The sequence below is a fragment of the Oncorhynchus masou genome, unplaced genomic scaffold (genome assembly GCF_036934945.1).
Source record: "Oncorhynchus masou masou isolate Uvic2021 unplaced genomic scaffold, UVic_Omas_1.1 unplaced_scaffold_539, whole genome shotgun sequence".
Lineage (NCBI taxonomy): Eukaryota > Metazoa > Chordata > Actinopteri > Salmoniformes > Salmonidae > Oncorhynchus > Oncorhynchus masou.
In genome coordinates this window covers 327,400-399,488 of record NW_027011801.1, presented here as the reverse complement: position 1 = coordinate 399,488, position 72,089 = coordinate 327,400, and the positions used below count along the sequence as shown (strand labels likewise).

Here is a 72,089-nt window from a genome sequence, read left to right as displayed (position 1 = left end):
AAGAGAGTAGGTGGTTGTGGTGTAAGGGAGCTGAGGACAGAGTCATGATAAATTGTGGGCGATGTGGGAGATTGGCCCCTGGAGAATTGGAGCAGGAAGACATGCATGGGGTAGTCCTATCTGGAACCACTTAGTCCTATCTGGAACCACTTAGTCCTATCTGGAACCACTTAGTCCTATCTGGAACCACTTAGTCCTATCTGGAACCACTTAGTCCTATCTGGAACCACTTAGTCCTATCTGGAACCACTTAGTCCTATCTGGAACCACTTAGTCCTATCTGGAACCACTTAGTCCTATCTGGAACCACTTAGTCCTATCTGGAACCACTTAGTCCTATCTGGAACCACTTAGTCCTATCTGGAACCACTTAGTCCTATCTGGAACCACATGGCAATGCGAGGATTGTTATGAACCTCAGGAGGCGTGTCTGATAGAGAGAATAGGTGAGGAGGAGTATTTTGGCACAGTTACATCCTGGGGATTCAGGGTTAACATGAAAGCCACAGCAGGAAGGCGTGTCTAATAGAGAGAATAGGTGAGGAGGAGTACTTTGGCACAGTTACATCCTGGGGATTCAGGGTTAACATGAAAGCCACAGCAGGAAGGCGTGTCTAATAGAGAGAATAGGTGAGGAGGAGTACTTTGGCACAGTTACATCTTGGGGATTCAGGGTTAACATGAAAGCCACAGCAGGAAGGCGTGTCTAATAGAGAGAATAGGTGAGGAGGAGTACTTTGGCACAGTTATATCCTGGGGATTCAGGGTTAACATGAAAGCCACAGCAGGAAGGCGTGTCTGATAGAGAGAATAGGTGAGGAGGAGTACTTTGGCACAGTTACATCCTGGGGATTCAGGGTTAACATGAAAGCCACAGCAGGAAGGCGTGTCTGATAGAGAGAATAGGTGAGGAGGAGTACTTTGGCACAGTTACATCCTGGGGATTCAGGGTTAACATGAAAGCCACAGCAGGAAGGCGTGTCTGATAGAGAGAATAGGTGAGGAGGAGTACTTTGGCACAGTTACATCCTGGGGATTCAGGGTTAACATGAAAGCCACAGCAGGAAGGCGTGTCTGATAGAGAGAATAGGTGAGGAGGAGTACTTTGGCACAGTTACATCCTGGGGATTCAGGGTTAACATGAAAGCCACAGCAGGAAGGCGTGTCTAATAGAGAGAATAGGTGAGGAGGAGTACTTTGGCACAGTTACATCCTGGGGATTCAGGGTTAACATGAAAGCCACAGCAGGAAGGCGTGTCTAATAGAGAGAATAGGTGAGGAGGAGTACTTTGGCACAGTTACATCCTGGGGATTCAGGGTTAACATGAAAGCCACAGCAGGAAGGCGTGTCTGATAGAGAGAATAGGTGAGGAGGAGTACTTTGGCACAGTTACATCCTGGGGATTCAGGGTTAACATGAAAGCCATAGCAGGAAGGCGTGTCTGATAGAGAGAATAGGTGAGGAGGAGTACTTTGGCACAGTTACATCCTGGGGATTCAGGGTTAACATGAAAGCCACAGCAGGAAGGCGTGTCTGATAGAGAGAATAGGTGAGGACGAGTACTTTGGCACAGTTACATCCTGGGGATTCAGGGTTAACATGAAAGCCACAGCAGGAAGGCATAGAGAGGCGATAGGAAGGAAAGAAAATACAATAGTAGACTTCAAAGATAGTTGCAAATGACCATGTCGGCCAGCAAATTGGAAATATGGATCACCACCTCTGGTGATGAAAAATGTAAGGACAACAATGGAAAGAGACACAAGGAGAGAGCCCCAAGTTAAATTTTGGACCAAAGAGGACTTAGAAGTCCTGGAGAAACATCAGTGCTACATGAGGCGAGATAAGGACGGGGCGGAGTGGCACGAGAGCACCGTCAGGAGGTTGGGCCTTAAGTGGAAGATGTTGGATTGCAACATAGGGGCTTGCATGACGGACAACAGATGGGTAGAAATGATGTTAGGAGATATCTATAGGCCAAGAGCTAGTAAACATGGAGTGAGGAGGAGATTAACTGAGGAAGAGGTACGGGCCCAGAAAAAGGTAGAGGGGCAAGGAAAAGAACCGGGTTTCCTTATAGAGGAAAGTAAGGAAGAACATGGAGAGGGACCAGGTTTGAAGATAAGGAGACTAAGAAGGTATACCCCAAGGCACAGACAGGATAATCAGAGATTGAGGAAAGAAAAGGAGGAAAGACAGAAAGAGAGAGGTAGGCAGTTAGTGAAAGGATGGTTTGGGCGTGGCTCAAAAGACAATGGCCCTAGTGGGCTGCTAGACGCAGGAGTTAGGAGGCAGACGGCACAGGGGCCAGCCTGGAGACCTATCTGGGCACTAAAGGCATCAGAAGAAAGACAATGGCCCTAGTGGGCTCCTAGACACAGGAGTTAGGAGGCAGACAGCACAGGGGCCAGCCTGGAGACCTATCTGGGCGTTAAAGGCATCAGAGGAAAGACAATGGCCCTAGTGGGCTGCTAGACGCAGGAGTTAGGAGGCAGATGGCACAGGGGCCAGCCTGGAGACCTATCTGGGCGTTAAAGGCATCAGAGGAAAGACAATGGCCCTAGTGGGCTGCTAGACGCAGGAGTTAGGAGGCAGACGGCACAGGGGCCAGCCTGGGGACCTATCTGGGCGCCAAAGGCAACAGAAGAAAGACAAGGTAAAACCATACAAGGAGACGGATCAGAGCATAAGGGCGAGGGACCTAAGTGGTCCAAAATTGCAGATCTTACTAGTTCAGTAGTAAGGTGTGAGGCAGCAGCAGGAGATCTGAGAAGGGAGCTGAAATACATTGGGGATGAACTTATAGGTATGGTAAACCCCAGAAGTAGGAAGGGCAAGAAGAAGGCCAAGAAAGGCAGGCGACAATAACAGAATGGTCTCACCAAATCTTCTCTGAATTATAGGAATCAGAAGCTTCAGAGGAAGAACAGATGTATGAGGAAGCAAAGATCCTAGGAGGTGTCTGGCTCGGATGGAGACATTCATTCAACTCCTGCGTCTAGCAGCCCACTAGGGCCATTGTCTTTCCTCTGATGCCTTTAACGCCCAGATAGGTCTCCAGGCTGGCCCCTGTGCCGTCTGCCTCCTAACTCCTGCGTCTAGCAGCCCACTAGGGCCATTGTCTTTCCTCTGATGCCTTTAACGCCCAGATAGGTCTCCAGGCTGGCCCCTGTGCCGTCTGCCTCCTAACTCCTGCGTCTAGCAGCCCACTAGGGCCATTGTCTTTCCTCTGATGCCTTTAACGCCCAGATAGGTCTCCAGGCTGGCCCCTGTGCCGTCTGCCTCCTAACTCCTGCGTCTAGCAGCCCACTAGGGCCATTGTCTTTCTTCTGATGCCTTTAACGCCCAGATAGGTCTCCAGGCTGGCCCCTGTGCCGTCTGCCTCCTAACTCCTGCGTCTAGCAGCCCACTAGGGCCATTGTCTTTCCTCTGATGCCTTTAACGCCCAGATAGGTCTCCAGGCTGGCCCCTGTGCCGTCTGCCTCCTAACTCCTGCGTCTAGCAGCCCACTAGGGCCATTGTCTTTCCTCTGATGCCTTTAACGCCCAGATAGGTCTCCAGGCTGGCCCCTGTGCCGTCTGCCTCCTAACTCCTGCGTCTAGCAGCCCACTAGGGCCATTGTCTTTCCTCGGATGATAGGCCTGACCTGAATGACTGCTCTGAGGGACATATGTTGTGTTGGGAAAATACCAGGGAACGTATGTGGAGGGTTGTGCATTTAGTGTAAAGGGGACTCTACATGGAAGACTAAATTGGCGAGGGAATGATTTGGAGAGTGTGTGTTTTAGGTTGCTTAGAGGAAGCCAGAGATTGGCCAAAAATGAGGGTAATGGTAAAAAAGAGGGATGAGAAATGACCCAAGACAGAGAAGAGGCAAAGTTGAGGGTTGTGTATAATGGTAAAGAAATAGAATGGGGCAGGCAAACGGGGAAGATAGAGTTATTAGGGCTAAACAATGAAATATATTACACAGGATGGAGCCAGGACCAGGGGAGGATGGAACCATCGGTGCGAGGGTTGTTCTAGCATGACCAAAGGGAAAATAATTAGAGATACCAGACGTGGGTATAGGTCTTTTACATACGCTAGAAAGGCTTTTGTGGTGCAACAAGTAATAAGTATTAGTACATATGCAGAAGATGAAACAGAAGACTGGCTCAAAGATGGGTCATATGTTAACCTTCTATTGTACGGCAGAATAACTGCTAGATCCGTAACGGAGGACAGTCAGTACCTCAAGAGTAGGTATTGGTTGAAGATGGAAGACGGGCAGGAGGTTAGCTATGGCATGGTACAGAGAATAGATGGGCTAATGTTAGGGGTAAGCTATGGTGGGGGAATAATCAGGAGAGGAACTAAGAGAAAGGAGTGTTCAGATGCTGGAGAGGGTGTGACAAGAGATGAAAAGAATCTGCCCACTCCACCAAGCAATGGGGACAGCAACACAGGGCATTCACGGGACCTCATGGAACCACGGACCAGTGTTCTATAGTAGACAGTGTTCTATAGTAGACAGTGTTCTATAGTAGACAGTGTTCTATAGTAGACAGTGTTCTATAGTAGACAGTGTTCTATAGTAGACAGTGTTCTATAGTAGACAGTGTTCTATAGTAGAAAGTGTTCTATAGTAGGACAACAACACAGGGCATTCACGGGATCTCATGGAATCACGGACCGCACCTGCAGAAACTGGACAACGGGGGGAAGCAGAGGAGATACCTATCATAGACTTCTCCCAGCTGACGCTTGACACGCCCCCTACGCCGCCTCCAGTGGGAGAAACAACCAGCTGGTATGATTGAGTAGAATCAGCCAACAGTAACACGGAAGCAGCAATGTGAGAGTCAGTAGTGCATGACCTTAAAGGGTAATAACAGGAAGCTTCTGTTTAACACACAGGCCTCAGGTTACGTAGGTCTACAGCCCCAGTGGGAACTTCCCCTGTAAAAAGGTATATGAAGAGAACAGAGATCATAAGACAGTGTGATCCTCACTAACATATGAGACAGACTTCATGTGGAGGATCATCACAGGTAAATTTCAGCTCCTTCCTGTTTACCCGCTGACCCTCAACATAGGAGTCACACAGGGGTGCGTGCTCAGCTCCTTCCTGTACTTCCTGTTTACCCGCTGACCCTCAACATACAGTGCCTTGCGAAAGTATTCGGCCCCCTTGAACTTTGCGACCTTTTGCCACATTTCAGGCTTCAAACATAAAGATATAAAACTGTCTTTTTTTTGTGAAGAATCAACAACAAGTGGGACACAATCATGAAGTGGAACGACATTTATTGGATATTTCAAACTTTTTTAACAAATCAAAAACTGAAAAATTGGGCGTGCAAAATTATTCAGCCCCCATACGTTAATACTGTGTAGTGCCACCTTTTGCTGCGATTACAGCTGTAAGTCGCTTGGGGTATGTCTCTATCAGTTTTGCACATCGAGAGACTGAAATTTTTTCCCATTCCTCCTTGCAAAACAGCTCGAGCTCAGTGAGGTTGGATGTGATGGTGGCCTGATCACCGACGACGAGGAGGTCAGAGACCTGGATCTGGCAGTGTGATGCCAGGACAACAACCTCTCAGGACAAAGGAGCTGTTCGTGGACTACAGGAGAAAGAGGGCCCCCCATTCACATCGACAGGGCTGTAGATGAGAAGGTCAAGAGCTTCAAGTTCCGTTGTCCACGTCAAATCAAATCAAATCCAATTTTCTTTCTCACATACACATGGTTAGCAGATGTTAATGCGAGTATAGTGAAATGCTTGTGCTTCTAGTTCCGACAATGCAGTAATAATCAACAAGTAATCTAACTAACAATTCCTAAACTACTGTCTTATACACAGTGTAAGGGGATAAAGAATATGTACATAAGGATATATGAATGAGTGATGGTACAGAGCAGCATAGGCAAGATACATTAGATGGTATCGAGTACAGTATATACATATGAGATGAGTATGTAAACAAAGTGGCATAGTTAAAGTGGCTAGTGATACATGTATTACATAAAGATGCAGTAGATGATATAGAGTACAGTATATACATATACATATGAGATGAGTAATGTAGGGTAAGTAAACATTATATTAAGTTGCATTGTTTAAAGTGGCTTTAAAAAACATACAATTTTTACATCAATTTCCATCAAATTCCATTATTAAAGTGGCTGGAGTTGAGTCAGTATGTTGGCAGCAGCCACTCAGTGTTAGTGGTGGCTGTTTAACAGTCTGATGGCCTTGAGATAGAAGCTGTTTTTCAGTCTCTAGGTCCCTGCTTTGATGCACCTGTACTGACCTCGCCTTCTGGATGATAGCGGGGTGAACAGGCAGTGGCTCGGGTGGTTGTTGTCCTTGATGATCTTTATGGCCTTCCTGTAACATCGGGTGGTGTAGGTGTCCTGGAGGGCAGGTAGTTTGCCCCCGGTGATGCGTTGTGCAGACCTCACTACCCTCTGGAGAGCCTTACGGTTGTGGGCGGAGCAGTTGCCGTACCAGGCGGTGATACAGCCCGCCAGGATGCTCTTGACTGTGCATCTGTAGAAGTTTGTGAGTGCTTTTGGTGACAAGCCGAATTTCTTCAGCCTCCTGAGGTTGAAGAGGCGCCCGCTGCGCCTCCTTCACAACGCCGTCTGTGTGAGTGGACCAATTCAGTTTGTCCGTGATGTGTTCGCCGAGGAACTTGGCATAATGACTATTTACTCAGACAATATTGTAGGCCTTATCAATTATGTATTGTGGCTCTTCTAACAGTAATATCCCTTACACACCTGAACAGGTGATCCAGGGTTGTGATTACCTCGTGTTTCAGAATAGAGGACATTCACCTGACAAAGCTCTGCCTTTGTTTCACCTGACAGAGAGGCCTTTGTTTGTCCTGACAGAGCTCTGCCTTTGTTTGTCCTGACAGAGCTCTGCCTTTGTTTGTCCTGACAGAGCTCTGCCTTTGTTTGTCCTGACAGAGCTCTGCCTTTGTGTCACCTGACAGAGCTCTGCCTTTGTTTGTCCTGACAGAGTTCTGCCTTTGTTTGTCCTGACAGAGCTCTGCCTTTGTTTGTCCTGACAGAGCTCTGCCTTTGTTTGTCCTGACAGAGCTCTGCCTTTGTTTGTCCTGACAGAGCTCTGCCTTTGTTTGTCCTGACAGACACATTCCTGCTTCTTAACTCTGGAAACTTGTATTTCTACATACGTTGTAAAGGTTTTGACCACCCAACAATGGCCACAGAGGTGTGTGTGTGTGTGTGTGTGTGTGTGTGTGTGTGTGTGTGTGTGTGTGTGTGTGTGTGTGTGTGTGTGTGTGTGTGTGTGTGTGTGTGTGTGTGTGTGTGTGTGTGTGTGTGTGTGTGTGTGTGTGTGTGTGTGTGTGTGTGTGTGTGTGTGTGTGTCTGTGTGTGTGTGTGTGTGTGTGTGTGTGTGTGTGTGTGTGTGTGTGTGTGTGTGTGTGTGTGCGTGCGTGCGTGCGTGCGTGCGTGTGTGTGTCTGTGGCAGTTTAAGCAGAGACTCCTGTCCATTCTGCTGCTCAGGACTCCTGTCCCTCGTGCGTCTCACCGCTAAGACACTCTGGGGATTAAATCCACCTGGTAGATAGATTTGACTGTCAACTTTAAAGGGTCGATCTGAAGTTCAAACAACAAGAGAGACAGATAGCAGCTGTCAACTATAACACGAGGATAGCTCTAGTAGTCTATAAGCCTATGTAGACCTACGTAGACATGTAGACCTACAGAAATACTACGTCCCGGGAATGAAGGAGTTCCTGCTTTAGACCAGGGCATTCCCTTTACAGTGCACTGCTTTAGACCAGGGCATTCCCTTTACAGTGCACTGCTTTAGACCAGGGCATTCCCTTTACAGTGCACTGCTTTAGACCAGGGCATTCCCTTTATAGTACACTGCTTTAGACCAGGGCATTCCCTTTACAGTGCACTGCTTTAGACCAGGGCATTCCCTTTATAGTGCACTGCTTTAGACCAGGGCATTCCCTTTACAGTGCACTGCTTTAGACCAGGGCATTCCCTTTATAGTACACTGCTTTAGACCAGGGCATTCCCTTTACAGTGTACTGCTTTAGACCAGGGCATTCTCTTTACAGTGCACTGCTTTAGACCAGGGCATTCTCTTTACAGTGCACTGCTTTAGACCAGGGCATTCTCTTTATAGTGCACTGCTTTAGACCAGGGCATTCCCTTTATAGTCCACTGCTTTAGACCAGGGCATTCCCTTTATAGTGCTCTGCTTTAGACCAGGGTATTCCCTTTACAGTGCACTGCTTTAGACCAGGGCATTCCCTTTACAGTGCACTGCTTTAGACCAGGGCATTCCCTTTACAGTGCACTGCTTTAGACCAGGGTATTCCCTTTATAGTGCACTGCTTTAGACCATGGTATTCCCTTTACAGTGTACTGCTTTAGATCAGGGCATTCCCTTTACAGTGCACTGCTTTAGACCAGGGCATTCCCTTTACAGTGTACTGCTTTAGACCAGGGCATTCCCTTTACAGTGCACTGCTTTAGACCAGGGCATTCCCTTTACAGTGCACTGCTTTAGACCAGGGTATTCCCTTTACAGTGCACTGCTTTAGACCATGGTATTCCCTTTACAGTGTACTGCTTTAGACCAGGGCATTCCCTTTACAGTGCACTGCTTTAGACCAGGGTATTCCCTTTACAGTGCACTGCTTTAGACCATGGTATTCCCTTTACAGTGTACTGCTTTAGACCAGGGCATTCCCTTTACAGTGCACTGCTTTAGACCAGGGCATTCCCTTTACAGTGCACTGCTTTAGACCATGGTATTCCCTTTACAGTGTACTGCTTTAGACCAGGGCATTCCCTTTACAGTGCACTGCTTTAGACCAGGGCATTCCCTTTACAGTGCACTGCTTTAGACCAGGGTATTCCCTTTATAGTGCACTGCTTTAGACCATGGTATTCCCTTTACAGTGTACTGCTTTAGACCAGGGCATTCCCTTTACAGTGCACTGCTTTAGACCAGGGCATTCCCTTTACAGTGCACTGCTTTAGACCAGGGCATTCCCTTTACAGTGCACTGCTTTAGACCAGGGCATTCCTTTTACAGTGCACTGCTTTAGACCAGGGCATTCCCTTTACAGTGCACTGCTTTAGACCATGGTATTCCCTTTACAGTGTACTGCTTTAGACCAGGGCATTCCCTTTACAGTGCACTGCTTTAGACCAGGGCATTCCCTTTACAGTGCACTGCTTTAGACCAGGGTATTCCCTTTATAGTGCACTGCTTTAGACCATGGTATTCCCTTTACAGTGTACTGCTTTAGACCAGGGCATTCCCTTTACAGTGCACTGCTTTAGACCAGGGCATTCCCTTTACAGTGCACTGCTTTAGACCAGGGCATTCCCTTTACAGTGCACTGCTTTAGACCAGGGCATTCCTTTTACAGTGCACTGCTTTAGACCAGGGCATTCCCTTTACAGTGCACTGCTGGTCCAGATCAGGCACGCATGGCAGGGACGCTGGTCTACTTTGAGCTTCATAAATCTCTGTGAGAGAGGTCAGCCTAAGGAGCCAGAGACGGAGCCTTATAAGGTTTAATGTATTTGGAAAACATGGGTTAGGGCCTAAATAACTGCTCCCAACTAGTTTGCTGTCGTTGTCAAGCCCAAACTAGAACAAGGATTTGACATGGTAGCAACAACCAGACTGGCACTCAGGCTCCCTTTCACTGAATTGACATTAGAGGTTGACCGATTATGATTTGTCAACGCCGATACCGATTATTGGAGGACCAAAAACGCCGATACCGATTAATCGGCCGTTTTTTAAAATGTATTTGTAGTAATGACAGTTACAACAATACTGAATTAACACTTATTTGAACTTAACATAATACATCAATAAAATCAATTTAGCCTCAAATAAATAATGAAACATGTTCAATTTGGTTAAAGTAATGCAAAAACAAAGTGTTGGAGAAGCACGTAAAAGTGCCATGTAAGAAAGCTAACATTTCAGTTCCTTGCTCAGAACATGAGAACATATGAAAGCTGGAGGTTCCTTTTAACATGAGTCTTCAATATTCCCAGTTAAGAGGTTTTAGGTTGTAGTTATTATAGTATTTATAGGACTATTTCTCTCTATACCATTTGTATTTCATATACCTTTGACTATTGAATGTTCTTATAGGCACTTTAGTATTGCCAGTGTAACAGTATAGCTTCCGTCCCTCACCTTGCTCCTCCCTGGGCTCGAACCAGGAACACAACGACAATTAGGGCGCGCTAACTAGCGAGCCATTTCACTTCGGTTACACCAGCCTCATCTCAGGAGTTGATAGGCTTTAAGTCATAAACAGCGCAATGCTTGACGCACAACGAAGAGCTGCTGGCAAAACGCACGAAAGTGCTGTTTGAATGAATGTTTACATGCCTGCTTCTGCCTACCACCACTCAGTCAGATACTTAGATACTTGTATGCTTGTATGCTCAGTCAGATTATATGCAACACAGGACACGCTAGATAATATCTAGTAATATCATCAACCATGTGTAGTTAACTAGTGATTATGATTGATTGTTTTTTATAAGATAAGTTTAATACGAGCTAGCAACTTACCTTGTCTTACTGCGTTCGCGTAACAGGCAGTCTCCTTGTGGAGTGCAACGAGAGAGTGGCAGGTCGTTATTAAGTTGGACTTGTTAACTGTAAGGTTGCAAGATTGGATCCCCGAGCTGACAAGGTGAAAATCTGTCGTTCTGCTCCTGAACAAGGCAATTAACCCACCGTTCCTAGGCCGTCATTTAAAATAAGAATGTGTTCTTAACTGACTTGCCTAGTTAAATAAAGGTTAAATAAAGGTTAAATAAAGGTGTAAAAATATTAAAAGATCGGCGCCCAAAAATACTGATTTCCGATTGTAATGAAAACTTGAAATCGGCCCTAATTAATCGGCCATTCCGATTTAATCGGTCGACCTCTAGTTGACATGATATGTGTAACTCTGTGTTGTTGTTTTTGTCACACTGCTATGCTTTATCTTGGCCAGGTCGCAGTTGTAATTGAGAACTTGTTCTCAAATTGCCTACCTGGTTAAATAAAGGTGAAATAAAAAATCTATAAAAAAATTGCTATAAAAATAAAAAATACTGTATAATATTGTATAATACTATATAATTCTCAATAATACTGTATAATACTGTATAATACTGTATAATACTGTATAATACTCTATAATATTGTATAATACTCTATAATATTGCATAATACTCTATAATATTGCATAATACTGTATAATACTGTATAATAATCTATAATATTGTATAATACTGTATAATAATCTATAATATTGTATAATACTCTATAATAATGTATAATACTCTAATACTGTATAATAATCTATAATATTGTATAATACTCTATAATACTCTATAATGTTGCATAATAATCTATAATATTGTATAATACTCTATAATAATGTATAATACTCTATAATGCTGTATAATAATCTATAATATTGTATAATACTCTATAATACTGTATAATACTCTATAATACTCTAATATTGTATAATACTCTAATATTGTATAATACTCTATAATACTCTAATATTGTATAATACTCTATAATATTGTACACTATTGTATAATACTCTATAATATTGTATAATATTGTATAATACGCTATAATATTGTATAATACTGTATACTATTGTATAATATTGTATAATACTCTATAATACTGTATAATACTCTATAATACTCTAATATTGTATAATACTCTAATATTGTATAATACTCTATAATACTCTAATATTGTATAATACTCTATAATATTGTATAATATTGTATAATACGCTATAATATTGTATAATACTGTATTGTATAATACTGTATACTATTGTATAATATTGTATAATACTGTATACTATTGTATAATACTTTATAATAATCTATAATATTGTATAATACTGTATAGTACTGTATAATACACTATAATATTGTAGAATACTGTGTAATAATCTATAATATTGTATAATACTCTATAATATTGTATAATACTGTGTAATAATCTATAATATTGTATAATACTCTATAATATTGTATAATACTGTGTAATAATCTATAATATTGTATAATAATCTATAATATTGTATAATACTCTATAATATTGTATAATACTCTATAATTTTGTATAATACTGTATAATACTCTATAATATTGCCCTGTTCAAAAAGCAGGAAATCCTCTTAAACTCTCAGACATTGAAAGCTAATTTGGGCCATTGCATCATTATTCACTAATCTTTTACTTTCTCTTTCATTTTCCTGAACAATAGAAGTGGGAGATTCTCAGAGAGCGCAGCAGTGATTATCCTGGATTCTGTTTCCGCTTTCAGCAGTTCTTTTGATAATGAAATTTGACCTTACAGTGAAATGCTGAATACAACAGGTGTAGTAGACCTCACAGTGAAATGCTGAATACAACAGGTGTAGTAGACCTCACAGTGAAATGCTGAATACAACAGGTGTAGTAGACCTCACAGTGAAATGCTGAATACAACAGGTGTAGTAGACCTAATGAATATGATGTCAGATCAGTTGGCGTCTGAGACATGATTACTGATGACAGGACGACATAAACTGTATCTTGGAAAGTCTACACATTCTAGTTATCAGATTCACATGGAATTGTTGTGCAATATGAAACTATTTGTGAGAAGATTAAATGTAATTTTTAGCTTCTTAATGAGAGAACGGTTTGTCAGAAGAACACCACTCTGCTCATTCAGAGGCCCCGCCCATGTTAACAGAACTGGGTTGTAAAACTATGAAACACGGCCCTCTCTCCCAATCCTATATAAACCCCTTGACGAAAATGTAACTTTCTATTCCGAGGACGTTCGGGCGACGGTCCTATGTTAAAAGGGCTCAGATAACAGCCTGTTCCAAGGACGTGAGGACTTACCATCCCCACGCTGAAAGGGCTCAGATAACAGCCAGTTCCGAGGACGTGAGGACTTACCATCCCCACACTGAAAGGGCTCAGATAACAGCCTGTTCCGAGGACGTGAGGACTTACTGTCCCCACGCTGAAAGGACTCAGATAACAGCCTGTTCCGAGGACGTGAGGACTTACCATCCCCACGCTGAAAGGACTCAGACCACCTACAGGACTAAACCAGAATGCATTCATGACTTATTCCACATTCTGTTGTGTGACAGAGAATGAGCTGTTTCTGTATTAAATTTAAGACATTTGCTGAAATGTCTAAAAATATGTTTTCTCTTTGTCATGATGGGGTTTTGTGTGTTGTTGTGGAATAAATACTTTCTGAAGGCCCTGTATATTGTCTTGTAATTACACTTATATTGTTATGCAGAGACAATGTAAATGTTGGGCTCTCTCTCATTATGGGGTACGTACCAGTTGGATAGGTACTTTTTTTTTAATTTTACTTAACTAGGCAAGTCAGTTAAGAACAGATTCTTATATATCAATGACAGCCTAGGAACAGTGGGTTGTTCAGGGGCAGAATGACAGATTTGTATCTTGTCAGCTCAGGGATATGAACTTGCAACCATTTTGGTTACTAGTCCAACGCTCTAACCACTAGGCTACCCTGCCACCCCAGGCTTTAGTGAATCTTCTAGATGGACTGTCTGTCAGCCTTCTAGATGGACTGATTGTCAGCCTTCTAGATGGACTGACTGTCAGCCTTCTAGATGGACTGACTGTCAGCCTTCTAGATGGACTGTCTGTCAGCCTTCTAGATGGACTGACTGTCAGCCTTCTAGATGGACTGTCTGTCAGCCTTCTCGATGGACTGACTGTCAGCCTGACTGTCAGCCTTCCAGATGGACTGTCTGTCAGCCTTCTAGAGGGACTGTCTGTCAGCCTTCTAGATGGACTGACTGTCAGCCTTCTAGATGGACTGACTGTCAGCCTTCTAGAGGGACTGACTGTCAGCCTTCTAGATGGACTGTCTGTCAGCCTTCTCGATGGACTGTCTGTCAGCCTTCTAGATGGACTGTCTGTCAGCCTTCTCGATGGACTGACCGTCAGCCTTCTAGATGGACTGTCTGTCAGCCTTCTAGATGGACTGACTGTTAGCCTTCTAGATGGACTGACTGTCAGCCTTCTAGATGGACTGACTGTCAGCCTTCTAGATGGACTGACTGTCAGCCTTCTAGATGGACTGTCTGTCAGCCTTCTAGATGGACTGACTGTCAGCCTTCTAGATGGACTGTCTGCCAGCCTGACTGTCAGCCTTCTAGATGGACTGACTGTCAGCCTTCTAGATGGACTGTCTGCCAGCCTGACTGTCAGCCTTCTAGATGGACTGACTGTTAGCCTTCTAGAGGGACTGTCTGTCAGCCTTCTAGATGGACTGTCTGCCAGCCTTCTAGAGGGACTGACTGTCAGCCTGATAATGTAAACCTCATCTATAGGAACTTTTCTCCCGAGGTGTTTTAACATTCTGTAGGCTATACATGTTCCCTGTGTACACCTGTAATGGACAATCAATTCAATTCTGCTGCTCACTCATGATTAATTCAATTCAAAGATTTTTATTGTGGGGTGGCAGGTAGCCTAGTGGTTAGAGCATTGGGCCAGTAACCAACAGGTTTCAAGATCGAATCCCTGAGCTGACAAGGTAAAACATCTCTTACTGTGCCCCTGAACAAGGCAGTTAACCCACTGTTCCTAGGCTATCATTGTAAATAAGAATTTGTTCTTGACTGACTTGCCTAGTTAAATAAAAGAAGTGTCAAAACAGATGGTAACATTGCCAGAATAAGTGAAATGAACAGTAAACATTACACTCACAATAGTTCCAAAGGAATAGAGACATTTCAAATGTCATATACAGTGTTGTAACGATGTGCTAATAGTTAAACTGCAAAAGGGAAAATAAATAAATGTGCATTGTATTTACAATGGTGTTTGTTCTTCACTGGTTGCCCTTTTCTTGTGGCAACAGGTCTGAAATCTTGCTGCTGTGATGTCACACTGTGTAATTTCACCCAATAGATATGGGAGTTTCATTATCTATTCTATAAATTATGTCTAAACAGTGAGCAATTCACCAATTTCCTCTCAAGAGGTTGTGACATTTTAAATATATCTTTACGGGGGTTGCAGGTAACCTTGTGGTTGGGCCAATAACTGAAAGGTTGCTGGTTTGAATCCCCGAGCTGACGAGGTGTAACATTTCTCTGTGCCCTTGAGCAAGGTACTTAACCCTAATTGCTCCTGTAAGTTGCTCTGCATAAGAGTGTCTGCTAAATCAGTGGTTCGTAGGACTCCTGGGGGTACTTGGCCTATCTATAGGGGGTACTTGATGAGACCATAGCCCTTTGGTAAAATGCACATGAGGGGAAAGCAAAATTCAGTTTGGTGGTACATTAACTGAAAACGGTTGGGAGACCACTGTGCTAAATGACCTAAATGTAAACTCTTGGTGCTGTATTCCCCACCTTCTATTGAACGCGGAACCAATATTGTCCAATGACATGACTAGAATGGCCATGGCTAGAAGGGATCCAGCTTTTGTAAAAACAAAAAATAAAATGTCAGATTTTAACTTTCCGAATTATCGTAACAGGATAATTAGGTTAATGTTATGAAAATGGTTTAGAGTTAGATTAAATGCAACAACAACCCCCAAAAAATATTATACTTTTTGACGTTAATTTGATCAAAAACTAGATCCCTTTGACCGACTGGAACATGTTGTTGAAGGGACGTTTAGGTTCGAAGGAATTGGCTCAGAGCTCCTGTCACTCTTCAGCATCATCTTGTTGTGAAAACGAAATGACAAAACTAACTAAAGTATAGCTAAAACAGATCCATTTTCATTTCGCTATTTTATCAGCTTGAGATATTATATCAGTCGGAACGCAGAATTTAATACTAAGTGTATATCAATACGTCATTCTTCAGTTGTATTCAATGGAAAAACGGAATGGCCACCACGGCGAGAATGAACCGGAGACCGGGGAAAACGAAGAAACGGCGCCTGCTCCACCGAAACAGTCGTGTTCAAGGAGTGACGAGTCGAATATTTTTATATTAGACGGTAACAACACGGAGACGACCACGACCGGGGGTTGTGCTACTACCGACGAACGACGCACATCCACATCCAACTATTCGTCGAGGCAAAAGATTGACTCCCTGGGAAAAATCAGGCCACGTATGTCGAACCAGTAAATTATACTTAATTTTTTAACCTATTTTGTTAATGTTAGTCTAACGGCAGCATAATAGATGCGACCCTGTCATTTCCAGTTCTACAATGTGACTGTATGTTTCTCCAGCAGACAGACAAGATGGCGTCTCAGTGCACACTGCCTTGGAGGAGCACCGTGTTTACACAGCGGTCTACTGTTATTCTCATATTTATTAGCGTTGTATTTGAAGAAAATCGTTCAATAAGCTTTTGTGTCACGATTGCCCGACATTTTTTAAGAAACAGTTGACACATTTTTAATACATATATTGTAGTATTATTTGATGCCAAACTTTACAGATGAGTTGGGATTGCGCAGTAACCCCAGTGCTGTCAATGATAACTCATTGTGTACTGTGGAGTGTGTTGTTGACATTTTGATTTGCTGTTCACCCTCCCTCCTAATCACTTCCAGACCTGTCTCTATGCGGCAGCTCTATTTGTATGTACTGTTGCTGACATTTTGATGAACAAAGATGTGTTTCCTCATCCTCTTTCTGTTTGGTCTCTGTGCCTGTACAGCCTTCCCTTGGTTTGGGATGGACATCGGTGGCACCCTGGTGAAGCTGGTCTACTTTGAGCCCAAAGATATCACAGCCGAGGAGGAGCAGGAGGAGGTAGAGAACCTAAAGAGCATCCGGCGCTACCTGACCTCCAACATAGCCTACGGTAAGAATCAAATCACATTTTTATTAGTCACATATACACATGGTTAGTAGATGTTAATGTGAGTGTAGCATAATGCTTGTGCTTCTAGTTCCGACCGTGCAGTAATATCTAACAAGTAATCTAACAATTCCCCCAACAACGACCTAATACACACAAATCTAAAGGGGTGAATGAGAAGATGTACATATGAGTATATGGATGAGCGATGTCCGAGCAGCATAGGCAAGGTGTAATAGATGGTATAAAATACAGTGTGTATATGTATATATATGTATATATGTGATATGATTAATGTAAGATATGTAAACATTACTTAAAGTGGCATTGTTTAAAGTGACTAGTGATCCATTTGTTAAAGTGTCCAGTGATTGGGTCTCAATGTAGGCAGCAGCCTCTCTGCTAGTGACGGCTGTTTAGCAGTCTGATGGCCTTGAGATAGAAGCTGTTTTTCAGTCTCTCGACTTGTGCTTCTAGTTCCGACAGTGCAGCAATATCTAACAATTCCACAACAACTACTTAATACACACAAATCTAAGTAAAGGGATGGAATAAGAATATGTGTATATATATGGGTGACTGACATAAGCAAGATGCAATATATGGTATACGAGTATACAGTATATCCATATTGGATGGGTAATGCAAGATATATAAACATTATTAAAGTGACTAGTGATCCATTTATTAGTGGCCAATGATTTCAAGTCAGTATGTTGGCAGTAGCCTCTCTGTGCTAGTGGTGGCTGTTTTAACAGTCTGAAAAATAGCTTCTATCTCAAGGCCATCAGTCTCCTGGTCCCAGCTTACCTATGGTAAGACCTCACCTGGCCAGACTATAGACCTAACACAGCCTACGGTAAGACCTCACCTGGCCCAGACTATAGGCCTAACACAGCCTACGGTAAGACCTCACCTGGCCCAGACTATAGACCTAACACAGCCTATGGTAAACTCACCTGGCCCAGACTATAGACCTAACACAGCCTATGGTAAACTCACCTGGCCCAGACTATAGACATAACACAGCCTATGGTAAGACCTCACATGCCATGTCATTTTCAATTGTATTGATTGTCCATTACAGGTGTTCACAGGGAACAGGTATAGCCTACAGAATGTTAAAACACCTCTGAGGTTTAGATGAGGTTTACATTATCAGGCTGACAGTCAGTCCATCGAGAAGGGCTGACAGTCAGTCCATCGAGGAGGGCTGACAGACAGTCCATCGAGGAGGGCTGACAGACAGTCCATCGAGGAGGGCTGACAGACAGTCCATCGAGGAGGGCTGACAGTCAGTCCATCGAGGAGGGCTGACAGTCAGTCCATCGAGGAGGGCTGACAGTCAGTCCATCGAGGAGGGCTGACAGTCAGTCCATCGAAGAGGGCTGACAGTCAGTCCATCGAGGAGGGCTGACAGTCAGTCCATCGAGGAGGGCTGACAGTCAGTCCATCGAGGAGGGCTGACAGTCAGTCCATCGAGGAGGGCTGACAGTCAGTCCATCGAGAAGGGCTGACAGTCAGTCCATCGAGAAGATTCACTAAATCCAGTAGCAAAGCATATGTATCTATCCAACTGGTACGTACCCCATAATGAGAGAGAGCCCAACATTTACATTGTCTCTGCATAACAATATAAGTGTAATTACAAGACTATATACAGGGCCTTCAGAAAGTATTGATACCCCTTGATTTATTCCACATCAACAAACAAAACCCCATCATGACAAAGAGAAAACATGTTTTTAGACATTTTAGCAAATGTCTTAAATTAAATACAGAAATAGCTAATTTACTAAATAGCAAATTTACTGATCAAATAATTGAGTTCATGGTGCTGTTACTAAAGTCAGACAGCTGACGCCACAACATCAGACGAGCTAACGCTACAACATCAGACGAGCTAACGTTACAACATCAGACGAGCTAACGTTACAACATCAGACGAGCTAACGTTACAACATCAGACGAGCTAACGTTACAACATCAGACGAGCTAACGTTACAACATCAGACGAGCTAACGCTACAACATCAGACGAGCTAACGCTACAACATCAGACGAGCTAACGCTACAACATCAGACGAGCTAACGCTACAACATCAGACGAGCTAACGCTACAACATCAGACGAGCTAACGCTACAACATCAGACGAGCTAACGCTACAACATCAGACGAGCTAACGCTACAACATCAGACGAGCTAACGTTCGTAACCTAACCAATTCGCTGTAGTGTTAACTGGTATACAACTCCTTGCCGTTCCTGACGTTATAACGCGTTAGCTACTTACTGGACCCTGGTAATCTGTGTGAAACTAGTTAACTAGCCAACGAACTATCTGTTAACTTGTGTTTTCCCTCTACAGTATGTGGTTCATTTTCAGAATGAGGGAATTAGGTGAAAATGAGTTGTTGCTTGTTAAACAAGTGGATTCAGGGTTAAAGTGTAGCTGGAGCTGGGCCCGGCTTTAGATGGATGCCACTATAGAGGTGAAAGAAACACCACACTCTTTCCCTCTTTCAATACAGTGGATAAGAAGGGGTGTGTGCCAGGTGTTCCCTCTGTCTGAAAGAGATCGATTATGCCAACAAAGGGTCTCATGCTCTGCTGGCACATTGAAGAACAGATGTCCCCAGGCAGGAAGTGTACAATGTAATAATGTGCAGTGTAGCCCAAAGATTTTGTTTTTGTTGCGTTGAACTTGACACTAGCGCGTGTGTGTGTGTGTCTGAGAGTGGGGGGGTTATACTTTCTGTTGCTCATTGAATGTTATTTTCACATGTAGCCTTGTGCACTTGATCGATGTCTATCGTGGCCACTATAATAGAGCAAATATAGAAAGCCTGTTTGTTTCATTATATTTCTACTTTAAAGATGTTCTTTCCCCCAAGTGAAATATTTAGATGTGTGTGTGTGTGTGGTCACAAGCCTTCTATTATAAAGGTTGTCTTGGAATCAGGATCTGGGGGGGTCCCGGGTGGAGAGTATAAGAGGACAGGGCCAGTTAAGGCCAGATCGTTCTTCAAGATGTTCAAATGTTTATAGATGACCAGCAGGGTCAAAAATAATAATCACAAAATGCTGTCTGATAAGTAGTACCGATTACCAGTGTTGTCACATCCTCCAGTCAAGTAGTACCGATTACCAGTGTTGTCACATCCTCCAGTCAAGTAGTACCGATTACCAGTGTTGTCACATCCTCCAGTCAAGTAGTACCGATTACCAGTGTTGTCACATCCTCCAGTCAAGTAGTACCGATTACCAGTGTTGTCACATCCTCCAGTCAAGTAGTACCGATTACCAGTGTTGTCACATCCTCCAGTCAAGTAGTACCGATTACCAGTGTTGTCACATCCTCCAGTGGCCCTGCACTGTATTCCATTACCTGGGTCAGAGCTGATGTTCTATGTAGAACTGGAACCATACCTGCAGGGTTCTACACTGCAGGGTTCTAACTCTTTCCCCTGGTGGCACTGGCGCTACTAACTATTTCACTTGGTGGCTCCAGCACATGATTTGGTCGCACCTATTTGGTCACACCTAAGTTACTCAATAATGCTTGTGTCCCATAATGCACCTGCATTCCATACAGAAGCAGGCTAATAATGACTAGCCATCTTTTTAAATTAGCTGCCCTTGTGTTCTTATGCTGATTTGGATAGATTTACTGAAAAAGAAAAGATAAGAGACTGTTATAAATCTGTATTTATTGCTGATTTTCAAAGTGCCGTCTGTTCTTTTCTGCAAAGTCCTCTAGAGGGCAGAATAACTTATTTTTTTTTAAACAATACTTGATACCAAAACAATACAAGGCCAAAACAAAACGACTGATTTCAGCTGTTTTTTGTTGTTTTTTTCCAGGTTTTTGCTCTCAAAACCACTTTTTTTTCGTATAACATCCAATTTTGTTAATTTTCTAAGTCCACAACAGTGCTTAAACCACATCAGGGTACCATTTGAGAAATGTAGATAATTTTAGTGTAGTACCCTGTAATAAGCCAGACTGTGTTTGGGTAGCAGTTTTGTAGTGCACTTTTGTGATGGAGGTTTCAAAACAAAATGGCCACTGGATTTATGCAAATAATCCTGATTCTGCCCTTTAGGCATAGGCTACTTTTTTTTAGGGGGGGTTGTACTAATCAATATGGAAATGTTTTTTTTTTTTTTTTTTAAGTCAACCATTCGAAAATGTATTTTAAAAATTAAATAAAAAATCCTCTAAACTTCACACAATAGCCCATAATGACAGTGAAAACAGGTTTTTTGAAATGTGTGCAAATGTATTAAAAATATAAAAGATTTAAAAAAACAATACCTTATTTTACGTAAGTATTCAGACCCTTTGCTATGAGACCGTAATGTCATCCATTTTAGAATAAGGCTGTGAAGTAGCCAAATGTGAAAGTCAAGGGGTCTGAATACTTTACGAAGGCTCTGTATACAGCTCAGGAAGGCTTCACGCCCCTTTTTTAATTGTACCTTTATTTAACCAGGCAAGTCAGTTAAGAACACATTCTTATTTTCAATGACGGGTTAAACAGTGGGTTAACTGCCTGCCCCTTGACTTTGTTCCACATTTTGTTGTTACAGCCTAAATGCAAAATGGACTAAAAAAATGTTTTTTTATCTACACACAATATCCTGTAATGACTTAAGTGAAAATGTGTTTTTAAAAAGGATTGAACTGTCATTTGAACATAATCAAACCTAATTTTAAAAAACAGCGACCTATTATCAAATGTTATAGGTGGCAACATTATAACGTTGATTTAAGTGTTAAAGGATTCTCCATAGGTTTGTAGTACACAAGCATTTCGCTACACTCGCATTAACATCTGCTAACCATGTGTATGTGACAAATAAAATTTGATTTGATTTAGTAGAGCATAACTATAAAATGTACCGTAACTCTCCAGAAGACACAGATGTTCCATGTATAGTACTTAGACTGGGGATGAGTGTTCACTGACGACAAGGTGGTGCTGAGTGAGAGGCTGCCGGGGATGGGTGATGGATGGATGGTGATGGATGGTGATAGATGGTGATGGATGGATGGTGATGGTTGGATGGTGATGGATGGATGGTGATGGATGGGGATAGTTTGATGGTGATGGTTGGATGGATGGGGATGGATGGTGATGGATGGTGATGGATGGATGGATGGGGATGGATGGATGGATGGATATAGATGGATGGATGGTGATGGATGGATGGTGATGGTGATGGTTGGATGGATGGATGGATATAGATGGATGGATGGGGATGGATGGATGGTGATGGATGGATGGTGGATGGATGGATGGATGGGGATGGATGGATGGGGGTGGATGGATGGTGATGGATGGATGGATGGATGGATGGATGGATGGTGATGGGGATGGATGGATGGGGATGGATGGATGGGGATGGATGGATGGTGATGGATGGGGATGGTGATGGCTGGGGATGGTGATGGATGGGGATGGTGATGATGGGGATGGTGATGGTGATGGATGGATGGATGGGGGTGGATGGATGGGGGTGGATGGTGATGGTTGGATGGGGATGGTTGGATGGGGATGGTGATGGATGGATGGTGATGGATGGATGGGTGGGGATGGTTGGATGGGGATGGATGGAAGCCACCCTAAAGAACAATTAAAGAAAGAAGAACAATTACAATGGGAATTATCAGCTCAACATTTACAAAGCAGTTTTTATAATTTTGGCCCCCTTTTTCTCCCCAATTTCATGATCTCCAATTGTGATCCAATTATGATCTTGTCTCATCGCTGCAACTCCCCAACGAGCTCGGGAGAGGCGAAAGTCGAGTCATGCGTCCCCCGAAACATGACCCGCCTAACCGCGCTTCTTAACACCCGCGCGCTTAACCCGGAAGCCAGCAGCACCAATGTGTCAACTGATGACCGGGGTCAGCTTGCAGGTGCACGGCCTGCCACAAGGGGTCGCTAGAGTGCGATGAGCCAAGTAAAGCCCGCCCCTGGCTAAACCCTCCCCTAACCCGGACGATGCTGGGCCAATTGTGCTCCGCCTTATGGGGCTCCCGGTCACGGCTGGTTGTGGTACAGCTTGGGATCGAACCCCCGGCTGTAGTGACGCAGCACCACTGATGCAGTGCTTTAGAGCACTGTGCCACTCGGGAAGACGTGAACCTTACCAGGGCCCATATTTAGCACGTTACAAACAGGTGGGACCTGATCCTTGATCAGTACTCCTACTGTAAGACGCTTGATGACTTTGGGCCTATGAACTGGCACTGGTTTCATTCGGTGACGATGTTTACTCACCTTGTTTGTAACTCTGTGTTGTCTGTTTACACTGCTATGCTTTATCTTGGCCAGCTCGCAGTTGCAAATGAGAACTTGTCCTCAACTAGCCTACCTGGTTAAATAAAGGTGAAATTAAAAAATAAAATAAAATTGATCCTCTCCCTGTTTGGCAATGGATCCTCTCCCTGTTTGGTATTTGATCCTCTCCCTGTTTGGTATTGGATCCTCTCCCTGTTTGGTATTGGATCCTCTCCCTGTTTGGTATTGGATCCTCTCCCTGTTTGGTATTGGATCCTCTCCCTGTTTGGCATTGGATCCTCTCCCTGTTTGGTATTGGATCCTCTCCCTGTTTGGTATTGGATCCTCTCCCTGTTTGGTATTTGATCCTCTCCCTGTTTGGTAATTGATCCTCTCCCTGTTTGGTATTGGATCCTCTCCCTGTTTGGCATTGGATCCTCTCCCTGTTTGGCATTGGATCCTCTCCCTGTTTGGCATTGGATCCTCTCCCTGTTTGGTATTGGATCCTCTCCCTGTTTGGCATTGGATCCTCTCCCTGTTTGGTAATGGATCCTCTCCCTGTTTGGCATTGGATCCTCTCCCTGTTTGGCATTGGATCCTCTCCCTGTTTGGTAATGGATCGGAGTCCTCTCTCTGAAGGTTGCCTCCTCTTTTGCACCCTCTCTCGTGGTTGAAAGAAGATAAGATCCAACAATGAGTCTTAATCAAAAAGTTGAAAAATAGGATGTGTTTCTAGATAAAATAGTTGTTGCTAGTAAGGACAAGGCATATAGCTAGCTTGCTAGTTAACTTATTATCTTTGAGAAGGTTGTTTACTTATGCACTACTAGCAAGCTAGCTAACGCAGTAAAGCTATATTTACCATTTCAATATGACGCAAACCTCAACGAAAATCCCAAATCCTGGTAGCCTAGCGTCTAAGAAAGGTCACTTTTTCAAACCCCCTTTCCGGCAAGGTGGAGTTCAGGGTTAATGAATGTTGCTGCACGGATCTCGAGAAGGGTGCAACTGCAGACCGCAATTCGTGGGCGTTCCGTCATGTGGTCATTCCCAGGACCCCCCCCCCCAGTAGAAGTAGTTGGAATGCCCAGATGCAGGAATGCCTTGAATTGCGGTCTGCAGATGCACCCTTCTGGATGTCCGTGCAGCAACATTCATTAACCCTAAGCTCATGGGATATGTATCTGGGGGTGTGTGTGTGTGTGTGTGTGTGTGTGTGTGTGTATCTGAGGGTGTGTGTGTGTATCTGAGGGTGTGTGTGTGTATCTGAGGGTGTGTGTGTGTATCTGAGGGGGGGGTGTGTATCTGAGGGTGTGTGTGTATCTGAGGGTGTGTGTGTGTATCTGAGGGGGGGGTGTATCTGAGGGTGTGTGTGTGTATCTGGGGGTGTGTGTGTGTATCTGGGGGGGGGGTGTGTGTATCTGAGGGTGTGTGTGTGTGTATCTGAGGGGGGGGGGGGGGTGTGTATCTGAGGGTGTGTGTGTATCTGAGGGTGTGTGTGTGTATCTGAGGGGGGGGGTGTGTATCTGAGGGTGTGTGTGTGTATCTGAGGGGAGGGGGTGGGTAAAAAAACAAAAAAAAACAATATGGACTAAGACGAGTATTCCTTCTGACGGTGAATCTGCTAGGTAAGACTGGGATCAGAGATGTTCACCTGGAGATGAAGGACCTGGCGATATGCGGACGCACAGGGAACCTCCACTTCATCCGCTTCCCCACCCAGGATCTGCCGGCCTTCCTACAGATGGCACGCAACAAACACTTCTCCAGCCTCCACACCACCCTCTGTGCCACCGGAGGGGGTGCGTACAAGTTTGAGTTCGACTTCCGCCAGGTGGGTACAGTAAACGGGAAAAGATTTTAGCGGGAAAGAGAGCGACCATCCCTCCTAGTTACTGGAATGTTTTGCAGGTTAGCGTTTCTCATCCTGAATGTTGTTCTGGAGGCAGCTCCTCAGTGGTCACTAGCAGGTTAGCGTTTCTCATCCTGAATGTTGTTCTGGAGGCAGCTCCTCAGTGGTCACTAGCAGGTTAGCGTTTCTCATCCTGAATGTTGTTCTGGAGGCAGCTCCTCAGAGTGGTCACTAGCAGGTTAGCGTTTCTCATCCTGAATGTTGTTCTGGAGGCAGCTCCTCAGTGGTCACCAGCAGGTTAGTGTTTCTCATCCTGAATGTTGTTCTGGAGGCAGCTCCTCAGTGGTCACTAGCAGGTTAGCGTTTCTCATCCTGAATGTTGTTCTGGAGGCAGCTCCTCAGAGTGGTCACTAGCAGGTTAGCGTTTCTCATCCTGAATGTTGTTCTGGAGGCAGCTCCTCAGAGTGGTCACTAGCAGGTTAGCGTTTCTCATCCTGAATGTTGTTCTGGAGGCAGCTCCTCAGTGGTCACCAGCAGGTTAGCGTTTCTCATCCTGAATGTTGTTCTGGAGGCAGCTCCTCAGTGGTCACTAGCAAGTTAGTGTTTCTCATCCTGAATGTTGTTCTGGAGGCAGCTCCTCAGTGGTCACTAGCAGGTTAGCGTTTCTCATCCTGAATGTTGTTCTGGAGGCAGCTCCTCAGTGGTCACTAGCAGGTTAGCGTTTCTCATCCTGAATGTTGTTCTGGAGGCAGCTCCTCAGTGGTCACTAGCAGGTTAGCGTTTCTCATCCTGAATGTTGTTCTGGAGGCAGCTCCTCAGTGGTCACTAGCAGGTTAGTGTTTCTCATCCTGAATGTTGTTCTGGAGACAGCTCCTCAGTGGTCACTAGCAGGTTAGCGTTTCTCATCCTGAATGTTGTTCTGGAGGCAGCTCCTCAGAGTGGTCACTAGCAGGTTAGCGTTTCTCATCCTGAATGTTGTTCTGGAGGCAGCTCCTCAGAGTGTCACCACATGATCAGAAAGGCAAATGTTTTTCTTCCTGATGTTAATTGATTTTCAGTGAATCTATGCACAAAACATTAGGAACAGCTGCTCTTTCCATGACAGACTGACCAGGTGAATCCAGGTGAAAGCTATGATCCCTTATGATGATGTCACTTGTTAAATCCACTTCAATCAGTGTAGATGAAAAGGAGGAGACAGGTTAAAGTAGGCTTTTTAAACCTGAGACAATTGAGACATGGGTTGTGGGTGTTGGCCAGTGAGGGTAGACGGGCAAGACAATAGATTTAGGTGCCTTTGAACGGGGTATGGTAGTCGGTGCCAGGAGCACCAGTTTGTGTCAGGAACTGCAATGCTGCTGGGTTTTTCACGCTCAACAGTTTCCTGTGTGTATCAAGAATGGTCCGCCACCCAAAGGACATCCAGACAACTTGACAACAGTGGGGAATCATTGGAGACAACATGGACCAGCATCCCTGTGGAACGCTTTAGACACCTTGTAGAGTCAACATGGGCCAGCATCCCTGTGGAACGCTTTAGACACCTTGTAGAGTCAACATGGGCCAGCATCCCTGTGGAACGCTTTCGACACCTTGTAGAGTCAACATGGGCCAGCATCCCTGTGGAACGCTTTAGACACCTTGTAGAGTCGACATGGGCCAGCATCCCTGTGGAACGCTTTAGACACCTTGTAGAGTCAACATGGGCCAGCATCCCTGTGGAACGCTTTGGACACCTTGTTGAGTCAACATGGGCCAGCATCCCTGTGGAACGCTTTAGACACCTTGTAGAGTCAACATGGGCCAGCATCCCTGTGGAACACTTTAGACACCTTGTAGAGTCAACATGGACCAGCATCCCTGTGGAACGCTTTCGACACCTTGTAGAGTCAACATGGGCCAGCATCCCTGTGCAACGCTTTAGACACCTTGTAGAGTCAACATGGGCCAGCATCCCTGTGGAACGCTTTCGACACCTTGTAGAGTCAACATGGGCCAGCATCCCTGTGGAACGCTTTAGACACCTTGTAGAGTCAACATGGGCCAGCATCCCTGTGGAACACTTTAGACACCTTGTAGAGTCAACATGGGCCAGCATCCCTGTGGAACGCTTTAGACACCTTGTAGAGTCAACATGGGCCAGCATCCCTGTGGAACGCTTTAGACACCTTGTAGAGTTAACATGGACCAGCATCCCTGTGGAACGCTTTAGACACCTTGTAGAGTCAACATGGGCCAGCATCCCTGTGGAACGCTTTAGACACCTTGTAGAGTCAACATGGGCCAGCATCCCTGTGGAACGCTTTGGGCACCTAGTAGAGTCAACATGGGCCAGCATCCCTGTGGAACGCTTTAGACACCTTGTAGAGTCAACATGGACCAGCATCCCTGTGGAACGCTTTAGACACCTTGTAGAGTCAACATGGGCCAGCATCCCTGTGGAACGCTTTAGACACCTTGTGGAGTCAACATGGACCAGCATCCCTGTGGAACGCTTTAGACACCTTGTAGAGTCAACATGGGCCAGCATCCCTGTGGAACGCTTTAGACACCTTGTAGAGTCCACATGGGGCCAGCATCCCTGAGGAACGCTTTAGACACCTTGTAGAGTCAACATGGACCAGCATCCCTGTGGAACGCTTTAGACACCTTGTAGAGTCAACATGGGCCAGCATCCCTGTGGAACGCTTTAGACACCTTGTGGAGTCAACATGGACCAGCATCCCTGTGGAACGCTTTAGACACCTTGTAGAGTCAACATGGGCCAGCATCCCTGTGGAACGCTTTAGACACCTTGTAGAGTCCACATGGGGCCAGCATCCCTGTGGAACGCTTTAGACACCTTGTAGAGTCAACATGGGCCAGCATCCCTGTGGAACGCTTTAGACACCTTGTAGAGTCCACATGGGGCCAGCATCCCTGAGGAACGCTTTAGACACCTTGTAGAGTCAACATGGACCAGCATCCCTGTGGAACGCTTTCGACACCTTGTAGAGTCAACATGGGCCAGCATCCCTGTGGAACGCTTTAGACACCTTGTAGAGTCAACATGGGCCAGCATCCCTGTGGAACGCTTTAGACACCTTGTAGAGTCAACATGGGCCAGCATCCCTGTGGAACGCTTTAGACACCTTGTAGAGTCAACATGGGCCAGCATCCCTGTGGAACGCTTTCGACACCTTGTAGAGTCAACATGGGCCAGCATCCCTGTGGAACGCTTTAGACACCTTGTAGAGTCAACATGGGCCAGCATCCCTGTGGAACGCTTTAGACACCTTGTAGAGTCAACATGGGCCAGCATCCCTGTGGAACGCTTCCCACACCTTGTAGAGTCAACATGGGCCAGCATCCCTGTGGAACGCTTTAGACACCTTGTAGAGTCAACATGGGCCAGCATCCCTGTGGAACGCTTTAGACACCTTGTAGAGTCAACATGGGCCAGCATCCCTGTGGAACGCTTTCGACACCTTGTAGAGTCAACATGGGCCAGCATCCCTGTGGAACGCTTTAGACACCTTGTAGAGTCAACATGGGCCAGCATCCCTGTGGAACGCTTTAGACACCTTGTAGAGTCAACATGGGCCAGCATCCCTGTGGAACGCTTCCCACACCTTGTAGAGTCAACATGGGCCAGCATCCCTGTGGAACGCTTTAGACACCTTGTAGAGTCAACATGGACCAGCATCCCTGTGGAACGCTTTAGACACCTTGTAGAGTCAACATGGGCCAGCATCCCTGTGGAACGCTTTAGACACCTTGTAGAGTCAACATGGGCCAGCATCCCTGTGGAACGCTTTAGACACCTTGTAGAGTCCACATGGGCCAGCATCCCTGTGGAACGCTTTAGACACCTTGTAGAGTCCACATGGGCCAGCATCCCTGTGGAACGCTTTAGACACCTTGTAGAGTCCACATGGGCCAGCATCCCTGTGGAACGCTTTAGACACCTTGTAGAGTCCACATGGGCCAGCATCCCTGTGGAACGCTTTAGACACCTTGTAGAGTCCACATGGGCCAGCATCCCTGTGGAACGCTTTAGATACCGTGTAGAGTCAATATGGACCAGCATCCCTGTGGAACGCTTTAGACACCTTGTAGAGTCAACATGGGCCAGCATCCCTGTGGAACGCTTTGGACACCTTGTAGAGTCAACATGGGCCAGCATCCCTGTGGAACGCTTTGGACACCTTGTAGAGTCAACATGGGCCAGCATCCCTGTGGAACGCTTTGGACACCTTGTAGAGTCAACATGGACCAGCATCCCTGTGGAACGCTTTAGACACCTTGTAGAGTCCACATGGGCCAGCATCCCTGTGGAACGCTTTAGACACCTTGTAGAGTCCATGTCCTGACGAACTGAGGCTGTTCTGAGGGCAAAAGGGGAAGGTGTTCCTAATGTTTAGTATAGTCAGTAAATGTATTAGGCATTTTTTTAAATATATTTTTTAAATGCTCTTATATGATGAATTGAGGAAAATAACTTCCTGTTCTCAGATGGCTGACCTCCTCTCCTCAGAAGGCTGACCTCCTCTCCTCTCTCCTCAGATGGCTGACCTCCTGTCCTCTCCTCTCTCCTCAGAAGGCTGACCTCCTCTCTTCTCTCCTCAGATGGCTGACCTCCTGTCCTCTCCTCTCTCCTCAGATGGCTGACCTCCTGTCCTCTCCTCTCTCCTCAGAAGGCTGACCTCCTCTCTTCTCTCCTCAGATGGCTGACCTCCTGTCCTCTCCTCTCTCCTCAGATGGCTGACCTCCTGTCCTCTCCTCTCTCCTCAGGTGGCTGACCTCCTCTCCTCTCTCCTCAGGTGGCTGACCACCTCTTCTCTCTCCTCAGGTGGCTGACCTCCTATCCTCTCTCCTCAGGTGGCTGACCTCCTCTCTCCTCAGGTGGCTGACCTCCTCTCTCCTCAGGTGGCTGACCTCCTCTCTCCTCAGGTGGCTGACCTCCTCTCTCCTCAGGTGGCTGACCTCCTGTCCTCTCCTCTCTCCTCAGGTGGCTGACCTCCTCTCCTCTCTCCTCAGGTGGCTGACCTCCTATCCTCTCTCCTCAGATGGCTGACCTCCTCTCTCCTCAGGTGGCTGACCTCCTCTCTCCTCAGGTGGCTGACCTCCTCTCTCCTCAGGTGGCTGACCTCCTCTCTCCTCAGGTGGCTGACCTCCTGTCCTCTCCTCTCTCTTCAGGTGGCTGATCTCCTCTCCTCTCTCCTCAGATGGCTGACCTCCTCTCCTCAGATGGCTGACCTCCTCTCCTCTCTCCTCAGATGGCTGACCTCCTCTCCTCTCTCCTCAGATGGCTGACCTCCTCTCCTCTCTCCTCAGATGGCTGACCTCCTCTCCTCTCTCCTCAGATGGCTGACCTCCTCTCCTCTCTCCTCAGATGGCTGATCTCCTCTCCTCTCTCCTCAGATGGCTGACCTCCTCTCCTCTCTCCTCAGATGGCTGACCTCCTCTCCTCACATGGCTTACCTCCTCTCCTCTCTCCTCAGATGGCTGACCTCCTCTCCTCTCTCCTCAGGTGGCTGACCTCCTCTCCTCTCTCCTCAGATGGCTGACCTCCTCTCCTCTCTCCTCAGATGGCTGACCTCCTCTCCTCACATGGCTGACCTCCTCTCTCCTCTCCTCTCTCCTCAGGTGGCTGACCTCCTCTCCTCTCTCCTCAGATGGCTGACCTCCTCTCCTCAGATGGCTGATCTCCTCTCCTCTCTCCTCAGATGGCTGACCTCCTCTCCTCTCTCCTCAGATGGCTGACCTCCTCTCTCCTCAGATGGCTGATCTCCTCTCCTCTCTCCTCAGATGGCTGACCTCCTCTCCTCTCTCCTCAGATGGCTGACCTCCTCTCCTCTCTCCTCAGATGGCTGACCTCCTCTCCTCAGATGGCTGATCTCCTCTCCTCTCTCCTCAGATGGCTGACCACCTCTCCTCTCTCCTCAGATGGCTGACCTCCTCTCCTCACATGGCTGACCTCCTCTCCTCTCTCCTCTCCTCTCTCCTCAGGTGGCTGACCTCCTCTCCTCTCTCCTCAGATGGCTGACCTCCTCTCCTCACATGGCTGACCTCCTCTCCTCTCTCCTCAGATGGCTGACCTCCTCTCCTCTCTCCTCAGATGGCTGACCTCCTCTCCTCTCTCCTCAGGTGGCTGACCTCCTCTCCTCTCTCCTCAGGTGGCTGATCTCCTCTCCTCTCTCCTCAGATGGCTGACCTCCTCTCCTCACGTGGCTGACCTCCTCTCCTCTCTCCTCAGATGGCTGACCTCCTCTCCTCAGATGGCTGACCTCCTCTCCTCAGATGGCTGACCTCCTCTCCTCAGATGGCTGACCTCCTCTCCTCAGATGGCTGACCTCCTCTCCTCAGATGGCTGACCTCCTCTCCTCTCTCCTCAGATGGCTGACCTCCTCTCCTCAGATGGCTGACCTCCTCTCCTCTCTCCTCAGATGGCTGACCTCCTCTCTCCTCAGATGGCTGACCTCCTCTCTCCTCAGATGGCTGACCTCCTCTCCTCTCTCCTCAGATGGCTGACCTCCTCTCCTCTCTCCTCAGATGGCTGACCTCCTCTCCTCTCTCCTCAGATGGCTGACCTCCTCTCCTCAGATGGCTGACCTCCTCTCCTCAGATGGCTGAACTCCTCCTCAGATGGCTGACCTCCTCTCCTCACATGGCTGACCTCCTCTCTCCTCAGGTGGCTGACCTCCTCTCCTCAGATGGCTGACCTCCTCTCCTCAGATGGCTGACCTCCTCTCCTCTCTCCTCAGATGGCTGACCTCCTCTCCTCTCTCCTCAGATGGCTGACCTCCTCTCCTCTCTCCTCAGATGGCTGACCTCCTCTTTTCAGATGGCTGACCTCCTCTCCTCTCTCCTCAGATGGCTGACCTCCTCTCCTCAGATGGCTGACCTCCTCTCCTCTCTCCTCAGATGGCTGACCTCCAGCTGCTGAAGCTAGATGAGCTGGACTGTCTGATACGTGGTGTGCTCTACATAGACTCAGTGGTGTCCAGTCCTTCAGAGTGTTACTACTATGAGAACCCTACAGACCCTGAACACTGTGTCCAGAAACCCTTCACTCTGGAGAACCCTTACCCTCTGCTGCTGGTCAACATCGGCTCTGGCGTCAGCATTCTGGCCGTCTACTCCAAGAACAACTACAAACGAGTAACCGGGACCAGGTCAGTGGGTGGTCGAGTCTATCACCTGAGTCTATTAACCACATTCAATCCCCCCCCCCCCCCCAAAAAAAAAGATATAGACGTACATTTGTGTTCTATTTCCTGCTGTGATTTAATTTCCTATTTTACATCACTTCACTGGTTTGTTTTGTAACATGTAGCCGAGGCTGAAGGGGGATAAAAGTGAAGCACTTCCTCTTCAGAGATGTTTTTCTCTACATGTTGAAAAGGGGGCCAAGTTGTACCGTGAACCTGTGAAATGGTTTAGCGTTTTGAACTGACTTGTATTAGCCTATAGGTCGTTGCCAATAAAAGATCACAATAAGATGCACAGCGTTCGATTTGGCTGCTGGGGGGCAGGTGGCAGACCCCCTCCCAGCTCCGCTAAAACCATTGACAACTAGGCCTTGGTTTATAATGGCGCCGGGGGGGGGGGGTGGCTACCATTTTACGGTTGGCTACCATTTTTTGCTTCTCCGAGCCCAAATCCCCATCATTCACGTGAAGAAAAGACGTGGAAAATAAACTGGATGAGCTCTGTTTGAGACTATCATACCGACAGGACATTTAAAAACCGTAATATCTTGTGTTTCACCGAGTCGTAGCTGAACGACGACATGGATAATATTAATTTGGCTGTGTTTTCTGTGGATCGGCAGGACAGAACAGCTACGTCTGGTAAGACGAGGGGTGGTGGTCTGTATCTATTTGTCAATAAAAGCTGGTTTGTGATGTCTAATATTAAAGAAGTCTCAAGGTATTGCTCGTCTGAGGTAGAGTACCTCATGATAAGCTGTAGACCACACTATCTACCAAGAGTTTTATCTATTTACCATCTGTTTTACCTTCCATCTACCAGCATGTCACAGAGGAGAAGAAATTCTAGACTACCTTTACTCCACACACAGACGTGTGCAAAGCTCTCCCTCGCCCTCCATTTGGCAAATCTGACCATAATTCTATTCTCCTGATTTCTGCTTACAAGCACAATCTCAAGCAGGAAGTACCAGTGACTCGCTCAATAAGGAAGTGGTAAGATGACGCGGATGCTACGCTACCGGACTGTTTTGCTAGCACAGACTGGAATACGTTCCGGGATTCATCCAATGGCATTGAGGAATACACCATCTCAGTCGCGGCTTCATTAATTAGTGCATTGACGACGATGTCCCCACAGTGACCATACCTACATATCCCAACCAGAAGCCATGGAGACCTTTAACCTTTAACACAGGTAAACATTCATAAGGCCACGAGTCCAGATGGATTACCAGGACGTGCACTCAAAGCAATGCACATACCAACTGGCAAGTGTCTTCACTGACATGTTCAACCTCTCTCTGACTGAGTCTGTAGTACCTGTTTCAAGCAGACCACCATAGTCCCTGTGCCCAAAGCTAATAACAGATCAGTCAATATGGCTAGTTAACAAGCTAATAGCAGATCATGTCAATATGGCTAGTTAACAAACTAATAGCAGATCAGTCAATATGGCTAGTTAACAAGCTAATAACAGATCAGTCAATATGGCTAGTTAACAAGCTAATAGCAGATCAGTCAATATGGCTAGTTAACAAGCTAATAGCAGATCAGTCAATATGGCTAGTTAACAAGCTAATAGCAGATCAGTCAATATGGCTAGTTAACAAGCTAATAGCAGATCAGTCAATATGGCTAGTTAACAAGCTAATAGCAGATCAGTCAATATGGCTAGTTAACAAGCTAATAGCAGATCAGTCAATATGGCTAGTTAACAAGCTAATAGCAGATCAGTCAATATGGCTAGTTAACAAGCTAATAGCAGATCAGTCAATATGGCTAGTTAACAAGCTAATAGCAGATCAGTCAATATGGCTAGTTAACAAGCTAATAGCAGATCAGTCAATATGGCTAGTTAACAAGCTAATAGCAGATCAGTCAATATGGCTAGTTAACAAGCTAATAGCAGATCAGTCAATATGGCTAGTTAACAAGCTAATAGCAGATCAGTCAATATGGCTAGTTAACAAGCTAATAGCAGATCAGTCAATATGGCTAGTTAACAAGCTAATAGCAGATCAGTCAATATGGCTAGTTAACAAGCTAATAGCAGATCAGTCAATATGGCTAGTTAACAAGCTAATAGCAGATCAGTCAATATGGCTAGTTAACAAGCTAATAGCAGATCAGTCAATATGGCTAGTTAACAAGCTAATAGCAGATCAGTCAATATGGCTAGTTAACAAGCTAATAGCAGATCAGTCAATATGGCTAGTTAACAAGCTAATAGCAGATCAGTCAATATGGCTAGTTAACAAGCTAATAGCAGATCAGTCAATATGGCTAGTTAACAAGCTAATAGCAGATCAGTCAATATGGCTAGTTAACAAGCTAATAGCAGATCAGTCAATATGGCTAGTTAACAAGCTAATAGCAGATCAGTCAATATGGCTAGTTAACAAGCTAATAGCAGATCAGTCAATATGGCTAGTTAACAAGCTAATAGCAGATCAGTCAATATGGCTAGTTAACAAGCTAATAGCAGATCAGTCAATATGGCTAGTTAACAAGCTAATAGCAGATCAGTCAATATGGCTAGTTAACAAGCTAATAGCAGATCAGTCAATATGGCTAGTTAACAAGCTAATAGCAGATCAGTCAATATGGCTAGTTAACAAGCTAATAGCAGATCAGTCAATATGGCTAGTTAACAAGCTAATAGCAGATCAGTCAATATGGCTAGTTAACAAGCTAATAGCAGATCAGTCAATATGGCTAGTTAACAAGCTAATAGCAGATCAGTCAATATGGCTAGTTAACAAGCTAATAGCAGATCAGTCAATATGGCTAGTTAACAAGCTAATAGCAGATCAGTCAATATGGCTAGTTAACAAGCTAATAGCAGATCAGTCAATATGGCTAGTTAACAAGCTAATAGCAGATCAGTCAATATGGCTAGTTAACAAGCTAATAGCAGATCAGTCAATATGGCTAGTTAACAAGCTAATAGCAGATCAGTCAATATGGCTAGTTAACAAGCTAATAGCAGATCAGTCAATATGGCTAGTTAACAAGCTAATAGCAGATCAGTCAATATGGCTAGTTAACAAGCTAATAGCAGATCAGTCAATATGGCTAGTTAACAAGCTAATAGCAGATCAGTCAATATGGCTAGTTAACAAGCTAATAGCAGATCAGTCAATATGGCTAGTTAACAAGCTAATAGCAGATCAGTCAATATGGCTAGTTAACAAGCTAATAGCAGATCAGTCAATATGGCTAGTTAACAAGCTAATAGCAGATCAGTCAATATGGCTAGTTAACAAGCTAATAGCAGATCATTCAATATGGCTAGTTAACAAGCTAATAGCAGATCAGTCAATATGGCTAGTTAACAAGCTAATAGCAGATCAGTCAATATGGCTAGTTAACAAGCTAATAGCAGATCAGTCAATATGGCTAGTTAACAAGCTAATAGCAGATCAGTCAATATGGCTAGTTAACAAGCTAATAGCAGATCAGTCAATATGGCTAGTTAACAAGCTAATAGCAGATCAGTCAATATGGCTAGTTAACAAGCTAATAGCAGATCAGTCAATATGGCTAGTTAACAAGCTAATAGCAGATCAGTCAATATGGCTAGTTAACAAGCTAATAGCAGATCAGTCAATGTGGCTAGTTAACCAGCTAATAACAGATCAGTCAATATGGCTAGTTAACAAGCTAATAACAGATCAGTCAATATGGCTAGTTAACAAGCTAATAACAGATCAGTCAATATGGCTAGTTAACAAGCTAATAACAGATCAGTCAATATGGCTAGTTAACCAGCTAATAACAGATCAGTCAATATGGCTAGTTAACAAGCTAATAGCAGATCAGTCAATATGGATAGTTAACAAGCTAATAGCAGATCAGTCAATATGGATAGTTAACAAGCTAATAGCAGATCAGTCAATATGGCTAGTTAACAAGCTAATAACAGATCAGTCAATATGGCTAGTTAACAAACTAATAGCACTCCTTGTGTTCTGACAGGATATGGGAGCTCAACCAGACTGGTAGCCAGGCTATGGGAGCTCAACCAGACTGGTAGCCAGGCTATGGGAGCTCAACCAGACTGGTAGCCAGGCTATGGGAGCTCAACCAGACTGGTAGCCAGGCTATGGGAGCTCCCCTTGCCTCTGTCCTTGGTAGTTTTCCGGTCTGGCACATGACTGCTCAGGCCCTGTCTGTGTGCTGCATGGCTAGAGGCAGGAGGGGACACGGAGCGGTTTCTCTTAGATTCTGATCTTAGGACAGATTTTGAATTTCCACCACCATTCGTTGAGGTTTAGGATTGGGAGAGGGGAAGCTGATCCTAGATCTGTACCTAGGGGAAACGCCCCCCCCCTTGGAGCCTAGGAAAGAGGGGCCTGGAACATTTTGGAGTGATTTCTAAGAATATGGTGGTAGGTTACTACAGGTTGTAACCGTGTCCTGTTTTTCCCCATGCAGTCTGGGTGGAGGGACATTCCTGGGGCTGTGCTGTTTACTGACAGGCTGCTCCAGCTTTGAGGAGGCTCTGGAGATGGCGTCGCAGGGGGAGAGCACGCACGTGGATAAGCTAGTACGGGACATCTACGGGGGGGACTACGAGCGCTTCGGCCTCCCCGGCTGGGCTGTGGCCTCCAGGTAAAACCGTTAGCAGTACCCGGGGTGTATTCATTAGTGCACATCGTAGCAAAATGTTTTGCAACAGGTAGCCTAGCGTTTTAAGAACGTTTGGTCAGTAATGGAAAGGTTGCTGGTTCGAATCTCGGAGCCGACTAACTGAAGAATATGTCTGTGCCGTTGAGCAAGGCACTTAAACCTAATTGCTCTTGTAAGTTGCTCTGGACATGATGTAGTTCTGCCTTGTAGTTTTAGAAACATGATGTATTTCTGCCTTGTAGTTTTGGGAACATGATGTATTTCTGCCTTGTAGTTTTGGGAACATGATGTATTTCTGCCTTGTAGTTTTAGAAACATGATGTATTTCTGCCTTGTAGTTTTGGGAACATGGTGTGTAAAGAGAAGCGGGAGTCCATTTCTAAAGAGGACCTAGCCAGAGCCACCCTGGTCTCCATCACCAACAACATTGGCTCCATCACCAGGATGGTTGCGCTCAACGAGGTACTTCACAATGCACCCTATTCCCTATATAGTGCATCACCAGGGCCCTGGTCAATAGTAGTGCACTATATCTAAACTGCCGTAGTGTATTTGTACAATTTGAAATTGTGAATAAATATAGTGGTAATAAAATATAGGAAACAGGCTGCCGTTTCAGGCGCTGTTCGCATGTTGTGGCGGTATAGTGCACACTGCTTTGAAGACGATGGAAAGACAATGGAGACAGAAACATCACACAGAGATGTGTTCAGGGGGCTGGATGTTCAGAGGATGTTCAGGGGGCGCTGGATGTTCAGGGGGCGCTGGATGTTCAGGGGGCGCTGGATGTTCAGGGGGGCGCTGGATGTTCTCTCTTTGCCTTCAGCCTCTTTATGATGCTGCCTTGTGGAATCTGGATCAAGCAGCATTGTACAGGGCTATGAAGGCACTGAGCTCTGCTTCAGCCAGTCTGCTTCAGCCAGTCTGCTTCAGCCTCTTCTTCAGCCAGTCTGCTTCAGCCTCTGCTTCAGCCTCTGCTTCAGCCAGTCTGCTTCAGCCTCTGCTTCAGCCTCTGCTTCAGCCTCTGCTTCAGCCAGTCTGCTTCAGCCTCTGCTTCAGCCAGTCTGCTTCAGCCTCTGCTTCAGCCAGTCTGCTTCAGCCTCTGCTTCAGCCTCTGCTTCAGCCAGTCTGCTTCAGCCTCTGCTTCAGCCAGTCTTCTTCAGCCTCTTCTTCAGCCTCTGCTTCAGCCAGTCTGCTTCAGCCTCTGCTTCAGCCTCTGCTTCAGCCTCTGCTTCAGCCTCTGCTTCAGCCAGTCTGCATTGAAACTTGTTTTATTTTTCATGTCTGTTATTGATTTGAGAAATTAAACTTAATCTTAAAATATTTATATGAATATCAGGTTGAAATGACCCATTTGTAATCATCTGTTTTACAACCATGAGGTGATAAGAAAAATAAGTGTTCCTAATGACCTGTACCCCCCCACCCCCGTTTGTGTTTCTGTTCAGAACATTGAGAGGGTGGTGTTCGTAGGGAACTTCCTGAGGGTGAACACCCTGTCCATGAAGCTGCTGGCCTACGCCATGGATTACTGGTCTAAAGGCCAGCTGAAAGCCCTGTTCCTCAGACACGAGGTAAGACTGTCTACTGGCCTGAAAGCCCTGTTCCTCAGACACGAGGTAAGACTGTCTACTGGTCTGAAAGCCCTGTTCCTCAGACACGAGGTAAGACTGTCTACTGGCCTGAAAGCCCTGTTCCTCAGACACGAGGTAAGACGGTCTACTGGTCTGAAAGCCCTGTTCCTCAGACACGAGGTAAGACGGTCTACTGGCCTGAAAGCCCTGTTCCTCAGACACGAGGTAAGACTGTCTACTGGTCTGACTTTTTCCACATTTTGTTACGTTACAAGGTGATTTAATAATCCTTTTCTACACAAAATACTCTTGTCAAAGGTGAAGAACATTTTGAACATTTGTAAAACAGTGTAAGATTAAACACGATCTTGATTACATCAGTATTCAACCCCCTGTGTCAATACATATTGGCAGTAACTATAACTATAACTTTCTGGATAAGTCTCTTTAAGAGCTTTGCACACCTGGATTGTACAATAATTATTTTTAAATTATTGTATTATTTTAAAAATTGGTTGTTGATCAATGCTAGACAACCATTTTCAAGTTTTGCCATATATTTTCAAGCTGATTTAAGTCAAAACTGTAACTAGGCCACTAGGGAACATTCAGTGTCATCTTGGTAAGCGACTCCATTGTAGATTTGGCCTTGTGTTGTAGGTTATCGTCCTGCTGAAAGGGAAATTTGTTTCCCAGTGTCTGTTGGAAAGCAGACTGAACCAGGTTTTCCTCTGGCTGTGCTTAGCTCTAGTCCATTTCTTTTTATCCTAAAAAAAACTCCCCAATCCTTGCCGATGACAAGGATACCCATAACATAATCAATCAAATGTATTTATAGAGCCCTTTTCACATCTGCAGATGTCTCAAAGTGCTGTACAGAAACACAATCTAAAACTCCAAACACCAAGCAATGCAGGTGTAGAAGCACGGTGGCTAGGGAAAACTCCCTTGAAAGGCAGGAATTTAGGAAGAAACCTAGAGAGGAACCAGGCTCTGAGGGGAGGCCGGTCCTCTATTGGCCCAGTGGAAATTTATAAGACTACATTGTTTTTCAATGTCAAAATTGGTGGAGATTTATAAGAGTACATGGCCATTTAGGCCAGATTGTTCTTCAAGATGTTCAAATGTTCATAGATGACCAGCAGGATCAAATAATAATCAGTGATTGTAGAGGGTGGAACAGGTCAGCACCTTGGGAGTAAATGTCAGTTGGCTTTTTATATTAGCAACCACTATGCTTGAAAATATTGAGTGGTACTAAGTGATGTTGTCTTAGATTTGCCCCAAACATAACGCTTTGTATTCAGGACACAAAGTTAATTTCTTTGCCAATTTTTTTTAGCAGTATTACTTTAGTGCCTTGTTGCAAACAGGGTGAGTTTTAAGGAATATTTTTATTCTGTACAGGCTTCCTTCTTTTCACTCTTGTCATTTAGGTTAGTATTGTGGAGTAACTACAATGTTGTTGATCCATCCTCACTTTTCTCCAATCACAGCCATTAAACTATAACTGTTTTAAAATCACCATTGGTCTCATGGTGAAATCCCTGAGCGGTTTCCTTCCTCTCCGGCAACTGAGTTGGGAAGGACGCCTGTATCTTTGTAGTGACTGGGTGTGTTGATACATCATCCAAGGTGTAATTAATGCCCAACACTTATTGCCGACAGTCCATGACACTTATTATGTGACTTGTTAAGCACGTTTAATTAGGCCGTAAACAAACGGGTTGAATTCTTATTGACTCGAGACATTTCAGGTTTTCATTTTTTTATTAATTTGTAAAATAATTCTACAAACAAAATTCCACTTGGACATTATGGGGTATTGTGATGTCATTATGGGTTATTGTGATGTCATTATGGGGTATTGTGTGTAGACCAGTGACACAACATCTCAATTTAATCCATTTTAAATTCAGGCATAGATTGATTTTTGAATCATAGTTATACAATTGGAAAAACATTACAATACATTTCACAACGTATTCAGTGTGTGCCCTCAGGCCACTACTCTACTACCACATATCTACAACACTAAATCCGTGTGCATCACAACAAAATGTGTAAAAAGTCAAGGGGTGTGAATACTTTGTGAAGGCCCTGTAGACACACATACTGGTAAACGTCATGGGAAGAGGGACTAAAGTAACCCAGTAAGACGAGGTAAAGCTCTTCCTTCCTTGATCAATCCTTGAGACGAGGTAAAGCCCTTCCTTGATCAAGCCTTGAGACGAGGTAAAGCGATGGAACGGAACAACATATTCTCTTGTATATCTGCTCAGTTTGTATTTCAAAACACCGTGAGAAAGTGAGAGATCTGCAGTAAACTAAACTAACATTATAGTTTTTGTTGTTGTTGTTGTCGTCAGGGCTACTTCGGATCAGTCGGGGCTTTGCTGGAACTCCTGGATCCATCCTGATTGCTACGGTGGCCCTGAAGGTCAAACTAGCACTTAAGACCCAAGGACTGCTCTCACCCAAAGCCAGACTCACTCAGACTGTTAAACCAAAGACCGTCCATCCAGCAGGACCTTTACACTTTTATCCTCCACACTCTATTGGTGTGGTGTGCTTGCCTGTACAAGTAGCCAGGTAGGTAGGCTGTATAGTAGACAAGTAGGTAGCCTGTACAAGTAGCCAGGTAGGTATGCTGTATAGTAGACAAGTAGGTAGCCTGTACAAGTAGCCAGGTAGGTAGGCTGTATAGTAGACAAGTAGGTAGCCTGTATAGTAGCCAGGTAGGTAGGCTGTACAAGTAGCCAGGTAGGTAGGCTGTATAGTAGCCAGGTAGGTAGGCTGTACAAGTAGCCAGGTAGGTAGGCTGTATAGTAGACAAGTAGGTAGCCTGTATAGTAGCCAGGTAGGTAGGCTGTACAAGTAGCCAGGTAGGTAGGCTGTATAGTAGCCAGGTAGGTAGGCTGTACAAGTAGCCAGGTAGGTAGGCTGTACAAGTAGCCAGGTAGGTAGGCTGTACAAGTAGCCAGGTAGGTAGCCTGTACAAGTAGCCAGGTAGGTAGGCTGTATAGTAGACAAGTAGGTAGCCTGTATAGTAGCCAGGTAGGTAGGCTGTACAAGTAGCCAGGTAGGTAGGCTGTATAGTAGACAAGTAGGTAGGCTGTATAGTAGACAAGTAGGTATGCTGTATAGTAGACAAGTAGGTAGCCTGTACAAGTAGACAAGTAGGTAGCCTGTACAAGTAGCCAGGTAGGTAGGCTGTACAAGTAGCCAGGTAGGTAGGCTGTACAAGTAGCCAGGTAGGTAGGCTGTATAGTAGACAAGTAGGTAGCCTGTATAGTAGCCAGGTAGGTAGGCTGTACAAGTAGCCAGGTAGGTAGGCTGTATAGTAGACAAGTAGGTAGGCTGTATAGTAGACAAGTAGGTATGCTGTATAGTAGACAAGTAGGTAGCCTGTACAAGTAGCCAGGTAGGTAGGCTGTATAGTAGACAAGTAGGTAGGCTGTACAAGTAGCCAGGTAGGTAGGCTGTACAAGTAGCCAGGAAGGTAGGCTGTATAGTAGACAAGTAGGTATGCTGTATAGTAGACAAGTAGGTAGCCTGTACAAGTAGCCAGGTAGGTAGGCTGTATAGTAGACAAGTAGGTAGGCTGTATAGTAGACAAGTAGGTAGCCAGGTAGGTATGCTGTATAGTAGACAAGTAGGTAGCCTGTACAAGTAGCCAGGTAGGTAGGCTGTATAGTAGACAAGTAGGTAGGCTGTATAGTAGACAAGTAGGTAGCCTGTACAAGTAGCCAGGTAGGTAGGCTGTATAGTAGCCAGGTAGGTAGGCTGTATAGTAGACAAGTAGGTATGCTGTATAGTAGACAAGTAGGTAGCCTGTACAAGTAGCCAGGTAGGTAGGCTGTATAGTAGACAAGTAGGTAGGCTGTATAGTAGACAAGTAGGTAGGCTGTACAAGTAGCCAGGTAGGTAGGCTGTATAGTAGACAAGTAGCCAGGTAGGTAGGCTGTATAGTAGACAAGTAGCCAGGTAGGTAGGCTATACAAGTAGCCAGGTAGGTAGGCTGTATAGTAGACAAGTAGGTAGGCTGTACAAGTAGCCAGGTAGGTAGGCTGTATAAGTAGACAAGTAGCCAGGTAGGTAGGCTGTATAGTAGACAAGTAGGTAGGCTATACAAGTAGCCAGGTAGGTAGGCTGTATAGTAGACAAGTAGCCAGGTAGGTAGGCTGTATAGTAGACAAGTAGCCAGGTAGGTAGGCTGTATAGTAGACAAGTAGCCTGGTCCGTCTGCATACGTTTGACAGGTCTATGAATCCCACCAGGAACGACCACCACTGTTGCCTTAACTGCTGGATAATCACATGTCTGTTTGACATGTTTAATATAATTGCTTGATTGCTCTGTCGCCATCAGCAGCCGATGGCTCAGCTCTAGATGTTGACCTCCATCGAAGGGTCCATGGCTGGGGCCCAATGGGCATTCTACTGGCACTCGCGTCAGGGTTCATTCCAGCCAATACAGGAAGTACATTGACGTTCCGATTCTCTTCGATGCTTTTCATTTAGGAAAATGTGGAATTTGGTTTACTTTCTGAATTGACAGGAATTGTAATGGAATTGATCTCAACCCTGATTTACTGTTACGTTAAATTTATTTTTAATTTTTTACTATTGTTTACTGTGACATTTTTCAGCTCAGCTGCAAAGTAATTGTTACATATTGATGGAAGAGGTTTTGATTGATATCTGATAATGGCAAATGGAATATTTGTGGGTCTGTTTTGGACATAAATGTTAAGTTTTTCACCTAAATGAACTGTTACCAACGAATCTGACTCTTATTCAACTTTAGATGATAGTTAAACATTTAGTCTTTATTCTGCCTTGAGACAATCTCTCCTCTCTCTCTCCCTCTGTCTTGCTCTCTGTCTCTCTCTCTCTGTCTGTCTCTGTCTCGCTCTGTCTCTCGCTGTCTCTCTCTGTCCCTCTCTCGCTGTCTCTCTCTCTGTCTGTCTGTCTCTCTCTCTCCGTCTTGCTCTCTCTCTGTCACTCGCTCTCTCTGTCTCTCTCGCTGTTTCGCTCTGTCTTGCTCTCTGTCTGTCTTCTCCCCCCCATACTAGTTTCAACTGTTGTCATTATTAGGCCTACTTGAACTACTTTTTATTCAGATCACTATGCCAACAGGTACTCTTCCTGGAGTCCTTACACATAACTAAAAATGCATTACAGTTTAAATAAGACACGGTAGTAGACAACACAACACTTTCAGGGATCTGGATCTGCTGTATTTGTGCAGTATAGGGGTTTTAAAGGGGAGTCCTGGGTCGGACTCCCCTTTGCCTCCAGAACACACTGAATTCTTTGAGGCATGGAAACGTTGCTTAATTGGTATCAAGGGACCCTAACGTGTGGCAGGAAAACATTATCCACACCATTACACCACCGCCACCAGCCTGTAATCATATACATGCTTTAGTCCTATCCCAAAGGCAAGTAACGTACACAAGTTGGTTGTGTTCAGTCTCATCAAATCAGCTGTATATCTATACTAGTGCTTCACGTTCAGCTAAATAAATTCTGTTAAGTGCCTGGTATGTTGTAGTCTAGGAAAGGTAGAAATACAGACAATCGTATGAAGACATGCTTTTTTGAAATCAGACCTGTCTTTGACTCCATACACCAAGTTCTCTCTGTTAGTGATGTACAATATACTTTTTATTTTTTTATTATTACTAAATATTTGTAATAAATGTTGTCATATAAATTATTTGAATATCATTTTCTGAGGTGATGCTTATTTATTTGATAATAGCAAATTCTGCAATGGAAATCTACAAGATATGTGTTTTTCGATATGCAAGATTTCGATATAAAATAAGAGGAATAAAAATGTATTTAAAAAAAATAATTTTGGAAGCTGTTACTTTTTTTCTGGGCTGTATCTTTTTGGAAATAGAAGGATCCTATTTATGTTGAATTATTGTTTACATCTTTATTGACGTTATAAGTGCTAGGTTTGCACTAAGAAAGTGGACAAATTCTAATGTCGCATTTCCAATGAGACTTAACGTCCACAACAGTTTCGCCAGTGGTTTATGTTAATGTATTTTATTTTAATGTTAAACCTAATGTGATTCTGTTTCCATAGCTCCTACAGTTGGCCATTGTGTGAATGCTGGTTGATAAGTACCAGGCGTCTGGCTTTGGTCCCACGGGAGGGCAGGTCCGCCGGAGCCATGGCTCAATGAGAGAGGGGTTCCGGCCTGCGGAGATGGAAACGGAAAAGTCTTGAGTCTTTTGGGTTAAACCAGAAAGGAAGAGGCGAAGTGAGAGGTTTTATTCAGGCCAAAATGTGTCCACGAAGTGAGGTATTTTTGTATTGAGGTCATTAAGAGCGTGTTGAATTTTGTTAATCCAAAAAATGTAATTGGTCATTTGCATCATGAGGCTTATTTGATCAAATAGAAGTTTCATAGTGGCTAGGTTATGTACTGACATACGTGGACGAACGTGGCATTTCGGCAACTTGAAGAAGATAAAAAACAATTTTTATCGAAGTTGTGCCTGTTGTCATATATATATATGACTCATGGATGTATCTTCGGATTTGCCATTGAGGGCTACAACAATTTTAAAGTAGTCAACTGGGCGGGGATTCCTATGAGTTGGGAGCAATCAGCCAATGAAGAAGAAAATTGACTACTTTGAAATGGAGATGGCCTCAATGGCGCTGCCCATGCTGTCACACGCGGAATAAGCTTGACCGGAGAGAACAGACCCCCAGTTTCAAGCGTGAAGTCGGCTACTGTATAGCAACCTAGCGGTGCCAAAAACCCTGGTCTGTCCAAGAAAGCTTACATAAATTACTATTGCCAGAGGCACCAAAAAAATATTAGATGGCTGTTTTGTTCTTAGTTTTAAAATTAGTTTATGATCAAATTGGATCCGCACGATGAATTATTTTAAAGTTCGCTGCAAATCGAGAGATTTTTGTATTTTTTTAAATAAATGATTTAAATGAAATGGTGATCCATTCTGACTCCTACATTTGTCGTCAAACAGTACCACGTGTTGAAACAGACCAATCAGGGACCGGCATGCTCACCCTCTCTCATTCCATAGACATTAAAATTGACTTGATACTTTGTTAATATTTTGTTAGTTATGGTCACTTTCAACATGATCCTTAGCGATTATTTTGGTGCCATTCAAATAAGGAGGGTTACTACATCCACATATAGCGACCGGACTGGTATAAAAGTGACGGTTGTTTGTTCTTGTTTGACAGTATTGCCGATGGGTTTTCTGTTGTTTCTTGCGTTGTATGTGTAGCATGTGATTGTAAATGTTGAGTATATTTTGGTTTGGCCCATCGCGGGTTATCTGTATTTCCGTACCCCCTCTTTTGCCTGACCTTCCGCGTAGCGAGGTGCCTGAGAGCTATGACTGCGCCAAGGTTTAACATAATGTGTGTTGTCTCTTCGTGTGCAAAGAAAATTAAATAATAATTCAACTAGCAGACCTCCAGTTGTGGCAGCGTCCTAATTAAAAGTACACAACGCAGAACGAACCACGCTACACATGCGTGTGCTTCATACTGAGTATCAGGGTCGTCCCCGGCGGTAGCTAACATGGCCATTTTCTTCTCTCACGTTATTTTATTTCAAGTAGGATAGCCTATACAATAAATAACTAATATTGATAACCATTTAGATGTCACCTTGATACATAGTCTACTACTCGATGGGGAGGGCATGAAAGGCGACAACACCAGGACACAGTGCCCTTCGCTCCCGTTTGACAAGCACTACTGTCCGGCAACGACGAGGGCTACCTGGTAGCCAATATCAGAGTCACAGTAAGCACAACGTCAATCTGACAGGAAGCAACTCCCATCAATCAGATGTTATTTCTCACATGCGCCGAATACATCTGGTGTAGGTAGACCTTACCGTGGAATGCTTACTTACAAGCCCTTAACCAACAATGCAGTTCAATAAATAAGAGTTAAGGAAATATTTACTAAATCAACGAAAGTAGAAAATAAAAAGTAACACAATAAATACTTCCTTCATGTGCAATCGGGAGTTTTCCATAGGAATACTCAATGACAAGGTCAATGTCAGTGCTCTTCAGGTCGGTATTCAGAGCTCTAGAAAGATGCCAGAGTTTTCCCGAGTTGGATGACCGTTCAAAACGATTCTTCCTAGTCGGAGCAAGTCTTTTCCCCCCAGAGTTCCCAGTGTCTTGAACCCACTGAAGTCTGAGATTTCCCAGTTCTTAGCTGTACTGAACGCTCCACTGAACGCTCCATTCAGCTCTGATCTCTGAACCTCTTCTAAACATATTTAGTGAATGTGTGATGATGTGACATGTTTATACCCAGAAACGTCATTCAAAAGTGAGGCAAATTGTTTTGACTTTATTTTTTGTGTGACTTTTTTTGTTTAGTTTCGGTAGCAACACACATGCAACATGGAAGCATCTCCCAGGCAGTAGTTTGGTTAGACCCTCTTCGGTGGTTTACATTCCACATAACTATGATTGATTGAATTTCGGATGTTATAAAATAGGTCAGAAATACAGTCTTGCAGCAAAGAAACATCTAAAGCAGGGCCAGCTCTAGCCTTTTGGGGGCCCTAAGTGAGATTTGCAGGCAAAACACGACACCCCCCCCCCCCCCTTCTTGATGGCAAAATGTTTATGTTTAAAGTTAATTTCCTGCCATTCTACACATTTTGCCATCAGAGTTGAATCTACATAAAGTTCTTCATACATGAGTTGTCATGCAGGCAATATTCTGTTCTGACCTTGTGTGCAAAGTCAAATGGCATGGACAAATAAATACGCAACTCTATATAGGGCCCCCCGGAGGTCAGGGCCCCTCGGAAGTTAGGGGCCCCAAAAGGTCAGGGCCCCCCGGAGGTCAGGTCCAGTGCCTTCAAAAAGTTTTCATACTCGATAGGTTGGATGATTCTCTTCTCAACACTCAATTAAAAAAACAACAACGTGGAAATCAGTCCATCTGCCATCATAAACACAATGGAACAATATATGATTTAAATATTGAAAGTGTGTGGGCTACGGAGAGACAAAATGGTGCACAAGGGTAGCCTAGTGGTTAGGGCATTGGACTAGTAACCGAAAGGTTGCAAGTTCGATGCCCCGAGCTGACAAGGTACAAATCTGTTGTTCTGCCCCTGAACAGGCAGTTAACCAGCTGTTCCTAGGCCGTCATCCAAATAAGAATTTGTTCTTAACTGACTTGCCTAGTTAAATAAAGGTAAAATAAATAAAAACTTTGAGATCATGTACTGGAGATGGGGAGGTTTGCAGGTGTGATGTAGTTGATGTTGGTATGATGTCGTTTGTTTTGTTTAGAAAAGATATATAACGTCTTACAAAAATAAGGAAGTCTTCACACTCCTTGACTTATTCCACATTGTGTTACAGCCTGAATTCAAAATATATTATATAAAATAAAACAATTCTCATCCATCTACGTACAATAATAACAAAGTGAAAATTTGTTTGTTTTTTTGAGAAAGGTTTGCAAAATTCCTTGAAAATAAAATACAGAAATATCTAATTTACATACCAGTATTCACACCTCTGAGTCAACACTTTGCAGAAGCACCTTTGGTGTCGATTACAGCTGTGAGTCTGTTAGTTGTGTCTGCTGAGGGGAGGACAGCTCATAGTAATGGCTGGAATGGAGTTAATGGAATGGTATCAAACGGAGACTAGTCAGGATCGAGGGAAAGATGAACGGAGACCCTTGATGGAAAAACTGCTCCAGAGAGCTCAGGACTTCAGACTGGGGGGCGAAGGTTGACGTTCCAACAGGACAACGACTCTGAGCACACAGACAAGATAACGCAAGAATGGCTTTGGGACAAGTCTTTGAATGTCCTTGAGTGGCCCAACCAGAGCCCAGATTTGAACCCGATTGAACATCTCTGGAGAGACCTGAAAATAGCTGTGCAGCGACACTCCCCATCCAACTAAATAGGGTTGGAGGGTTCCAGCTACTCCACTAAACAGGTCAGGGTTCCAGCTACTCCACTAAACAGGACAGGGTTCCAGCTACTCCACTAAACAGGACAGGGTTCCAGCTACTCCACTAAACAGGACAGGGTTCCAGCTACTCCACTAAACAGGACAGGGTTCCAGCTACTCCACTAAACAGGTCAGGGTTCCAGCTACTCCACTAAACAGGGTTGGAGGGTTCCAGCTACTCCACTAAACAGGACAGGGTTCCAGCTACTCCACTAAACAGGACAGGGTTCCAGCTACTCCACTAAACAGGACAGGGTTCCAGCTACTCCACTAAACAGGGTTGGAGGGTTCCAGCTACTCCACTAAACAGGACAGGGCTCCAGCTACTCCACTAAACAGGACAGGGTTCCAGCTACTCCACTATACAGGACAGGGTTCCAGCTACTCCACTAAACAGGACAGGGTTCCAGCTACTCCACTAAACAGGACAGGGTTCCAGCTACTCCACTAAACAGGACAGGGTTCCAGCTACTCCACTAAACAGGACAGGGTTCCAGCTACTCCACTAAACAGGACAGGGTTCCAGCTACTCCACTAAACAGGACAGGGTTCCAGCTACTCCACTAAACAGGACAGGGTTCCAGCTACTCCACTAAACAGGACAGGGTTCCAGCTACTCCACTAAACAGGACAGGGTTCCAGCTACTCCACTAAACAGGACAGGGTTCCAGCTACTCCACTAAACAGGACAGGGTTCCAGCTACTCCACTATACAGGACAGGGTTCCAGCTACTCCACTAAACAGGACAGGGTTCCAGCTACTCCACTAAACAGGACAGGGTTCCAGCTACTCCACTAAACAGGGTTGGAGGGTTCCAGCTACTCCACTAAACAGGGTTGGAGGGTTCCAGCTACTCCACTAAACAGGACAGGGTTCCAGCTACTCCACTAAACAGGACAGGGTTCCAGCTACTCCACTAAACAGGACAGGGTTCCAGCTACTCCACTAAACAGGACAGGGTTCCAGCTACTCCACTAAACAGGGTTGGAGGGTTCCAGCTACTCCACTAAACAGGGTTGGAGGGTTCCAGCTACTCCACTAAACAGGACAGGGTTCCAGCTACTCCACTAAACAGGGTTGGAGGGTTCCAGCTACTCCACTAAACAGGACAGGGTTCCAGCTACACCACTAAACAGGACAGGGTTCCAGCTACTCCACTAAACAGGACAGGGTTCCAGCTACTCCACTAAACAGGACAGGGTTCCAGCTACTCCACTAAACAGGACAGGGTTCCAGCTACTCCACTAAACAGGACAGGGTTCCAGCTACTCCACTAAACAGGACAGGGTTCCAGCTACTCCACTAAACAGGACAGGGTTCCAGCTACTCCACTAAACAGGTCAGGGTTCCAGCTACTCCACTAAACAGGACAGGGTTCCAGCTACTCCACTAAACAGGACAGGGTTCCAGCTACTCCACTAAACAGGACAGGGTTCCAGCTACTCCACTAAACAGGACAGGGTTCCAGCTACTCCACTAAACAGGACAGGGTTCCAGCTACTCCACTATACAGGACAGGGTTCCAGCTACTCCACTAAACAGGACAGGGCTCCAGCTACTCCACTAAACAGGACAGGGTTCCAGCTACTCCACTAAACCAGTCAGGGTTCCAGCTACTCCACTAAACCAGTCAGGGTTCCAGCTACTCCACTAAACAGGACAGGGTTCCAGCTACTCCACTAAACAGGACAGGGTTCCAGCTACTCCACTAAACAGGACAGGGTTCCAGCTACTCCACTAAACAAGACAGGGTTCCAGCTACTCCACTAAACAGGACAGGGTTCCAGCTACTCCACTAAACAGGACAGGGTTCCAGCTACTCCACTAAACAGGACAGGGTTCCAGCTACTCCACTAAACAGGGTTGGAGGGTTCCAGCTACTCCACTAAACAGGGTTGGAGGGTTCCAGCTACTCCACTAAAGAGGACAGGGTTCCAGCTACTCCACTAAACAGGACAGGGTTCCAGCTACTCCACTAAACAGGTCAGGGTTCCAGCTACTCCACTAAACAGGACAGGGCTCCAGCTACTCCACTAAACAGGACAGGGTTCCAGCTACTCCACTATACAGGACAGGGTTCCAGCTACTCCACTAAACCAGTCAGGGTTCCAGCTACTCCACTAAACAGGACAGGGTTCCAGCTACTCCACTAAACAGGACAGGGTTCCAGCTACTCCACTAAACAGGACAGGGTTCCAGCTACTCCACTAAACAGGACAGGGTTCCAGCTACTCCACTATACAGGACAGGGTTCCAGCTACTCCACTAAACAGGACAGGGTTCCAGCTACTCCACTAAACCAGTCAGGGTTCCAGCTACTCCACTAAACCAGTCAGGGTTCCAGCTACTCCACTAAACAGGACAGGGTTCCAGCTACTCCACTAAACAGGACAGGGTTCCAGCTACTCCACTAAACAGGACAGGGTTCCAGCTACTCCACTAAACAAGACAGGGTTCCAGCTACTCCACTAAACAGGACAGGGTTCCAGCTACACTAAACAGGACAGGGTTCCAGCTACTCCACTAAACAGGACAGGGTTCCAGCTACTCCACTAAACAGGGTTGGAGGGTTCCAGCTACTCCACTAAACAGGGTTGGAGGGTTCCAGCTACTCCACTAAACAGGACAGGGTTCCAGCTACTCCACTAAACAGGACAGGGTTCCAGCTACTCCACTAAACAGGTCAGGGTTCCAGCTACTCCACTAAACAGGACAGGGCTCCAGCTACTCCACTAAACAGGACAGGGTTCCAGCTACTCCACTATACAGGACAGGGTTCCAGCTACTCCACTAAACCAGTCAGGGTTCCAGCTACTCCACTATACAGGACAGGGTTCCAGCTACTCCACTAAACAGGGTTGGAGGGTTCCAGCTACTCCACTAAACAGGGTTGGAGGGTTCCAGCTACTCCACTAAACAGGACAGGGCTCCAGCTACTCCACTAAACAGGACAGGGCTCCAGCTACTCCACTAAACAGGACAGGGTTCCAGCTACTCCACTATACAGGACAGGGTTCCAGCTACTCCACTAAACAGGGTTGGAGGGTTCCAGCTACTCCACTAAACAGGACAGGGTTCCAGCTACTCCACTAAACAGGACAGGGTTCCAGCTACTCCACTAAACAGGACAGGGTTCCAGCTACTCCACTAAACAGGTCAGGGTTCCAGCTACTCCACTAAACAGGACAGGGCTCCAGCTACTCCACTAAACAGGACAGGGTTCCAGCTACTCCACTAAACAGGACAGGGTTCCAGCTACTCCACTATACAGGACAGGGCTCCAGCTACTCCACTAAACAGGACAGGGTTCCAGCTACTCCACTAAACAGGGTTGGAGGGTTCCAGCTACTCCACTAAACAGGACAGGGTTCCAGCTACTCCACTAAACAGGACAGGGTTCCAGCTACTCCACTAAACAGGACAGGGTTCCAGCTACTCCACTAAACAGGGTTGGAGGGTTCCAGCTACTCCACTAAACAGGACAGGGTTCCAGCTACTCCACTAAACCAGTCAGGGTTCCAGCTACTCCACTAAACAGGGTTGGAGGGTTCCAGCTACTCCACTAAGCAGGACAGGGTTCCAGCTACTCCACTAAACAGGACAGGGTTCCAGCTACTCCACTCTCTATGTTATGGACCATAAGCATTTGAAGTTCACCATTTTGGAAAAGCACCCCTCCAGACCTCACTACTGTACATCACATATGTGATAATGGCATCTATCCCATATTAAAGACTCATTTATTTATTTTTTTCACCTTTATTTAACCAGGTAGGTTAGTTGAGAACAAGTTCTCATTTGCAAATAAAGGACCGTTTCAAATATGTAGTCAGCAAACTCAATTGGTTAATGCCGTAAAACTACTCCACTATCGATGTTATGTAATAGAATCGTCTTCATTTTCTAAACGCACCGCTGCAAACCTACTTACATAACATTGAGTCGCAAACATTGGATAAATGTGGGGAAATTACAGGATAGTTTCAAATAGGTAGTCAGCAAACTCTATGATTTAATAAAGTACAACTACACCACGATCTATGTTCTACAGCGTGGATGGGTTGACCGAGGATTTTGCGTTTGCAGGATAGGTTGACTGCAGTGATAAATCCCGTATGGAGATGCACCGTTACAGACTCATCCATGAAAGAGGCCGGCTGTCTTCAGGAAAACCCGTCCCCTTTTAAAGTCGTGCAGAATCCCACGAGTCAGCCTCACCTCTCCCTGACTCCTCCCTCTATCTCTGCTCCGCATCCCTCTCTCTCTCTCTGCTCCACATCCCTCTCTCTCTCTCTCTGTCTCTCTCAGTTGTATACTGTACAGCTGGCAATTTACAGCCCAAAGGGGTGAAAGTCGTAATTGCCTATAAACGGTCCTCTCCTCTCTGCCCCGTAAACCGAACGCTTCTATGGCATAAATCAAGACGAAACACATTTAAATGTTTTTATTTGGATATATTTTGTCGACTTTTGAAAACATTAGAGGGAATATAATTTAGTAGATTAGCGTCCACCCCTGGAACTCACTAAAACCGTTCTAAACTTTAAAGGCTGGACACTTTGTAACAGGTAAGTGCAAGCATTTTTTTTTGTTAGGTTGGGGGAAAAAAGCCATCTGCAATGATGTGGTACTTGCTAAGATAAATCTCCTCGTCCTGCCTTTCCAAATAATACATATCGGAACTAACTTCTTGGAACAAATGTTATATGTTCAGATTTGTCCCAAAAGCTGCTCCCATTATCAGTCTGTCCTCTCTGTCCGTGCTGTCTGTCCTCTCTGTCCAGTCTGTCCTCTCTGTCCAGTCTGTCCTCTCTGTCCAGTCTGTCCTCTCTGTCCAGCCTGTCCTCTCTGTCCAGTCTGTTCTCTCTGTCCAGTCTGTTCTCTCTGCCCAGTCTGTCCTCTCTGTCCAGCCTGTCCTCTCTGTCCTCTCTGTCCTGTCTGTCTGTCCAGCCTGTCCTCTCTGTCCTGCCCAGTATGTCCAGTCTGTCCGTCCTGTCTGTCCAGTCTGTCCTGTCCTGTCTATCCAGTCTGTCCTCTCTGTCCTGTCCTGTCTGTCCTCTTTGTCCTGTCTCTCCAGTCTGTCCGTCCTGTCTGTCTTGTCTGTACTCTCTGTCCAGTCTGTCCGTCCTGTCTGTCCTGTCCAGTCTGTCCGTCCTCTCTGTCCAGTCTGTCCGTCCTGTCTGTCCTGTCCAGTATGTCCAGTCTGTCCGTCCTGTCTGTCCTGTCTATCCAGTCTGCCCTGTCTGTCCATTCTGTCCTGTCCTCTCTGTCCTGTCCTGTCTGTCCAGTCTGTCCTCTCTATTCTGTCCGTCCTGTCTGTCCAGTCTGTCCTGTCCTGTCTATCCAGTCTGTCCTCTCTGCCCTGTCCTCTCTGTCCTGTCCTGTCTGTCCTCTTTGTCCTGTCTGTCCGTCCTGTCTGTCTTGTCTGTACTCTCTGTCCAGTCTGTCCGTCCTGTCTGTCCTGTCCAGTCTGTCCGTCCTGTCTGTCCAGTCTGTCCGTCCTGTCTGTCCTGTCCAGTATGTCCAGTATGTCCAGTCTGTCCGTCCTGTCTGTCCAGTCTGTCCTGTCTATCCAGTCTGCCCTGTCTGTCCTGTCCTCTCTGTCCTGTCCTGTCTGTCCATTCTGTCCTCTCTGTCCTGTCTATCCTGTCTGTCCAGTCTGTCCTGTCTCTAACACAGAACCATCCTACTAGTGCTCTAATGCTGATTATTGGATGAACTACAGTATTTTTTTCTTCAGTGACTGAGGACATTGTCTCATATTAAACTGCTATTTGACTGTAAAGTGAGGTAAGACAACCCTGATAACTTATAGTAAAGTAGTAATCCTGTAGTTTTCATGGCCTTATGTCATCCTTGTCCTGGTCGGGAGAGAGAGAGAGAGAGAGTTTGATTTTTCTTACAAGAGCTATTGCCTGTCACTCACCGCCTGCTGTGACCAGCAGTAGGCTACACTGAAAACGGAATACGGAATACTGTGGAATGCTCTGATGAAGGAAGGAAATATCTAGCTGTGGTATTTCTCTCTCTCTCTCTCTGTGTCTCTCTCTCTGTGTCTCTCTCTCTGCGTCTCTCTCTCTGCGTCTCTCTCTCTCTCTCTCTCTCTCTCTCTCTCTCTCTCTCTCTCTGTGTGTGTCTCTCTCTCTCTCTGTGTCTCTCACTCTCTCTCTCTGTCTCTCTCTGTCTCTCACTCTCTCTCTCTCTCTCTCTCTCTGTCTCTCTCTCTGTCTCTCTCTCTGTCTCTCTCCCTCTCTCTCTCTCTGTCTCTCTCTCTCTCTCTCCCTCTGTCTCTCAGTCAGTCAGTAAACATAGGCAGGAATTTGAATTGCTTTCGCAGGAGTTCAGTTCTTCTAGTCTGTCTGTTTCAGATTATTTCCAGGATGTTTATTTAAGGAGGAACTTAATCAGATTCCTATTGACCCCTTGTAGTTTTAGTAACAGTATCTGCATGGTGCTCCCTTAAGAGGGATAGAGAGGTACTTATGGGTTCAAAATGACACGTGAAAGACCAGAAACCCACATATTGTTTAACGTCCATAACCATAGACCTGAGCGTGACTTTGACGATGGGTACATTTTAAAACTCTTAAAACTGAATTCCATCAGCATCTGGAATTAATTCCTCTAATTGTCAGACATTACACATTTGTAGAGCGTTCTCTTCTCTGGTATTCTGTGTTAGACGACATCCCACTTCTCCCTCTCCACGGTTCGCCTGGTTGCCATCTGTCTTCTGCTATTACGTTCTGTCTGTGCTAGATGAGGAGAGGAATGTTAGATAAAGACATTAGTACCCAGACTTCTCCACAGTCTCTCAGTCACACTATTATTTCCAAAACACACTGTATGGTTGTGTTCAAGTGATGCTATTGGTATTCGAGTCCCAGCAGAACTACACAGGACTCTACAGTCCCAGCAGAACTACACAGGACTCTACAGTCCCAGCAGAACTACGCAGGACTCTACAGTCCCAGCAGAACTACGCAGGACTCTACAGTCCCAACAGAACTACACAGGACTCTACAGTCCCAACAGAACTACGCAGGACTCTACAGTCCCAACAGAACTACACAGGACTCTACAGTCCCAGCAGAACTACACAGGACTCTACAGTCCCAGCAGAACTACACAGGACTCTACAGTCCCAGCAGAACTACGCAGGACTCTACAGTCCCAGCAGAACTACGCAGGACTCTACAGTCCCAACAGAACTACACAGGACTCTACAGTCCCAACAGAACTACACAGGACTCTACAGTCCCAACAGAACTACGCAGGACTCTACAGTCCCAACAGAACTACACAGGACTCTACAGTCCCAGCAGAACTACACAGGACTCTACAGTCCCAGCAGAACTACACAGGACTCTACAGTCCCAGCAGAACTACGCAGGACTCTACAGTCCCAGCAGAACTACGCAGGACTCTACAGTCCCAGCAGAACTACACAGGACTCTACAGTCCCAACAGAACTACGCAGGACTCTACAGTCCCAGCAGAACTACACAGGACTCTACAGTCCCAGCAGAACTACACAGGACTCTACAGTCCCAGCAGAACTACACAGGACTCTACAGTCCCAACAGAACTACACAGGACTCTACAGTCCCAACAGAACTACACAGGACTCTACAGTCCCAACAGAACTACACAGGACTCTACAGTCCCAACAGAACTACACAGGACTCTACAGTCCCAGCAGAACTACACAGGACTCTACAGTCCCAACAGAACTACACAGGACTCTACAGTCCCAACAGAACTACACAGGACTCTACAGTCCCAACAGAACTACGCAGGACTCTACAGTCCCAACAGAACTACACAGGACTCTACAGTCCCAGCAGAACTACACAGGACTCTACAGTCCCAACAGAACTACACAGGACTCTACAGTCCCAACAGAACTACACAGGACTCTACAGTCCCAGCAGAACTACACAGGACTCTACAGTCCCAACAGAACTACACAGGACTCTACAGTCCCAACAGAACTACACAGGACTCTACAGTCCCAACAGAACTACACAGGACTCTACAGTCCCAGCAGAACTACACAGGACTCTACAGTCCCAACAGAACTACACAGGACTCTACAGTCCCAACAGAACTACACAGGACTCTACAGTCCCAGCAGAACTACACAGGACTCTACAGTCCCAGCAGAACTACACAGGACTCTACAGTCCCAACAGAACTACACAGGACTCTACAGTCCCAACAGAACTACACAGGACTCTACAGTCCCAACAGAACTACACAGGACTCTACAGTCCCAACAGAACTACATAGGACTCTACAGTCCCAACAGAACTACACAGGACTCTACAGTCCCAACAGAACTACACAGGACTCTACAGTCCCAACAGAACTACACAGGACTCTACAGTCCCAGCAGAACTACATAGGACTCTACAGTCCCAACAGAACTACACAGGACTCTACAGTCCCAACAGAACTACACAGGACTCTACAGTCCCAACAGAACTACGCAGGACTCTACAGTCCCAACAGAACTACACAGGACTCTACAGTCCCAACAGAACTACGCAGGACTCTACAGTCCCAGCAGAACTACACAGGACTCTACAGTTCCAACAGAACTACACAGGACTCTACAGTCCCAACAGAACTACACAGGACTCTACAGTCCCAATAGAACTACGCAGGACTCTACAGTCCCAGCAGAACTACGCAGGACTCTACAGTCCCAACAGAACTACACAGGACTCTACAGTCCCAACAGAACTACACAGGACTCTACAGTCCCAGCAGAACTACACAGGACTCTACAGTCCCAACAGAACTACGCAGGACTCTACAGTCCCAGCAGAACTACACAGGACTCTACAGTCCCAACAGAACTACGCAGGACTCTACAGTCCCAGCAGAACTACATAGGACTCTACAGTCCCAAGTCCCTGTCTGGCCTGGCATGTTGTGTCTGTAGATGATAGATGAATGAAGGTGACTGCCTGGCCTGACATGTGGCTATAGATGATAGATGTAACACTATGCAAAATCAAATCAAATCAAATGTTATTGGTCACATACACATGGTTAGCAGATGTTATTGAGTGTAGCGAAATGCTTATGCTTCTAGATCTGACAGTGCAGAAGTAACTAACAGGTAATATCTAACAAATTCCACAACAAAACCCAATACACACAATCTAGTAAGGGAATTCACGATATTCCTGGCGTTATGATCTCAGAAACCCAGAACTAAAGTCTTGCATAGTTGCGTCAGATGCTCCATTTATGTCACATAATCTGTCAAGTTTTTCATTTTATTGTGCTCTGTTGTTTATTCACTAGGAACCAAATTCAAGTCTAGGGGTCTATTCACTAGGAACCAAACACAAGTCTAGGGGTCTATTCACTAGGAACCAAACACAAGTCTAGGGGTCTATTCACTAGGAACCAAACACACGTCCAGGGGTCTATTCACTAGAAACCAAACACAAGTCCAGGGGTCTATTCACTAGAAACCAAACACAAGTCCAGGGGTCTATTCCCTAGGAACCAAACAGAACCAAACGGAAGCAGACAGATGCAAACCGAATGAAACTGGAAGGGATCAACCTGAATTTGTCGAATAAAAACGTTTGTTTTAGTTGTAAAACGTTTACCATTGCAAAACGTTTCGCAACAGCGTGCGGCCTGAATACACCCAAGGTCAGGCAGGTCAGCGTTGAAACACCAGACTCTGCAGACTCCATAAGAATAGCTGGCTGCTTAATGTACTTTTTTGGCAAAGATCACATTGTCACACCACACCAACTGGTTTCAATCAGTCATTCATCCTAATAAAATCTATATGCACACATTATAATCGGCGTTGTGTTTATGTTACAGTAAAGCTCGATGGTTTTCCATCGGTGGTTGCTTGCTGATGTAATTGTAAACGTCTCTCTTTATATTTCAGCAGCTGGTTTGAATCACAGTATTGGAGCGAATGTTTGCTCTCTGACCCTCCGTCCAGCTTCTTACAGGAAGTCAACCGTGAATACTTTACATCGCCGGTTCTGCTTGGCCTCAGACATCACTGAGGAAAGATCTTACCTCTGGTTCTGCTCGGCCTCAGACATCACTGAGGAAAGATCTTTACCTCTCTGGTTCTGCTTGGCCTCAGACATCACTGAGGAAAGGTCTTACCTCTCTGGTTCTGCTCGGCCTCAGACATCACTGAGGAAAGATCTTTACCTCTCTGGTTCTGCTTGGCCTCAGACATCACTGAGGAAAGGTCTTACCTCTCTGGTTCTGCTCGGCCTCAGACATCACTGAGGAAAGATCTTTACCTCTCTGGTTCTGCTTGGCCTCAGACATCACTGAGGAAAGGTCTTACCTCTCTGGTTCTGCTTGGCCTCAGACATCACTGAGGAAAGATCTTACCTCTCTGGTTCTGCTTGGCCTCAGACATCACTGAGGAAAGGTCTTACCTCTCTGGTTCTGCTTGGCCTCAGACATCACTGAGGAAAGATCTTACCTCTCTGGTTCTGCTTGGCCTCAGACACCACTGAGGAAAGGTCTTCACCTCTCTGGTTCTGCTTGGCCTCAGACATCACTGAGGAAAGGTCTTACCTCTCTGGTTGAGTTCTCTGGTTGAGTTCAGAGTTTACCTCTCTGGTTGAGTTCAGGTCTTCATTGTTGCCTGGTGATCTTTTGCATTACCATCTGTAAAGTTTGCTGGTTTATTTGTGGCATTTTCTTTTTGACTAGGATCTTTGAGTTGAAAGCAGTTAGTTCCGTGTTGTCTACATCCCTTTCCTGTCAGGTGACCTGTCACCAGTTTAAACTTCCTGACATTGGCCGTGTTCCAGAGCATCAAACCAGTGATACATTGTTGGTAAATGGGGACTGATCTACAAATAATCATGAGTAGTTATTTATGATGCAAGGTGATTTGTAGATCAGTCAGTTGCGACCCACCTGCAATGCTGGCTGCAATGTCAAACATTGCTCCATCCCCCACCTGACCTCTGACCCTCAAACTCACCTCTCCTGTCTATGCCCCTACAGGTTTGAGAGATGAAAACCTCAAGATGGTGGCAGCGATTTTCCATCATCAGCTTCCTGTTAGAGGTGTGGCTTCCTGCCTGGATCATGGCCCAGACAACGCCCCCTACCCAGGGCACCACCTCCCCCAAACCACAGAACGACCGGCTACAGTTCCGTCTGGTTGGGTACCCCCGAAAGCACAACGAGGGGCGCATCGAGGTCTTCTACAAGGGAGAGTGGGGGACCATCTGTGACGACGACTTCTCTCTGTCCAACGCCAACGTCCTCTGTCGTCAGCTGGGATTCGTCTCCGCTACGGGTTGGACACACAGCGCCAAGTACGGCAAGGGCCAAGGTGAGCTATAACATACATGTAATAGAGCAGTAATTCCATATTCTACAAAGACCATTCATAAGCATGAAGGATGGACACATGACGCCAGGTTATAGCAAGGGTCACGATCAGTAATAGAACTGTTATATATATATATAACGGGGCGGCAGGGTAGCCTAGTGGTTAGAGCGTTGGACTTGTAACCGAAAGGTTGCAAGTTCGAATCCCCGAGCTGACAAAGGTACAAATCTGTCGTTCTGCCCCTGAACAGGCAGTTAACCCACTGTTCCTAGGCCGTCATTGAAAATAAGTATTTGTTCTTAACTGACTTGCCTAGTAAAATAAAGGTCAAATAAAATAAATAAATATATATATATAGGAAACCATTCATCAGGAGAGAACTCAAACACAACAGGATACATTGGTTGACAATGAACACGCACAGTACATTATTCTCTACGTTGTGTTATAGTTGACCGACGGTGACTCGATTTGTTTATTCTCTATGCAGGGAAGATCTGGCTGGATAATGTCCAGTGTAACGGAGGGGAGAAGAGCATTGACCTGTGTAAATCTCGAGGCTGGGGCAACAGTGACTGCACACACGACGAGGACGCTGGAGTCATCTGCAAGGACGAGAGGCTTCCTGGGTTTGTCGACTCCAACGTCATTGATGTAAGGCATTACAATGGGTTAGCAGGGTCGGGGGTCAAACCCAGTCAATTCACGAAGTTCACTGGAGACCCAATTTCGAATTCTATTCTATGGTCAACAGTGGTGTTCTATATAGCGTCCTGGTCAACAGTAGTGCACTATATAGGGCCCTGGTCAACAGTAGTGTTCTATATAGGGATTAGGGCCCTGGTCAACAGTAGTGTTCTATATAGGGAATAGGGCCCTGGTCAACAGTAGTGTACTATATAGGGAATAGGACTCTGGTCAACAGTAGTGTTCTATATAGGGAATAGGGCCCTGGTCAACAGTAGTGTACTATATAGGGAAGAGGGCCCTGGTCAACAGTAGTGTACTATATAGGGAATAGGGCCCTGGTCAACAGTAGTGTTCTATATAGGGAATAGGGCCCTGGTCAACATTAGTGTTCTATATAGGGAATAGGGTCCTGGTCAACAGTAGTGTTCTATATAGGGAATAGGGCTCTGGTCAACAGTAGTGTACTATATAGGGAATAGGACTCTGGTCAACAGTAGTGTTCTATATAGGGAATAGGGCCCTGGTCAACAGTAGTGTACTATATAGGGAATAGGACTCTGGTCAACAGTAGTGTTCTATATAGGGAATTAGGGCCCTGGTCAACAGTAGTGTACTATATAGGGAAGAGGGCCCTGGTCAACAGTAGTGTACTATATAGGGAATAGGGCCCTGGTCAACAGTAGTGTTCTATATAGGGAATAGGGCCATGGTCAACAGTAGTGTACTATATATGGAATAGGGTCCTGGTCAACAGTAGTGTACTATATAGGGAATAGGGCTCTGGTCAACAGTAGTGTACTATATAGGGAATAGGGCCCTGGTCAACAGTAGTGTTCTATATAGGGTCCTGGTCAACAGTAGTGTACTATATAGGGAATAGGGCTCTGGTCAACAGTAGTGTTCTATATTGGGAATATGCTGCTGATTTCCTATTGGGTCCTTTGGTGATGCGCTATAGAGCCCCATGCTAGAGTTTACAATTACACTCTCATAGATCATTCCCTACGTCATAACATGGCCGTGTCATAAGTTAACCGCTGGTGATGACTGTCCAGACTGAGGAAGCACAGTTGTAGTGTTGAAAAGCACATAGGTGCCAGACAGCCACTCTTTTTCCATTTACCTTCTCTCTGTCTCTTTCTCTCTGTCTCTCTGTCTCTGTCTCTCTCTCTCTCTCTCTCTCTCTCTCTCTCTCTCTCTCTCTCTCTCTCTCTCTCGCTGGCTCTCTCTGTCTCTCTGTGTGTCTCTCTCTCTGACTTTTGCTTTCTGACTCTCTGACTCGCTCTCTGTCTCTCTCTGGCTCTCTGTCTCTCTCTCTCTCTCTCTCGCTCGCTGACTCTCTCTGTCTCTCTGTCTCTCTCTCTGACTTTCGCTCTCTCTGTCTCTCTCTGACTCGCTCTCTGTCTCTCTCTGTCTCTGGCTTTCTCTCTGTCTCTCTTTGTCTCTCTCTGACTCTCTCTCTCTCTGACTCTCTCTCTTCCCTCTCTCTCTCTTTATTGTTCACTACTTTAGACTTTTTGATAGTAAGGAGACATTTGTGACACAACCTTAAACTGGGGGCCTCCAGGACTCTGGGTTCTACTGTTCAGCCTTCTGATTGGATGGTTAGATCAGGAAGGAAATATGTCTTTCAAACTCCTTATTGGACAGTTTAAACTCTAAAGAAGAGCTTTCATAAGAGTTAGGCTTTCCTCCTTCTTTTCTTGCTTCACCTGCTCCTCCCCCTACCCCTCCTGCTCCTCCCTCAACCCCTCCTGCTCCTCCCCCTACCCCTCCTGCTCCTCCCCCTACCCCTCCTGCTCCTCCCCCTACCCCTCCTGCTCCTCACCCGACCCTCCTGCTCCTCACCCTACCCTCCTGCTCCTCCCCCTCCCCTCCTGCTCCTCCCCCTACTCCTCCCCCTACCCTCCTGCTCCTCCCCTCTCCCCCTCCTCCCCCTACCCACCTGCTCCTCCCCTACCCCTCCCCCTACCCCTCCCTACCTGCTTCTCCCCCTACCCTCCTGCTCCTCCCCCTCCTCCCCCTACCCCCTTGCTCCTCCCCCTCCTCCCCTACCCTCCCCCTCCTCCACCTACCCTCCTGCTCCTCCCCCTCCTCCCCCTACCCCATGCTCCTCCCCTCCTCCCCCACCTCCCCCTACCCTCCCCCAACCCTCCTGCTCCTCCCCCTCCTTCCCCTACCCTCCTGCTCCTCCCCCTCCTCCCCCTGCTCTCTGTGTTCCTGTGTCCAGTCTGGCGAACAGACAACAAACCAGGAGTTCAGCCAAGTCCTCTTCCACCCATTCAGTCTGACCTGACTCAATGCAGAGCAGCCTGGGAATCAAGAAACCACAGTTACAAACCTTTTGCCTTTAGTCACGACCAGTTACTATTACTGCCTTTAGTCAACCAGATACTATTACTGCCTTTAGTCACAACCAGTTACTATTACTGCCTTTAATCAACCAGTTACTATTACTGCCTTTAGTCAACCAGTTACTATTACTGCCTTTAGTCAACCAGATACTATTACTGCCTTTAGTCAACCAGATACTATTACTGCCTTTAGTCACAACCAGTTACTATTACTGCCTTTAATCAACCAGTTACTATTACTGCCTTTAGTCAACCAGTTACTATTACTGCCTTTAGTCAACCAGATACTATTACTGCCTTTAGTCAACCAGTTACTATTACTGCCTTTAGTCAACCAGTTACTATTACTGCCTTTAGTCAACCAGATACTATTACTGCCTTTAGTCAACCAGATACTATTACTGCCTTTAGTCAACCAGTTACTATTACTGCCTTTAGTCAACCAGATACTATTACTGCCTTTAGTCAACCAGATACTATTACTGCCTTTAGTCAACCAGTTACTATTACTGCCTTTAGTCAACCAGATACTATTACTGCCTTTAGTCAACCAGATACTATTACTGCCTTTAGTCAACCAGTTACTATTACTGCCTTTAGTCAACCAGTTACTATTAGTCAACCAGTTACTATTACTGCCTTTAGTCAACCAGTTACTATTACTGCCTTTAGTCAACCAGATACTATTACTGCCTTTAGTCAACCAGATACTATTACTGCCTTTAGTCAACCAGATACTATTACTGCCTTTAGTCAACCATATACTATTACTGCCTTTAGTCAACCAGATACTATTACTGCCTTTAGTCACTACCAGTTACTATTACTGCCTTTAGTCAACCAGATACTATTACTGCCTTTAATCAACCAGTTACTATTACTGCCTTTAGTCAACCAGATACTATTACTGCCTTTAGTCAACCAGATACTATTACTGCCTTTAGTCACTACCAGTTACTATTACTGCCTTTAGTCAACCAGATACTATTACTGCCTTTAGTCACTACCAGTTACTATTACTGCCTTTAGTCAACCAGTTACTATTACTGCCTTTAGTCACTACCAGTTACTATTACTGCCTTTAGTCAACCAGTTACTATTACTGCCTTTAGTCAACCAGATACTATTACTGCCTTTAGCCACGACCAGTTACTATTACTGCCTTTAGTCAACCAGTTACTATTACTGCCTTTAGTCAACCAGATACTATTACTGCCTTTAGTCAACCAGTTACTATTACTGCCTTTAGTCAACCAGATACTATTACTGCCTTTTGTCAACCAGATACTATTACTGCCTTTAATCAACCAGTTACTATTACTGCCTTTAATCAACCAGATACTATTACTGCCTTTAGTCAACCAGATACTATTACTGCCTTTAGTCAACCAGTTACTATTACTGCCTTTAATCAACCAGTTACTATTACTGCCTTTAGTCAACCAGTTACTATTACTGCCTTTAGTCAACCAGATACTATTACTGCCTTTAGTCAACCAGTTACTATTACTGCCTTTAGTCAACCAGTTACTATTACTGCCTTTAGTCAACCATATACTATTACTGCCTTTAGTCAACCAGATACTATTACTGCCTTTAGTCAACCAGTTACTATTACTGCCTTTAGTCAACCAGTTACTATTACTGCCTTTAGTCACGACCAGTTACTATTACTGCCTTTAGTCACGACCAGTTACTATTACTGCCTTTAGTCAACCAGTTACTATTACTGCCTTTAGTCAACCAGTTACTATTACTGCCTTTAGTCAACCAGATACTATTACTGCCTTTAGTCAACCAGATACTATTACTGCCTTTAGTCAACCAGATACTATTACTGCCTTTAGTCAACCAGTTACTATTACTGCCTTTAGTCAACCAGTTACTATTACTGCCTTTAGTCAACCAGATACTACTACTGCCTTTAATCAACCAGTTACTATTACTGCCTTTAGTCAACCAGTTACTATTACTGCCTTTAGTCAACCAGTTACTATTACTGCCTTTAGTCAACCAGATACTATTACTGCCTTTAGTCACGACCAGTTACTATTACTGCCTTTAGTCAACCAGATACTATTACTGCCTTTAGTCAACCAGATACTATTACTGCCTTTAATCAACCAGTTACTATTACTGCCTTTAGTCACGACCAGTTACTATTACTGCCTTTAGTAAAGCAGTTACTATTACTGCCTTTAGTCAACCAGTTACTATTACTGCCTTTAGTCAACCAGTTACTATTACTTCCTTTAGTCAACCAGATACTATTACTGCCTTTAGTCAACCAGTTACTATTACTGCCTTTATTCAACCAGTTACTATTACTGCCTTTAGTCAACCAGTTACTATTACTGCCTTTAGTCAACCAGATACTATTACTGCCTTTAGTCAACCAGATACTATTACTGCCTTTAGTCAACCAGATACTGTTACTGCCTTTAGTCAACCAGATACTATTACTGCCTTTAATCAAACAGTTACTATTACTGCATTTAGTCAACCAGTTACTATTACTGCCTTTAGTCACGACCAGTTACTATTACTGCCTTTAGTCAACCAGTTACTATTACTGCCTTTAGTCAACCAGTTACTATTACTGCCTTTAGTCAACCAGTTACTATTACTGCCTTTAGTCAATCAGTTACTATTACTGCCTTTAGTCAACCAGTTACTATTACTGCCTTTAGTCAACCAGTTACTATTACTGCCTTTAGTCAACCAGTTACTATTACTGCCTTTAGTCAACCAGTTACTATTACTGCCTTTAGTCAACCAGTTAATATTACTGCCTTTAGTCAACCAGTTACTATTACTGCCTTTAGTCACGACCAGTTACTATTACAGCCTTTAGTCAACCAGTTACTATTACTGCCTTTAGTCAACCAGTTACTATTACTGCCTTTAGTCAACCAGATACTATTACTGCCTTTAGTCAACCAGATACTATTACTGCCTTTAGTCAACCAGTTACTATTACTTCCTTTAGTCAACCAGATAGTATTACTGCCTTTAGTCACGACCAGTTACTATTACTGCCTTTAGTCAACCAGTTACTATTACTGCCTTTAGTCAACCAGATACTATTACTGCCTTTAGTCAACCAGTTACTATTAATGCCTTTAGTCACGACCAGTTACTATTACTGCCTTTAGTCAACCAGTTACTATTACTGCCTTTAGTCAACCAGATACTATTACTGCCTTTAGTCAACCAGTTACTATTACTGCCTTGAGTTAACCAGTTACTATTACTGCCTTTAGTCAACCAGTTACTATTACTGCCTTTAGTCAACCAGATACTATTACTGCCTTTAGTCAACCAGTTACTATTACTGCCTTTTATTCAACCAGTTACTTTTACTGCCTTTAGTCAACCAGTTACTATTACTGCCTTTAGTCACGACCAGTTACTATTACTGCCTTTAGTCAACCAGTTACTATTACTGCCTTTAGTCAACCAGTTACTATTACTGCCTTTAGTCAACCAGATACTATTACTGCCTTTAGTCAACCAGATACTATTACTGCCTTTAGTCAACCAGTTACTATTACTGCCTTTAGTCAACCAGTTACTATTACTGCCTTTAGTCACGACCAGTTACTGTTACTGCCTTTAATCAACCAGTTACTATTACTGCCTTTAGTCAACCAGATACTATTACTGCCTTTAGTCAACCAGATACTATTACTCCCTTTAGTCAACCAGATACTATTACTGCCTTTAGTCAACCAGATACTATTACTGCCTTTAATCAACCAGTTACTATTACTGCCTTTAGTCAACCAGTTACTATTACTGCCTTTAGTCAACCAGTTACTATTACTGCCTTTAGTCAACCAGTTACTATTACTGCCTTTAGTCAACCAGATACTATTACTGCCTTTAGTCAACCAGATAATATTACTGCCTTTAGTCAACCAGATACTATTACTGCCTTTAGTCAACCAGTTACTATTACTGCCTTTAATCAACCAGTTACTATTACTGCCTTTAGTTAACCAGATACTATTACTGCCTTTAGTCAACCAGTTACTATTACTGCCTTTAGTCACGACCAGTTACTATTACTGCCTTTAATCAACCAGTTACTATTACTGCCTTTAGTCAACCAGTTACTATTACTGCCTTTAGTCAACCAGTTACTATTACTGCCTTTAGTCAACCAGATACTATTACTGCCTTTAGTCAACCAGATACTATTACTGCCTTTAGTCAACCAGTTACTATTACTGCCTTTAGTCAACCAGTTACTATTACTGCCTTTAGTCACGACCAGTTACTGTTACTGCCTTTAATCAACCAGTTACTATTACTGCCTTTAGTCAACCAGATACTATTACTGCCTTTAGTCAACCAGATACTATTACTCCCTTTAGTCAACCAGATACTATTACTGCCTTTAGTCAACCAGATACTATTACTGCCTTTAATCAACCAGTTACTATTACTGCCTTTAGTCAACCAGTTACTATTACTGCCTTTAGTCAACCAGTTACTATTACTGCCTTTAGTCAACCAGTTACTATTACTGCCTTTAGTCAACCAGATACTATTACTGCCTTTAGTCAACCAGATAATATTACTGCCTTTAGTCAACCAGATACTATTACTGCCTTTAGTCAACCAGTTACTATTACTGCCTTTAATCAACCAGTTACTATTACTGCCTTTAGTTAACCAGATACTATTACTGCCTTTAGTCAACCAGTTACTATTACTGCCTTTAGTCACGACCAGTTACTATTACTGCCTTTAATCAACCAGTTACTATTACTGCCTTTAGTCAACCAGTTACTATTACTGCCTTTAGTCACGACCAGTTACTATTACTGCCTTTAGTCAACCAGTTACTATTACTGCCTTTAGTCAACCAGTTACTATTACTGCCTTTAGTCAACCAGATACTATTACTGGCTTTAGTCAACCAGATACTATTACTGCCTTTAGTCAACCAGTTACTATTACTGCCTTTAGTCAACCAGATACTATTACTGCCTTTAGTCAACCAGTTACTATTACTGCCTTTAGTCACGACCAGTTACTATTACTGCCTTTAATCAACCAGTTACTATTACTGCCTTTAGTCAACCAGTTACTATTACTGCCTTTAGTCAACCTGTTACTATTACTGCCTTTAGTCAACCAGTTACTATTACTGCCTTTAGTCAACCAGTTACTATTACTGCCTTTAGTCAACCAGATACTATTACTGCCTTTAGTCAACCAGATACTATTACTGCCTTTAGTCAACCAGTTACTATTACTGCCTTTAATCAACCAGTTACTATTACTGCCTTTAGTCAACCATATACTATTACTGCCTTTAGTCAACCAGTTACTATTACTGCCTTTAGTCACGACCAGTTACTATTACTGCCTTTAGTCAACCAGTTACTATTACTGCCTTTAGTCACGACCAGTTACTATTACTGCCTTTAATCAACCAGTTACTATTACTGCCTTTAGTCAACCAGTTACTATTACTGCCTTTAGTCAACCAGTTACTATTACTGCCTTTAGTCAACCAGTTACTATTACTGCCTTTAGTCAATCAGTTACTATTACTGCCTTTAGTCAACCAGTTACTATTACTGCCTTTAGTCAACCAGTTACTATTACTGCCTTTAGTCAATCAGTTACTATTACTGCCTTTAGTCAACCAGTTACTATTACTGCCTTTAGTCAACCAGTTACTATTACTGCCTTTAGTCAACCAGATACTATTACTGCCTTTAGTCAACCAGTTACTATTACTGCCTTTAGTCAACCAGATACTATTACTGCCTTTAGTCAACCAGATACTATTACTGCCTTTAGTCAACCAGTTACTATTACTGCCTTTAGTCAACCAGATACTATTACTGCCTTTAGTCAACCAGTTACTATTACTGCCTTTAGTCACGACCAGACTCTATTACTGCCTTTAGTCAACCAGGTACTTCATTATCCATGTTAGTGTTTAACCAAACTTTAAACGTTGTATTTGCGTTCAGTTTTCAAGCATTGATACTCCACTTTGCTGTTACTTGTTGAACACCATCATTCTGTGGGGCTTGATGGGATACTGTTAGTTGTTGAACACCATCATTCGGTGGGGCTTGATGGGATACTGTTACTTGTTGAACACCATCATTCTGTGGGGCTTGACGGGATACTGTTACTTGTTGAACACCATCATTCTGTGGGGCTTGATGGGATACTGTTACTTGTTGAACACCATCATGCTGTGGGGCTTGATGGGATACTGTTACTTGTTGATCACCATCATTCTGTGGGGCTTGACGGGATACTGTTACTTGTTGATCACCATCATGCTGTGGGGCTTGATGGGATACTGTTACTTGTTGAGCACCATCATGCTGTGGGGCTTGATGGGATACTGGTACTTGTTGATCACCATCATTCGGTGGGGCTTGATGTGATACTGTTACTTGTTGAACACCATCATTCTGTGGGGCTTTCGTTGGTGTATGCGTGATCGTCAATATCCATGATATTTACTTCGTCTTCACCCTTGGTTTTCATAGATTTACCTTGACATCTTTGACACTCCCGTCTAGCGATATGTCAGTTGTAGCTCCCCTGCTCTGCTCAGGTTTCTGTGTGATAGCCTAATGTAAGATATCATTTTATCTGTCAATCCAATATAACACGAAGCACCACAATGTGACTCCCAAGCAGCCTTGGTTTCTGAACATCGTGTGTGGGGGGGAAATGTTCCATATGTCTCTATCTGTCTTCAGTGATGTCATTCACACCACGAGAAACTCTGATGGTCCGCTTGGCAGCACAAGCAGATCTGGCATCCGGCTACGTAACACTCGGACTGATCGGGAGAGATCACGTTGTGTTTCTGTCACAGAACGAGTTAGGACTGTGGATCAGGCTACATAACACAAAGTTCACAGAGGCCTCACAAAGTTCTATTGCTCTGAGGGGGTCACATCGGGTCATAGGTGACACCACAGCACTCTGTATAACCCCTGTACGAACTATGACCCCTGAACCCCTCGTTATAGGTGCAGGTGGACGAGAGCAAGGTGGAGGAGGTGCATCTGTATGACCCCTGACCCCTTGCTACAGGTTCAGGTGGAGGAGGTGTGTCTGCATGACCTGTATAACCTTGACCCATAACCTCTGAGACCACAGGAGGTTGGTGGCACCTCCATTTGGGGAGGATGGGCTCATGTTAATGGCTGTAGTGGAATAAGGGGAATGGTATCAAATACATCAAACACGTGGTTTCCATGGTTTCCATGGTTTCCATGGTTTTCGTGGTTTCCCTGTGTTTGATGCCATTCCGTTCGCTCCGTTTCAGACGTTATTATGAGTCCATCCTCCCCCATCAGCAACCTCCACTGTCTGAGACCTAACCTCTGACCTCTGACCCCCTTACAGGTGCAGGTGGATGAGGACAGGGTGGAGGAGGTGCGTCTGCGCTCGGTGGTGCCCACCAAAAAGATGCCCGTCACCGAGGGCGTGGTAGAGATTAAGTACAAGGACGGCTGGGCCCAGATCTGTGATGTGGGGTGGACCCCCACAAACACTCGGGTCATCTGTGGTATGCTGGGGTTCCCCCATGAGAAAAAGGTCAACAAGAACTTCTACAAGTAAGTCAGGGTAGAGGGATTCACTCATACCAGGGAATATATTCTACATAGTAGGCTTAAATTGACGATAAGAGTGACAATGTCGTTTGCTATTATCCCTCAGGCCTTTTCCATCCAGGTTGTCAGACCCCAGGTGGCTTGTCGTTGTTGATAGGCAACAACAAAATGTTCACCTCTTTCACACTCACTTTACAGAGTTCAAAAGTACAATTCTTGTCTTCCATAATTTGTTCAGATATACTTGGATGTGTAGTGTCAGCGTTTGTTGTTGGCATGTCATCCCAAAGTTTGCTTATCTTGTAGCTGGCCATATCAGTGGGCCCTATCAATGAGCCATCTGATTCAATGAATGAAGGAGCTGAGTTTGCCTTTTTTCTCAGAATTTCATTGAAGGTGCTGCAAATATTTTTACTATCATTCATTAAGTGATTTATATTTGTTTCATAGTGTAGTTTCCTCATTTTTTAAATTCAGTTTAGTCACATGATTTCTCAATTTGCATTAAGGTTGCCAATCGGTTGTGCAGCCAGACTTATTTGCCATTCATTTTGCCTCTTCCCTCTCAACCATACAATGTTTAATTCCTCATCAATCCACGAGGATTTAACTGTTTTTACAGTCATTTTCTTAATGGGTTCATGCTTATTAGTAACTGGAATAAACAATGTCATTAATGTGTCAAGTGCAACTTCTGGTTGCTCCTCATTACACACCACAGACCAGCAGCGTCTGGTTGCTCCTCATTGGGGCGGCAGGGTAGCCTAGTGGTTAGAGCGTTGGACTCGTAACCGAAAGGTTGTGAGTTCAAACCCCCGAGCTGACAAGGTACAAGGTACAAATCTGTCGTTCTGCCCCTGAACAGGCAGTTAACCCACTGTTCGTCATTGAAAATCAGAATTTGTTCTTAACTGACTTGCCTGGTTAAATAAAGGTAAAATAAATAAAAAAAAATAAAAAATTACACACCACGGACCAGCAGCGTCTGGTTACTCCTCATTACTCACTACAGACCAGCAGCGTCTGGTTACTCCTCATTACTCACTACAGACCAGCAGCGTCTGGTTGCTCCTCATTACACACCACAGACCAGCAGCGTCTGGTTGCTCCTCATTACACAGACCAGCAGCGTCTGGTTGCTCCTCATTACACACTACAGACCAGCAGCGTCTGGTTGCTCCTCATTACACACTACAGACCAGCAGCGCCTGGTTGCTCCTCATTACTCACCACAGACCAGCAAATATTCTTTACATCATAAACATAGGATTCACTACTGAACTTCTTGTTTGATCTCTAATACACTATATTAGGCCCAGCCTTTGGAACTTTGGTTTTCCTACATATGGCTACTATATTGTGATCACTATATTGTTTTTTCTTACTGTTTCTAACTCGTTTTGTACATAATGTTGCTGCTACCGTCTCTTATGACCGAAAAGAGCTTCTGGACTTCAGAACTGCTCACCTCGAACTGGACAAAGATTTTTTCTTTAATGAGTCCGAAGCGAAGGATATACTGCTTTGTCAAGACAAGTCCCAAATCCATGTCATCAGCATGAGGAAAAGATGGAGGAAAAGGGGAAGGAGGGCGGGGTGCCTTGTAAGAATTCGCCAACGGGTAGGTAAACCACCACTACCCTCT

The 72,089-nt window shown here is 44.9% G+C and overlaps 1 protein-coding gene and 1 pseudogene across 14 annotated transcripts; both read left to right on the top strand.

The window, feature by feature from the left end:
- Positions 1-15,504: 15,504 nt before the first annotated feature.
- On the top strand, positions 15,505-44,152 carry LOC135535968 (pantothenate kinase 2, mitochondrial-like). Of its 14 annotated transcripts, none has more exons than XR_010454925.1 (9): positions 15,505-16,172; positions 16,731-16,877; positions 24,792-24,997; positions 31,922-32,172; positions 36,649-36,825; positions 37,182-37,305; positions 38,292-38,417; positions 40,787-41,037; positions 41,528-44,152. XR_010454925.1 is itself a non-coding variant. In XM_064962369.1 (8 exons), exons 1-8 carry the CDS (start codon positions 15,929-15,931, stop codon positions 40,835-40,837), a joined length of 1,326 nt encoding a protein of 441 aa, XP_064818441.1. In that variant the 5' UTR covers positions 15,505-15,928; the 3' UTR covers positions 40,838-44,152. The 14 variants fall into 14 exon arrangements, 2 of the variants coding, with proteins under 2 accessions (XP_064818441.1, XP_064818443.1); XR_010454916.1 differs by having other exon boundaries at positions 41,112-44,152; XR_010454920.1 differs by having other exon boundaries at positions 40,787-41,330; positions 41,504-44,152.
- An 8,581-nt stretch (positions 44,153-52,733) lies between these two features.
- LOC135535967 (lysyl oxidase homolog 3B-like) overlaps positions 52,734-72,089 on the top strand; it is an 84,161-nt pseudogene continuing 64,805 nt past the window's right edge.

Bases quoted from the DNA above. Each gene is read 5' to 3' on its own strand.
- LOC135535968 (XM_064962369.1), top strand. From the start codon at position 15,929: ATGGAAAAACGGAATGGCCACCACGGCGAGAATGAACCGGAGACCGGG. The intron at 16,173-16,730 runs GTATGTCGAACC...GTGCCTGTACAG, and splicing joins CCTGGGAAAAATCAGGCCAC to CCTTCCCTTGGTTTGGGATG. The intron at 16,878-24,791 runs GTAAGAATCAAA...TGAATCTGCTAG, and splicing joins GACCTCCAACATAGCCTACG to GTAAGACTGGGATCAGAGAT.